Genomic DNA, 71,149 nt, shown 5'->3' with positions numbered 1-71,149 from the left:
AACTGGGACAAGATGCAGTCAATAGTGTAGTTTAAGACTGAGATTAGCTGCCAACTTGATATAATTTCCTGCTTTGGGCTACAGCTTCCTCACGACTACTGCAAGGAGCACAATCATCTGCTCCCAATAGTTTATCTAAGGCACTATATATTGATTGGTGGCAGTTTTGCTCCTCCGAAGACCCAAGAGACACTTGTGATGTTCTGGACAGACAGAAGGAGAAGTTCTTGTCTGATTGACTGAAGCCAGGCACACAAATGTATTTCTCCATATCAGCCTAATTTCCAACCTAATGTTTGCCTCTGGCCAGAATTACCAAAAATGAGCCACCACACCCTGTGCACTCACATCCTGCACCACTGAGCCACAGAGACAGAGCACACAGCGAGACACTCAGGAAATATGTCCTCTTTTTATCATCAGCTTTCTAACAGCAGCTTTTCTCCAGCTAATCTGCGTCCTCCTTCCCTCCACGGAGCCTGCGCTCGTGCTCATTTGACTCTCTCTTTCCTCAAGATACTTCAGTTCAAGTCTGCTCTCCCCTGTCTTGATTTCATTTCCTCTTCACTATATGTTTCTTCTCTTTATCTGCTCCTTCCTTCCCTACCCCCCGTATGCTCAGTCTGCTTTAGTGAGGTCACGGAGGGATCTGTGTCCCTTGGCCTCTGTGAGGCACTGGCCAGTTGGTGTAATTATGATGGATGGAGTAATTTCCAGAGGAGCCTTTCAGCTAGAGGCTTGAGCCCACCATGCTTTCTCTCAGCTTTAAAGAGTTTTTAATAGAGCTCACTCCCAAACCTACATCACAGCGTGCCAGCCAGAGTCACCGACAAATCACTGCTGTTAAAGCAGGTAATGGCATGGCAGGACATGAGTGGTTCAGGCTCTTTAAAACCAACTGCCCCCTTAGGTAGCAGCGGCTTTCAGGAGCAACTGTGTCCGGCTCATTCTGACGGTTCCACATTCACTTCGACCGCTTGACTTAAGAGAAGTCTGACGATATCAGGCAGTCGAACCTCAAGGAGGTTCTTTCAAAAGTACCTCCTTCTTTAAAAACACAGATAATTCTAAACTACGAAGACAAATGACAGATGATAAATGATGTTCTAATCAATTATTAAATCATCAAAGCTTTGAATCTTCTGATGAACCCACCATCCATTTCCAGTGGAACATCGACGCCCCGGTTTTGTCTCATTGGATCATTTTGAGAAGAGGATTTCTGTTGTTTTTCTAAGTATGTTTCTTCACAACCCACTCAGAATTCTGAATATGAACGGTCTGCTTTCTGTCTTTTCCAGACTGAAGTCAGTCATGATGGAATATAACAGCCATAGAAATAAAGTTACAGTTGAAATTGTTAAGGAAACTCTCGTCTGCTTGGAGGTGGGTAACATGGCATTGACCCTCATTTCACAGCACAGTTCCATCATTATGAATCCAAGATGGTCATACATTTTAGTCAGAAATAAGATCATGGCGACCCTCCATCTTAGTTTAGTTGACTCCACTCATAAAGATCTTAAATTTGACCCTGATGATAAATCAAAATCCAATGCAGTGGCTAGCTGAAAGCCAAGGAAGCTATAAGAGGTTTTTCTTCCTCAGAGCACATTTAGAGTGGACCAACGCATCCTCTGAATATTCTATAAATGTTAAATAAGTCTCTGTCTTTTGGCCTGGAGCTCTGCACCCTCAGAAATGCACAGGCCAAAGTGCAAAGCATCATTAATACGGCCGGTAGGTTCAGTGAGTTTGATCAAGTGTCGGCTGCACTGCTGTCCAGTGGCATGATTCTTAAAAAGGCTGATCAGCTCCTCCTTACTACACACATATACTGCATATGATGTATTTATGTATAAATATTGAGACGTTACTATTGTAGTATTGCACAGGGTTCCTGCCTCAGTTGTATGCGTGGGCGTGTGAAAAGGTAGGTGTCTTCTTCCGGTGTTTTCTTTGTACATTTAGACAGCATTCAGTTATTTTCTAGAGGATTGACAGTGTTAACAGTGTCGGCTGTTGCGCGTGGAGCTGCGGATGTGTGGATCAGCTGATCGCATCCCGGATCATGTGGCAACTGAGACCAGCAAACACTTAAAATTGGAATATGGAAGTTGTTTTGTTTTTTTTAAGTCACATTGATGAAAAAAAAATAAAGTGGCTAAATTAACCTTGTGATCTTTATTCGTATAGTTCATTGATAATAACAACTTTACTTAACTAGCACTTTAAACAACCTGATGAGCTTTTAACAGCACCATGACACAACTGAAATTGTACAGTACTTTTTACAGTCGATAGTACTGTCGGCCTATTTACTGCCGGACGGTAATTACTGAGGATCCAAAGTGGAGGCAGATGAATCATCCTCATTTTAGCTTTTATTTCGCCCAGAATAGATGGCTGAGCAGATGAAGCTCCGTTTCAGCAATAGTCGGCCTCGCACCCTGTCAACTCACACGTTCACACGAGGGAACTGACCAATATAACCACAGTGTTATGCTATTAGCCACTCAGCTGCTCCATTGGAGCAATTATGGCCTTAAACTGCTTCAACAATATCATCGGAGGAGGTGGTGCAACAATTTGTCATCCATCACTTTGGTGGGATGTGCATCATTGTTGGAAACAAGCGGTGATAAGGGTTGGTGGGGTAGATGCCGCAGCTGCTGAAATCAAGTGATAATAAAGACCAGAATAAAGAGTAGAGTAAAAAAAAACAACAAAAAAAAACAACTGACCGTGCTGGTCTGCAGGTCTAGTGGGTCTCTCGGCTCAAGCCAGAGGCACTGCAGCTGCCTCTGGACCTGTTCGGATTCCTCTCTGCGCACAGTCTCCCTCAACCCCCAACCCCTCCTTCTCTTTTTCTCTCTTTTCCTCTCTTTTCTTTCTTTCCTCAGGGTCTCCAGTAATACCAGGAAAACATTACTGCCCACCCTATCCGTAAGACTTCATCTTAACTGTGTGAGTATGTAAGACCGTCCTTAACTGACATTTCCCTGATTATCTACTCCTCTATTGCTGCTAGCAGTTGTTTTTTTTTAGTGAACTGTCATTATACAATTTTGAAGAATGGTTGAACACGTCTTCACATAACTGGATGATGAATCCATCGGCAAAACTAAATATTGTCAGTGTCACAGTTTTTCAGCCACATCAGGAAGGCAAAAACAGTGTCGGATGTTTGGATACTTGTGTTCTTTTCTGCAAAGTGCTGTATCAACCACAAAACATAAGAAAACAATGTTGTGTTTTTGTCTGACTCAAATCTTTTAAGTTCATTTTTCATCCGTCCACTATTTATCGAGAAACCAGTAAAAAAAAAAAAAAAAAACCTTCCTCAGTTCACTATATTCAGAATCTGTAATGTGATCTGGAGCTGCCTTGAGGTGGGAGAAACACAGGTATGAATCACCAGAGAGTGAATAAATGAACTCCCAACAGCAGATTACGTGCTTGTCTCCCTCCTCACAGTCTTAAGGCACATCAAGGATTTGGATCTTGTGTTGCTTCGGCAAGATTATGGACAAATTTACCGCCTAATGGGTTCTGCCACCAGCAGGACGTTGTTGTTTTTTTCTATACACCACAATTTTGTTTTATTTTTCTTACTACTGTTCTCAGCTATTGAATACATCATTTAACAAGCTAGAATATTTCATAACAGTGCAGTTATGTGCACAATATTGGAACTGCAATATACAATTAACGTACCATGAGTCTTGTCATCAAGCGTGTACACAAATTACTGCCGTTTTTAAAAAAAAAAAAAATTATTTTCACAGTCAGACAAATTTAAAGAGATACTTCATCTAAAAAGTGTATTTTGACTCTCAAGACACGGAGATGTTTTTCTTCCTTCTTCATTTTTCTTTGTGTCTCCTGAATGCAGAAAGAGCCAGCCATGTAGCTTGCAGCTAATGGCTACTGATGGCTAACAGCATGTACAGCATTGTACAGCACTTCTGTGATGGGATAGTGGATCAGGAATATCTGTATCTGGTGCCAATATTAACATTTATCCACTAATCCAGTATTGGAATGATGGAGCCGATCCATGTACTCGTCTATTCCATAGCTTGTGATGTACCACGACTGCAGCCATGGCCTACAGCGCTGCAATCCTGTCCAGTAGTTTCTTGGCATGTCCTTCATTGAGTTTGTCCTTGTTGTAAAGCAGAGTGCTCTGCCTCAGGCCCCTGGATGTCACTGGCCCAGTAAGGCCTTGGGCTACAACCTGGTCTGAGTGCTCCTCTCGCAAATGAACTGTTTGTAGGCTCATTTATGGTTAATGAAGATGAGAGATGGAGGTGAAGACGTGCATTTAGAGGAGGTGAAGAGACGCTGACAGACATCTCCTAATTCTTTAATTTAAAAAAAAAATTTGTTTGAATTCCACCGAGCACCAATTGTACTTCTTTGTATGCAAAAACCAACCACATGGCACATTTTAATTGCTGTTTGTCCTTTAAAATGGTAAGACACCATCACTCAGCCAAGCAGAATTCCACTACAGGCATAAATAATACCGCTGTTTTTGTACTGCTACTATTCTTTATGCACAATTTTTGACAACAGCCGATTCACGTCAACCAGACAGCATGGTAGCCTTGCTAGCACGCCTCAGCCAAGCTAGCTGGGATGAGCCTGCAGGCCCCTCGTCTACATCATAGCCAAATCAGTTGACTCTGCCGTGGTGAAACATTACAGCTCTGGGGACACACACGCTAGTGTGAGGTGTGTAGAGAAGCAGCAATCAGCTTGTCCTCGAGCACAGTTACATAAAATAGTGGTAATGAGTTTTCTATCATCTACCAACCTGTAAGGCTAATCTCCCTCTTAAAAAAAAAAAAAAAGCAAAAAAAGCTTCTGCATATGAATCTGCAGGTGTGGGAAAGATGTGGGGAAGCTTCTGGTTTCCATCTGTGTCCAATCACGTTTGAGCAGGCTTTGATGCCATGCAGTGTTTCATCCCATGCACAGTTCACCGCTGAGCTTGTGCATAGCAAAGTGGGTCGAAAGATGCTTCTCTGATCTGTATTTTCATGTTGACCAGAAAAACCAGATCTGTATTTTCATGTTTACCATACTGTATGTTGATAAAATTTTAATCTCAAGCAGCCCACTACAATTTCTCCCAGTGAGCTCCTAAGCCATCGGTGATGAATGCAGAGCACAAGGCCAGAAAACACATCAAGACTACGCACTTTAGGGGGCGAAAATCATTCCGCAATCCATAATCATCGATCCACCGCTGTCTACAGTCAGGCTAACTGATGTAGGTGCCAGTTTTATTGGGTGATAATTAGCAATCCTGCAATGTAGCATCGTTTTAATCACTCAAAATATTTTATTAAGTTAGTCTATAAACACAAAAAAATAATTTTCTCACACACACAATTATGTAAAGACTAAAATCACACGCATCGTACAGTAAAAGATGAGTCATGACAGAAATCTGTCATGTTACCATGAAGAATGCCTTTTTGCTGCTTTCATCAGTGCAGCTGTCACAGAAAAGCTCAAGTCCCACTGTGTTTTCAGCTTTTTACGTGTATTTTTCTCTGATTTATTTTTTTCCAATATGTTATTTCCCCGTATTTTTCTAAACACCACAAACAGGAGCAGCAGACCTTCTTTGATACTCATCCAAGTGGTTAATGGTTTGATATATAATTTATAGAATATTGGAACAGATTATAAATTGATAACCAGGAAATAATTAGTTCTACATTTCAATTAGAAATGTAGAGCGATATATTTTGTAGGATAAAGAAAAACAGATTGTAATTTGATTGCCACAAAATAAATGGTTGCATATTTCAATTCAAAATAATTGGTCAGTGTATGTGTTTTCACGATTCACAATAATTAAGAGTTCATTTTGTTGGTGTATAGGAGTGTATGTTGGTATATTACGGGAGGGAAAAATGAATTTGATATATAGATAAATATGATAAATGGAGAAGTAGTATTTTGTGACTTTATGTTTCTTTCCAATTGTTATCAGGCACTTAGGTGAGTTGGCTTGTGTGTTTTTATTTATTTATTCATTTAGTCTTTATCTGAAAGGTACAGTAGGGCGCATGTTCATGACCACCAGTATAAACACATGTGTAAACATGCCAGAGTTAAGAGAAATGCTCATTTCTGTCCGTATCAGCAGGTAGATCGCGACACGTTTCTTTGGAATATGTTATTTTGTTGGTTGTTTCTTGTTTCCTTGTTCCAGATGAACTGTTCAGCCAGTCAACCAATCAAGGCTCTCTCAGAGCCTTTAACAGTTTTCACCAGCAGCTCTGTGTTGCTGCTAATTACGACCTGGACATGTTGGTAAATCCAGGATTCATTCTATTCAATCTATAAAGCTCCTTTGTTTGGTCAGTGCTACTCTGGTTCACCTGTCTCCGTGGCTTGGAGCACTGTCGTCCTCTCCTCTTCCTCAGCGCTGCCCTCTCGTGCCTCATCGTCACCTCTTTCTCTCTTCTCCTCCTCCTGCTTCTCTTCGTGCATCTATTTGTAGCGTTAAACCCGGCTGACACAAGTGCTATCTGTGTGACTGACTCCTGTGTCCCATCGCATTAACCGATTCTCTTTAACTGTCAGGCTCGTCTGGTGGCGGTGCGGTGTCGCCATTCACGCCATCTACACCTCACAATGAATATCTCATGAGTGTCTTCCTCTCTCCTCCCGTCACACACACGCACACCGGCACACTTCAACTGCAGCCATGAACATGAGCATAACTTATACAACACGCTAAAACGTTTACTAGTGATCTGATGGCAACAACCCAAGGTGTGAAAGCAGCAGGTCAGCAAATTGTCCGGACCGTCCACTTCCCCCCCATCATCACCCGTCCTCCACCTCCTCCCCCTCCTCCTCCTCCTCACCACCACAGTGCTGAGCTGTGAGCTTGTGGCCTGTAAAGAGGTTTAGGTGCAAACAAACATCCCATTTAGTAGCATCTCTGCTCCATTTAGGCCGTCATTATGGCCCTCAAGGCCCTGGCTCAGCACTGAATTATGAATTAAGTTGTCAGGAGAGCCACTGCTTATGAGCTGAGGGGGTCATTTAAATTTAATTTGAAAAGGGATTCAGTTAAGAATGTATGCTCAGCAACCTCCTGTGGACTGTTCCCATCAGAGTGAAGAGGGGTAAGTACTGACAAGGGCAAATGAAATAAAAATGTCTGCAGGAGCATTGACTTGCAATAATAAAGGACAACGGGATGAAAGCTATAACGATATCACAAATTTGAACCTTTTTTAGAAATTCTAAATAAAATCCCTACGTATCACTTTGGAGAGGACGCAGAGAGAGAGAGAGAGAGAAAAAGGGAACGTTATTTTGAGGCCGTGAGATAATTGTTCCCATAAATCAGTTATACTCATACATAATCAGCGAATTTAATTAAATCATGGCCGTGAATTACAGTCCCCTCAATTTATTTTCTTGTTTGTTTGTTTTTTTTAAAAGATATACCTCGTAGCCTCAAAATAATGATTTTATCTTAGTGGCCTGTTCTGTTTTCATCTATTGTTCTGGTTCTCAGTAGGTGGCAGTGATTCTCCAGTCAGATCTCTTTTCCAAACTGCTTGTAAACATCGACAACTCTCATTCATAGCGTAAATTACGCTGTTTCTCTGCTGAAATTAGTGCAGTTATCTTATCAAAGGCTGTGAACGCTGCAGGATGCAGGGAAATGTCAAGAATTCTTCTCAGATATTGATCCTAGTACTGCAGAATTGGCACTTTCTGAGAAACTTGTTGTGTTGTCAGGCAAATCAATAAAATTGTCTAAAGCCAAGAATTCCATTTTGTTCGCTGATGCTCGTGGTTACGTCTGCTTAATTGACAGTTTGACATTTATATATAGTTAAGGTTTGGGCTAATGCCCCTCTGAGCGTGTCTGCATAATTTTGACAACAAAACTGGAGTATAATTGCCAAACATTTAGAACATTGCCAGTATTGCGAATGACATATTGTGCATTGATTATGTAATGTTGTACTGCTGAAGCCCACAGGTAGGTAGCAGGTAGAAAGTACAGGGGCTGCTCCTTCAGGTTGATGCTTTGTGTTCTGTTTCTCTTAAAATGATGAATAAAAAAACAACAACAATTGGACAAAGTGATGACGGGCATGATGAACAGCTGTTCCACTTCTTCAAAAGTGCTTGCTGAGCGACAAACACTTGAACGTAACGTTTCTGCCGTGTGATGTTGAATATTTTTAGCCCTCAGTTTGGTCTGACAGACAGGAAGCACAGCCTGATGCTCCGCCTCCGTGGACTTCTTGTAAATGTCACCCAGGCTCGCAAAAATGTTGGTGTCGGGGGAGCAACTCAGTGGATGTCCAGGGAAAGCAGTTACAAATAGCCATCAGGTTTTGCTTTGATCTTGAGTTTTGATTTTCTATCTTTTGCCTGCAGGAACAAATACAGCAGGTTTTGCTCCTACTGGGTTTATTGCATGATCTTTGTCAACGTTGGGGGATGGAAACATGACTTTAGTGACTTTAGTTTCAAATTGCGCCCTGGGGGGGGGGCAGGCGGAAGATAAGCAATACTCTGAAGTGCTTTGAATCAAGTTAAGGTTGGAAGTACAGTGTATATTCTGCCAGTTTAACAATGAACAGACATTTATAGGTGGCACTTTTTTGAATTTCATGAACATTATGTGCTTCTGTGACGTGTCCCTCACATCTGCCTTGACTTGTGACCACCTTTTTTCCCCCAGTTCATCCATCAGTCCCAGTGGACATTCGAGCCAATCCCGAAGTCCCGTTAACAAGAATGGTGTAAAACACACAGTAATGCCTCCGGTCTACAGATGTTGCAGGGACGGAGACATAAAAATAGCAGATATCGCCTCCTTTGGTGTTAATTTCTGCTTAATAGAGAATTCTTGTTCCTTATTTTTCTACTGAATATAAACATTTCAAGATTCTGAGATAAATCCTGTTTGGAGACGGTGATTTAATATTGGGCTTCGAAAATCTTTTCTTAAAAAAAACAGAAAAAAAACAAAGAGGGTCACGGGTCATAAAAATTGCCTTTAACGGCAGTACGAGAAGCCGCGGCTCATGACCGATGTGGCTCACGTGCCCCATTGATTCAGACGTAACTTTAAAGGTGTGAAGAACCTGCAAAGATTCAGATACATACAGGACAAGCAAACGTTCTCACTAATTCCTCCCGTTCAGGCGTAGTTCAGCAGGGAAGCAATAAAAGAAGGTCCTCGTCACCGGTTCCTCCCATAGATGCAGTGTGTAACACCGTCTGAGTCCCTCAAGGCCTTCCTATCAAAGCTGCTGTCTTTCATCATTATAAAAATGCTCAGCAGCACTTTGAAGGAAAGATTCGGATCAGTCCTCCGTCTGGGGAGCAGTTTTCCTCGCTGTTTTCTAGCCTCCGTTAACGATGACAGTGCCATCTTACATGACTCCCTGTGCCAGTGTGTCTCCTAACAACCTTCTGGACAAGACTTTGACTTTCCTACATCTGTGCCAGATGTTGGTCGTGCCGAAGCAGATGCTGTCCCTTCAGTCCCAGGGGATGTAGGACAGGATCTGCTGCCAAAGCATAACTGTTGAGAAATCCCTGAGAGACCATTGATCGTCATCAGAAAGGTCTTTGGAAGGGTACTGGCCCCTTCACAGGCCACTGCCAACAAAATATCCATGCCAATCAATAAGTGTATGTGAGAGTGTGTGTAAAAGTGTCTTCTCCTTCCTTCGAGAGACGGTTCATCTGGTTGTGCTGCTTTATTTGGCTTTGTGTCTGCAGATGTTCTACCTCAGCAGCTCACTGACAGGAATCAAACACATCTGTCTTCTCTCTTTATAGATTATCATTATACAGTGTTGAACCAGTGAACTTGTTCCAGTCTCAGCTCCATATGCTGCCAGTGACCTGGGGGTGTGATGACGCCTCACTCCAGCTGGTGGTGGGTGGTGAACTGCTAACCCCAGCAGCCAATCAGATGCCCTGCAAGGCAGAGGAGGAAGGGGAGTGCTGTGAGGGTGTGACAGTGATGGAGGAAGTCGGGGTCAGTAAAGAGGTCATCCGTCCTGACGCGATGCCATCTTACAGCACAGTAGGATGTGACCTCAACGCTCCTGCTGTCCATTCGCACTCCCAGCCCCCAACACTGAAACGCGACTTGTCATCCAACCCCCCCAACCCCCACCCCACGCAAGAGTCTGTTCTGGATTGACAGCTCCCAGGGAAAGGGGGAAGGATCTGGGTGATACGAAGGAGGTGGCGGATCCAGGAAGGGAGGGGGACTCGCCCTGCAGGCCGGAGGTCTGTCTGCCAGACGCAGTATGAACTGAACTGCGTGTGTGTTTGAGGATGCCAGCATGTGTGTGTGTTGTTTGGGGGTTCGAGGGGGTGAAGGAAGGGAGGGTTGGATCGGTTTGCACAACAAGACGAGAGAAGGAAGAGAAAAGATCAAGAAAACTGCACATATTCAAGGATCTATTTTGAAACATGCACAAATGTATTCAATTGAGCGACATTACATCGCATGTTTCACAAAGTCAAAGCAGAAGGAGCGAATGCAAATGATTTTATTCTCAATGAAAATGACAGAGCGATGGAGCTTTGGATGGAGGGATGGGAGGATGAGAGGGAAGGATAGACGGATGGATGGAGGTGTGGACGGCTGAAGCATCCTCCTGCAGTGTGGAGACTGGGACAGGAGGAAGCAGGAGGAGCGTCTGCCATCTCCAACTGTTCCAACAACACAATCTCTCGCGCTTTGCTAATGTATGCAGATTCACTGGAGCCAGACAAGCACAGGGAGCACTGGCCCAAAGTGAAGTATCACACATTCAGTTTGAAGATCGAAAGTGTTGCATAAGAACTCTGATCAATACAAACCATCATTGGTAAATTCGGATATTTACATTTTTAGAACTTTAAGATAAAACTCTACCCTTTTTAGGTGAAGGACGACAATCTTAATTCCAAAAATGAACTTGAGCTACGTGTTTTAGTATTTGGACGATGCTCCTTTACTGTGGACACACCAGATACAGTACTGCATGAGTACTGACTTCAGCAATGTGTCAGTTTGCCAGGTTTACGAAGCCTGGCGAGATTACAGAAGAACACATAGTAGTTTACAAAGTAAAACTGTAAAATAGGAGACGGAAAATTTATGGGGGATAATTTTTGTCCTAACTCTGTATTCAAACTGAACACGTTTGAGCACAAAACGTTGAAATTTGCAATTATAAAACAGACTAACAGACTTATGAGCAAAATTCTACAGTCTGTTTTCTCGTTAAATTCCAAATCAGATTAATTTGTGATTAACTTGAAGATTTTCTTGCAGATCAAACAGTTTCGGTTGTGAATCTAAAAAGTTTGCATCGGGTTCTGGTGGCTGTCGTGGGCGGGACCTAAACTGTTGGCTACCAGGGTGACAGCTTGACAACAGCTACAGGGGAAGCCAACGCTAGTCACAGGACGAAATAAGGACAGGTTACATTATTGTAAGCGTTGAACGGGTCGGTGTGCAATATGGCTTTTGTTTAGTAATATCAGATAATGTAATGGACTAAAAATAAATTCATATTTTATCCACCTGCAGCCGCTTAGCGCATTAAAGTTGGAAAAGTGTTCATAGATTCGAACTGCTTGGATCAGTAACTCATGAGCGAAACAAATGACCCCTTTCTCTCTCTCTCTCTCTCACCGCAGTAACTTAGCCAAGGAGATATGGCCTTGTTTCATCTAAACCAGCCGTCTTCCGGTCTGCACGAAGAACATTTGTTTCGATGGCTGCAGGACCAGAGCGCAGGGACTGTCTACAAAGTGCCACACTACAAAGAAATGCTACAAACGTATTCAGTAACTTCACTTCAAAAGAGTGTTGTGCCCCAAAATCACTTCACACATCTATGCTCCCCTGCTGGTTATCCTTCTAAGTCAGTAGCTATAGTCAGTGGTGTATCAATGCATGAGGAGTGAATGTGTGTGTGTGGGTGCACACGCACGCGCGCACAATGAGACATAATGACAGAAGACATCCAACACCAAAGCAAAGGAACAGCAGGGACTTCCACAGGAACAGAAGCAGCACCTTGTGGGGGAACATCCTGAAGTCCTTAGCTGTTCTAACGAGCCACCTGCATGGTGAGGGAGCCTAAATAACCTTCTCAGGGGGCGTCACTCACCAAAAAGGCACTTCGAGGGCTCTACGCTTAATATTTCTATATACTGACTCCCATTAACGCACTCAAACTGACGATGCCAGAGCTCAGGGACAGTGGGAGAAAGAGCAGGTGCATTTTAGAATAATGCAAACACAAATGATTGGAAAAAAAAGACACTGAAAATGATGTGAAGTGAAGATAAAGCACAGCAGATAAACAGATAAAAGACACACGAGATGTATCATTTTATTCCAAATTAGCTGGTAATTAGCGATAGCACCAGGAGCTTCCACAATGCAGCCACACCAAACAAATCTCCTCGGTTTGGTGTTCTAATCAGTAAAAACCAGCAGGGAGTGGTTACCCTTGAAGACATATTTTAACAGTCATTAATAACAGCCATTTTGATTGAGTCAATGTCGTTCTAATTCTAATCTAAACCCCAATAAAGTAATTTCTCTTACATTGAACAAAGATGTTGAGGCTTAAACTTCACCTTTTGTCACCTTTTAACATTTTGAGCATATTAACAATTGCATGTGTCGAGAAATAAGTGTGCCAAGAGATCTCCAGCAAAAACCTATGGACACAGCTCAAGCTAAAGAGAGCGGTTCTGTCCTCATCTTTACTTTTGACATCATTGGACACTAAAGAGAAATCAGCTTGTTTGTCGATGATAATCAGCTCTGTTACAGCTTTTGTCTGTTGTCAAAAAAAACTGATTTGTAATTATTTTATACAGTCTCAACCCTCTGCACAGGTGTGGGAGTGATAAAGACGAGAATATGATGAAGAATGGCTTTTGATTTTCAGAAAGATACTGAGGAAAAAGGGAAAACGAGAGCAAATAATCTCACTAAAAATATGAGAAAATACTGTTTTGAAGACACGATAACCTCCGAAGAAGTGCTTTGTGTGTCTGATCTGCTTCCCTGTTAAGGGTTAACAGTTAGTAAACCATTGAACATGAATATCTGTATGAAAAGTCCATGATATTTCCATATTGAACAAACATTTGTCCCAAATGAGGTTTAAACTGCTGCAATTATCAGCAAGGGGCGGGGCCTATTATGACTGACAGACCTGCATTTGATTTTTTTTTTTTAAAGAGTTAAAAGTTCATTCTCAAAAACTGTATGTTTCATTTTGAATATCTTGAGTGCAGAGCTACTTTGTCCCAGACTTGACTACCATGTGAATGTAATATTTGCTCTTGCTGAATGGCTCCAGAGCAGCCTGGCTCACAGTGGACCAAAACCACGCAGGCCAGATTCCAGAATGAAACTGATCGCTGCCCAAATAACACTCCAGCTTTTATGTCCTGGAAAACAGACTCTCCTCTCTGCTGCTGATGGACATTGAGATATTTATCATCTAGTGAAGAGACAAACATCACTTCTGAGCAGAAGGACCCTAGCGACTGCAACGTGTTGCCGCTGCAAAATCGTTGCTTGTTTGTTCTTCTGTTTGCTTGCCCCTATTGGTGCCTCTCTGCTGTGATAGATGTGGTCCAGTCTGGGTTCAGATGGTTCCAATAACCCCCCCCCCCCCCTTCAGATGACACCTCCTCCTCCCAGCTCCTCCTCCTCCACCCGTCTGCCACCCTGGCTGTTAGAAAGCCAATGGCAGCTCAGTGGGTCCTACATTTGTTGCATTTTCTCTGCCACCGTTTACTCTTGTGGTAAAAAAAAAAAATACTGCATTCTGAGTAAGGCTGGTTATTGTTAAGATTTAAACATGTGATTATATTCGGATTTTTGATTTCCTTTCCAAAGGTAATGAATAAAAAAATCAGTATAAAGCCATGAAAACATTAAGAGGTTCTGACTTTTGGGTCAGCCAGGAATATTTTAAGATTTGTATTTAACCCAATTTTTCATCAAGATGTAACAGGAAGGTTGGATGTGTGTGTGTGTGTGTGTGGGGGGGGGGGGGTCATGGTTTATGTAAAAGGCAGCTTGAGGAGTACATGACACATAAATGTACATTACAACTTTAATGACAGTAATTTTTTTCTCCATAGGTTTACATCGCAGAGATCAGTCTGGCCCCAAGAATAAGAGAGAGATGTCAGCAATTTTGAGGGTAACAGGAGGGTTGAAGTGGATGTAATCTGCATGCAAATCAACACACAAGATGCGTATGGTTCTGCCTTTAAACACGGGCAGTAACATGAGTGTCACTCCCTCTGAGAGGCAGGTGTGCTTGCACCTCCTCACATTAATATCTGAATGTCGGATTTGTCAAACCAGAGAAAGACAGTTGTGGAAACGGTTTCCACGACTGTCTCCCTAAAAAGTACAAGCTCAAAGTTTAATTCTGCTACTCCTAGAGATTTTAGCCTCTGCTGCTACCACAGATTGTAGATTTGCTGTTTAAATGCTCCATATTTGCTGCAGGGACATGAGTGCATCGACAGTAACTGGAAGCAGCCTGTTTAATCTTTAACGGTAACACATCAGTACAATACAATAAAGAAATCACCTGGAGAGCTCGACATAATGCACCTCATTGGAGAGATGTTCTTATTGTTTCTGCTGAAGGGAAGGGGGGGGGCATCGCCGCAGGAATTTAATATAAATGAATCCTATATTTGTTTACAATTCACTTCCTGACCCTTGTGTTTCTGCCTCATGGCGATCATATGAAACAGAGATATTTGGGGTAGATTGCAACGTCACCACCTAAAACTGGTCCAGGTCTTTCTTCTGTGATTAAACAGGTAATAGAACCATTTCATGGCTCGTGGGAATTACAAGGGTCCTTGTCGCATGCATGCAGACCCGCTATGATGGCTGTGATCATGACAGCTGAGCTGCTAAAATCAGAGGCGTCACAGCGAACAGCATCAGAGTGCTGAAGTGAAAATAAAGACAACCCAAAGGTTCTGTCTTTCTGGTATCGCCGCCTAGTTTGTTTGTTTTTTTTTTCTTTTCATTCACCAAAACTTTGCTTTTCCTGCTGTTGCCGTTATGTACACAGGTGAGCTACAACCACAAAAGAAAGCAGGGCGCAACCAAAGTCTTGCCTTAGCAACAGTCAGCGCGGCATGAACCCGATCCAAATAGCCCTAATGGATCCATCTCAGCCGCAGCAAACAGGCGCAATACAAACTGCTTTATTTGCTGCTTCTAGCTGCCCCTGTTTCTGAATCAGGTTTTTCGACATTGGAGAATTTTGTCTTAGAAGCAGCTCTGCTCCCTGTTCTAATCATAGTGAGGCTGATTTGCATCGAATCAAATCAAAAATGAACTAATATTGTCTGACCAACACATTTTGTGAGAACAGGATAGATAATTTGCGATGGAATATTTATGATACACATTACAGATGTGGTGGATTAACCAGGGTTTAAGATGACGGCCAGTCTCTGCAATTAATACCAGGTGTTCCTGTGTGTTACTGCTACTGCATTGCATCATAATCTACAGCTAAGACTCGAAATAATCCAAACAATTCTCTTAACTAAAAACTGGAGAAATTGATATTTTTGTATTAGAGTGAAGAGAAACGTCGCCCTTGACAGCAAATCGTGTCCGGGTTTAATAACAGAATGTGTATTTATCAGCTTAAACAAATTCCCTCTAATTAAATCCAAAAACTAGAACGAGCTTTTTAATGAAGACTCTAACTGCATTTATAAATTGAACAGTGTCTGAAAGTAGAACAAGTTTTCAAGAGAGTGTGAAACTCTTTCTTCCGGCACCATGGAGCGCTCCCGCCAACCATCATAACCGCCGTTAGTTACTGTGAAACTTCAGAGGGGCCAGCCTCTGCACACGTAGACAGTAAAGAGGTACGATTAAGGCAGGTTGCATACATTCATAAGCGTAGAGCCGCTGTGTCTGCTCCGTGCTGTCCTCACCATGCCTGCCGTGTACATCAGAGTCTAGAAGTGGCTTCCAGCTGCCACAGAGACCGCCTGCTCTAATGGTGAAACTCCCCCCACTGTCATCTGCTTCCCTGCGTAAAGAAGGATGAGGCTGAAAGTGTGCATGTTTCGCTGACTGTCAATAGATGATTAAGGGGAAGAAATATAAGATGGTTCTGTTGTTTGTAGCACTGCATGCTGGGAAGTGGGCCTGAATGGCGGGGAATAAGGCGCTTACGGTGGTCTGGCTCAGTTGGGATCCAGAAGCCTTCTTCTCAGCTGTAGTCCTTTACCTGCATGTTCCTGGGCTCCATTGTGTATCAAAGAAAGAGACTTAATAAGCCTCTTTATCAAGTGTTTTGGTAAACTGCTGTGAACGACTGGCCTGCTTACATCCCACTCACTCAGAACAGATTTGCATAAAATAAAAAAAGCAGCCTTGTGTAAACAGAGGGGGTGGGGGGTGGGGGGTGGGGGGGTGGCTGGTGGATGGTGTGCTGTGTTTATTTATTTATTTATTTTTTTTGTGAGCAAAGACGTGGAGCAGCCATTTAGTCTGTCTGATGCAGGTTGTCACCAGGCATAGCAGCCCCGTTTGTTACTGATGCTTTCTGTCTTCCGTCCACCTTCCAGACCTCTGAGGTCAGCAGGTTCAGGAATACTAGCTGTTCCTAGAATTCAAATTACACAAAATAATGTTATCGTCTTTTTTCAGCAAGAATATGTGTCCTGGATGTGTCTAGACTCCCAAAATATCAGAGAAGACCATCCTCTCCCTTTGCTGCTCGCTCCACTTTTCAGCAACTGTCAAACGCTCCAGTCAGATTTGTAGATATGATGTCATAGTGGGAATAAGCAAAAAATTTCAAAGGCCTGTCTTGGAGACCCCAGAGATGTATATTAACTTGATAAAAAAAAATAAAAAAGTAAACATGGTGAAGCTGCCTTCAGCCTCCGTGTCGCTCAAAAGTGGAACAAACTGCCAGAGGAGCTAAAAACTAGAGAAAAAAGAAAAAGAATAACTACCTGTTTACAGTACATCACTATTAGTTTATCCTTTTTGCCTGTTTGTTTTATCATTTTCATTCTGGGTGCGTTCCATTATTTTTCATGGTTTCTATTCCGCTCGTGCCTTTTTTTTTTCCCAGAGTAAACTTTGACTGTGTGCTCTGTTGCTGTGGACCGTTTCCACTGTCCTGCCAAGCTGCTGCCAAACTGATTTTATGTTTGTTGATTTTATGTGTGTATTTCCATAGATATTGATGTGGTCATTGTTATGCAGCGTGAACGTGATGAACTTAATGATCCACAGTGCCACTGACATGGAGAAATAGTAATCGGTGGAGGTTTTTACCCCTGATAGCGCCCCACACTACCATAATTCAGGGCAACGTTATTCGCACCGGTCACCCCAGCTGAACCGAGCCTCTCAGCAGCGCCTCACGCCATGCATTGAACTTCAAAGGATTTCAAGAATAAGGTTAAAAATTCGACTCCTGCTTCAAAATCAGTTTGAAATCCCCCAGTGTGATTGTAACAGTGTAGCAACAGTAGTAACATCCTCTGCCCTACGTGCAGCTATTTCCAACGTCATGGTGGAAGACCTTTCCTTTGACATTTGCTACCCAGGCATCATCTAATTGGATGAAGTGGACTGTGGGCCACGCAAAGGGGAACCCCTGATCTTCAAACTTTGCCTTAACCTGTTCAGTTACCTTTACATGAAGGGTCCATTATATTACCAAATACTCACAGCTGTTCTAATGACACCAAATGAATTCTTTATAGAGAAGAGATTCTTGTGTAAGCTTGACTTGCTTGTCTCTGTTGAAAATAACATAGAAACAAAGCATGTTAACAGGTAAAATAATACAAAACAGAGGCAATACAAATCAAATTCACATTTAAGATCATATAGGTGGGTCTAACACAGGGGCAGAATGAGCTAATTGAATCAGGAAGAACTAGGGATGGGGATGTGGGTGAAGGGACTAATGAGACACAGGTGAATCCCTGAAAATGTAAAGAACAGACAAGGAAGTTACACAGGAGTGCACGCAAGGGAAGAATATTTTAAAGTAAAACAGCCATTTACAGAAGGGGACCACAAAGATTAAAACTCCAAAGATCAGAGTAAAACTGTGGGGATGTATTAAACACAAGTTAAAAAAAAAAAGAATGAAACAGCAACCATGGAAAATGACCCTGAAACGAACGTATCACATAAAATACACACTTAAGAGAATGTTACAAGCACAGTGACGTGGATCGGAGAGACCAAAGCCACTGACGCAGGAACTCAGGGTTCTGTTGACTTCCCATCACTGTGCTCGACTAGTGGAGATCACCTGTATAATAATCAGTCCTTCTCTATAAGACATCAGTGGTCTTCCTCCATGGATGTCTGACCAAAGTAGCACCAGCTTCCTGAGCTCCACGGTCCTGTGGTCACTGCACTCAAACGGCCATAAGTCTGCCATGAGGATTTATGGGTGTATTTAGCTACAAGAAACTGTTTGCCACTCAGTTTTTATAGTGTTTCTGCGGTAATATGAGTTTTAAATGAGAGGAATTCATCAGCACACTAGTAAAAGGAGATTTAAGTGATGCAAACAGAATCGGAACAAGAACTGAGTCCTGGGGCACACCACAATATTAATTTGAAAACATTTAACTGATTGCTCTAAAAAACAAATTTTCTATTCGAATTTCAGTTTCATCACAGGTTATATAACCCTTCTAACCTTACTTATGTAGCTAAGATTAGGCCTGGAGACTGAAACCTTATAACCAAAAACTTGAATTACAAATTAAGGGAACATGCAATTTAAAAAAAAAAAACTAAAAAAACAGGGGCTTGAGTCAGTGTAACGGTGGGATTAATTATGAATAGGTGGTCAAAGAACATCTTCAAACATAATGCAGTGTGTATTATGATGTCTAAAAATGACCACATCTACGATTTATCATTCTTTGAATCTTGCTCTGCACTGCATCACCACAAATGTTCAGTCCATTTGTGAATTGCATGATCTGATATTTTCACTTCCTGGTGGCTGCCATATTGGCCATATTTACAAGCCTTGAAGGATTTTGTGTACTCAGAGATTTTATTGTGTCCCTGGTGAGCAACTAAAACTACTGCTACATTTCTACACAGAGCTGGTTCGACTACTGAAAATTAGTAAAAATCTGTTTTAAGTAACACGAAACAGGTGATTTTAAAGCAGCATTTTACAGGTTTGCTCAGCAGCAGTGGCCTCTGCTGGTGAAACACAGGATTGCAGAATTATCAGAGTAAAACACTATTGTAGCTAATGGTGAGATATACATAATTAACCATCTAAACATTAACTAATCGGGATTTTGACTTATTGATACGATGACCAAAATACGTTCATACGTAAATATTATACAGAAGCTCCTGTTTACTGAGCATTGGCCACTCTGAGATATTTGGACATCAGCACCATCTGTGCAGGCGATCTCCACCGTGACAATGACAGGCATCAACCCTGCATCAGCCACGCTCTGCCACAATGTCAATAAACTACACAGTTTTGACGCCTCGCGGCAGAAACAGCCTAATAATTTGGAGAAATCTTCGCTATCGGTCAAGACCAATGCTGCGCAGGGCAAAATGTCATAAATTTTAATCCTGCACTTCCAAAATCCCACTACATCTCCTTTAGTTAAACCCTCCCTGATGACTTTATCTGTTAAGGCTTGACAGAGGTCCTCCAGAGGAACGGAGGACATTAAACAAAAGTAATATAACTATTATTTGACAAGCTCTTCTGTTATGTAGAGAGCAAATCCGCTAAAACAAGACCATCTTGGCTCTCTCCAGGGAGTCTTTAGGTCATTTACAGCTCTAATAGTTTATGGATTCAGATTGGTAACCTCCTCACCAAGGGCCTGTCTCTCTAGCCTGTAAGGCCTTTTCACTTCAAACTGGGTAAAGACACTTTCGTCACACCACACAACCCCCCCCCTTAGAGATGAAACCAGCAAATGTTGCTCTTTTTGGTCCTGTGATTACCTTGATGTGACGCCAGGTCATAGAACTGGACTGAGGGCAGAGGGAGGCCATTGTGTGCCAGCAGAACAGTGAGTTCCTGTTCTGTGTGCAAAATAAATTGCCTAACAGTTAGAAATGGCCTTTATCAACTCAACCTGACCTTCACATCTCACATCTCCACTGACAGAGACAGGCTGCATTGCAATCAGACAATCTCACAGTTCGTTCAGGCCACCAGCTTTCAGCAAATTCCGAAAATACAGATGGAAAAATCGAATGGCGATTTCTGCAACATTAATAACTCGCCATCCCGTCTGACACAAATAGAAAGAGCAGACTGCAGGCAGGTAGAGGATGGCTCAGGAACATCAGAATGCTCTTACCTAAGAAGAATAGTCCTGGCTATTCCAAAGCAACATTTGCCTGGTGTGATGGATATTCAGGATAAGAGGAGGCTGATCAGAAACTCTCTCTCTCTCTGCAGTCTCCCTCTGAGGTCACCGCACATGCATAATTACAGAGCTCCACACAGAGCTTCTCTTTGTGGTGTGTGTGTGCAAATATTGCCATCTACTGTTAGACAACGTCATGTCTGCTGTGGAGGCTCAACAGTTCACATCCAGCAGGTCTGGCAGGCCCACACAGTTCAACATTAAGCGAGCACTCCAAACAGCTTCATCAATATTTGCTTCCCGCTGCTGGATGTGTTCTCATTAAAACGCTTTCAAACAGCAAAACACTTCAAGCAAGACACCTGCACTTAATTAGTTTAATTCAGTTTGGTTATATATGTCATTTTTTTTAAGATCCTGGAGAACCTCCTGATGCGGACTGAATTTCTCACTAATGGCTGACCGGCACCTGCGTGTATGAAACATGGGGAAAAAGCCCATTGATGGTCCTCAAATGTGACTCATCAATCAAACAAGTAGAACAAGAGGGAATTGAAGGGGAACTACAGGTTTTTGTTTTTTTCAATACTATTTTTTATAAGAAGTGGGTTACCATTTCTGAAATGGCTCCAGGACACAGAGAGAGCAGAGCTGCCTGCACCCCCACAGCACGCCATCGCGTAATCCAACGGGGCAACTGGCTAATCTCAAATTACACCCAAGAAAAGTATGTTTTTTTTCAACCGACACACTCAGGTTGATGTTCCAACTGCCTGGAAACATCATGAAAGAGAAATGAACGTTTGTCTGGACCAAATTCACCATGTTTGTTGTGGTCTCTGTCCAACTCTCGCTCAGGGAGAAGTCTCACACGCAAATCTCACGAGAGAATCGACTCAATTTATACAGCTGGATCTAAATCTTTATATTAAATGGTTTGCGTGCGCGCATTTCTGAATTGTGGCAACAAAACAGTAAGCATGCACACTTTCATACGCAACCTCATTTTGATGCAGACGCACTGAATTTGTGGCTAGTTGTGCTACATATGGATGCTAACCTAAGCACCTTTTCCTGAAGTAAAATGCTGCTTCAAGAGGGCAGAGACTCGCTGCAGACATTAATTTTTTTCTTTTCATAAAAGGGCAAATAGGATTTGGGTTGGAAAAAAAATGACACTTTAGAGGAATTATTATATCTTACCGTATTTTGCCTTTTAATAAATTGTTCCTTCATGCAATCTATTTATTTTCTTTGGATGGATCTCTGTAATTTAGAAAAAAAAAGTTCAATATCATTAAAGCATTTGGGCTCACTGAACACGGAAATATCTGCTGCATTACACAAAACTAATCTCCTGCTTTTGTACTTGGAAACTGTCTCAAAAGTAGGTTTTCCCACAGCTATCAGAGTGAAGGTTTGCATTGGGAGGATGGAAAGCGAACACAGCCAGAGGTCAGAATGCTTGCCTCTCCTGCCCTCCTCCACCTCAAGCGATGAGAGTTTGAACACAAATATTAAAACTGCTGTCAGCTAGATTACAGTTTTTGGTTTTTATTTAAAGAAAAAAAAAAACCTTCTCTTTTGTTTGTACATAAACACAGAAAGTCATGTCGAATGTGAAAGCTGTGCCAAGGTAACAAGCAGGACACACACAACGTGAGTGGATATTAGTGTGTGTGTGTGTGTGGGAAAAGGTATTTATTTACTCAATGAAACACACACAGGTTGAAGACAGAACGTTTTATGGTACAAGACAAATGACAGTGGCCCTCAATACTGTCCTGCAAGTCGGCGTCCCTTGCATGAGTTTAGGTGTCACAGGCTGATGATGAAGCGGTCGACACTCCTCATGTAGTCTGGTTTCAGGTGGTGATGCAGTTCGCTTCTTCTCTCCCACATGATAGAGGCGTCTGCAGCTGCAGAGGCACCACCAGCGGACAGGATGGCTTTGAAGAAGAAAATCTTTACGCCGATCGAGCTCTCTGTCTGTAGAGCTTTGGGCAGTTTGTACTTGTAGACTCCGCAGGGGGAGTTACCGAGGAAGGTCGCCTTGAAATCAGCCGCTGCAAGACAACAAGTGGCCGTGAGTTCTCGTGGCTGTACAGCAACAAAACGTGAGTGAAGGTGCAGGTGTTTCCTGTACACTGGATTCTTTGGGATAATGAGATGTACCTAAGGGTTGCACTGCTCTGTACCCCACGCTGTGACAGTCTTCTTGATTATGTTTTAATCTAATCTCAAGTCAGCTGAATCAAACAGCCCCAGCAGGCCGTGAAGTAGGACGCCAACATTGCCACGTTGGGGATTCACTTCCCACCGAGTCCAGCTTTATTAAACCTCCTATTCCTGGAAGACACTTTAAATAAAATCCTCCGCGAAAGTGGCAACATTAATGTCAAGTGGAAATGAGATGTGATGGATGGAGTTGACACACAGTTCATGAGCAATCTTGCACACTTAGTCACTGGCGGTCTATTTAAGCATCTGCAGTTTGACAGCTAGTGTCAAATATCGATTTCCTGACTGTTACTGGAAAATTTGTTCACTTTTGCGAGCTGTGATCACTGAACCACGACGCTCCTGCTGTTATTTGCTTGTTGTTGCAGTCCTGTGAGCTGAAGTATTTTCTCCTGCTGCCTCAGTGGATGTCAGAGTGAAAAATGATGAGTCAGAGGTGAGAGCTTTAACCGGGATATGACCATCTTATTAAGCTTCGGACAATTCAAAGACTTTAAGAGCAGTTTGCGAAAAACAAACAAACAAACAAACAAACATCAAAACAAAGTTTCACCACTAGAGGTCACATTCGTCTCAGGCAGCAACTGTTCAGGAATTGAACATGATGAGAGCGAATTTGCAAGTAGCCACTCCAGTCCACTAGAGGGCAGTGATACACTTGTACACAGGTTTGATAACTACACGGTGGAACTGCATCACGATCAGCGCAGCAGTACAGAGGTGTCAGATAACCTGGGATTCTTCCTGTCACGAGTCCCGACCATCTGTTTGCCCACAAATGATCATGACGACAGTTTCCAGCCAGTTTAGGTGGCAGCCTACCAGGTGAATCGAAAGTCAGCCCAACGCAGCTTCTTATTTTGTTCAACAGTTTCTGCCAATAATAATTTGACCAAATGGGGCATGAAACACCCGCTGGCTTACAGTGGTGCTTTCAGGCACTAGAAGCCAACTCAGAACTCTCAGTACTGACATCACGACAGGGCACAATGTGATTTATTTCAAGCAAAAAAACATCCTGTGGAGATTTTCTTTTCATTTCTTGTAATGAATAAAAAAAACAACTGCCAGTGAAGAAAGCCAAATTTCTTTGTTGAAAGATTATAGCGTCTGAAAATAAACCCTTGATCTTACTGAGGTGCTACTTGTTAAGGGAAGAGGTTTGACTACAAATTAGACAAACACTTGCAAGACTTTGATGGTAGAGAGTTTCCATTCCCCTCTGTCCCAGTAATGTTGTCAAAATCTGTTGTTTCAGTTCGTATAATGATTAAATAGAGTGTTACTCATCCAGTTCCCAGCTTGGCAGATGACAATGAAGCAGCTTCCTGTATTTCAGCACTCGGTAGAGATCATCGCAACATTTTTGATAGTGGCTATGAGTAAAAAAAAAAAAAATGACAGTGATGTCAGCACCGTGCGTTGCGTTACCGGGCAGGGTTGCGAGGGCTCTCTCAGCCGTCTGACGCAGGGTTTCTCCTTTCTGCCACTGAGCCTGAGGCAGCAGCCACAGCTTCTCATCCCCAACCTGCTGTTCCACCAGGAGAACCAGCAAGTCATCCAGGTAGCGCTCCACCGTAGTCACGTCCTTATCTATGTCATCTAGATATGAAAGAAGACTGTCAGATGGGTTTCTACGAACTTTTGAAATGTCACAGACCAAATTAGGAGTATCAAGAAAAGAGCAGAATCCTGCGCCCACAAACGTTCAAGGCTCCTCCTCTCTGGTAGTTTAACTTCAATCCAAATATATTCAAGACCTTCAGGTGAACATTTCTATTCTGTTTTACTTGATTGATTGGCGCCAGGGAAAAAAAAGGATGACTAATATATCATACTCAACTACATCAGTATTTTTCCATATTCTTGTTTGATACACACTGACCTCTGACCCTCGATGCAGGCTGAAACATCTTCAGCTTCTGCTCCCACATGTCTTCCAAGTCCATGGCTAAAATGATGTCTTGCAGCTTGCCTTCATCCTCTTTAAAGTTGTAGTCATCTGCCTGCCTGCGACGCAGATTCTCGGCATCCGCCAGCAACCGCAGCTCGTGATTGGACAGGAGGCTTCTCTCCAGCTCAATCTGAAACCATGCCAGAACAGAGGGACACCCGACTTCAAATTACTGACCCGATGGCCTGTGTCGTCTGGTGATGGCAGTGGTGCAACATGACATATAAACTGACACGACCACACAATATGTTTGGGTACATAAATCAAAACTATGACAATATAACGATGCAGTTATTTCCTTTAAATAATCCTGATTCATTTCCTGTGCCAACAGACCATAAACACTGTTTTACATGCAAAGAAATCATTAAATAGAACGTTCATTTTTGAATTAAGTTCAACTTCGAACGGTTAATGGAAATTGATGTACCCCAGCAGGAATGCACTGCACACTGTGTAAATTAGAAGTAAGTGCTCGGGTACCGGTTTATTTTCCAATTTTGAGTTGGTGAATTGAACTAATTTATTACTTTTATATATTGTAGATGGCACATGACATAATCTACAGGGTGTGCACCAATCAAGAACCTCAGTAGATTTGAGGTTGTTACATTTATGAGCAAAAATGTTTCTTTATCCTTCCAGAGCCGACACAGTATCTGAAAGCCGCGTTAGGATCTCACCTCCTGCATCATTTGTGCGAAGCGCTGCTCGATGGGAGTCCGGTCCGCTGAGATGACCGGAAGCCTCTGGAGACACACCGCCGCCTTCAATGTCCACGGGGAACTCACGTCTTCTATCAGTTTTTTAGTCTTTAAATTCGACCGACGATCGGAACTGATGGAAACTTGACGAAACGCCGAGCTTCCGACCGCTGTTTTCCCGAAAGAGGAAAGATACTGTAGAAGAGGCCGTCTCACCATCCTTCCACAGGGAGCCGCCATCTTCTTCTGTTACATTCACTGCAACGGCGTAAATTTATGCGATACGAATAAAAAACAGTCGGTGTGAGGTTATTCTTACACAATTACTTTCTACTGGGGATATAAACTTATGACGTCAACTTTAAAGTGTCTTATCTATCAATTTGGTAACAGCATGAAACAAACTGGCGGTCAAATGGTTTGCCCGAGGGGTTCATTCAAGAGTTGACATAAAGATTCTTTTTACGACGGTATAATTCGGTCCTGAATGCAGCACGGTTACCCACAATTCTAGGGAAAAACGAACGGTCTATTCAGAGAAATATAGGGAGACATTGAATTATTACTTAAAAAAATCGTAGACATTTTATCATGAGTCATATTAATATATTTCAGTATTTTAATGTAAGTATTTTTAAGAGTAATTTAAATTCATAGATGATAGATAGACACTCTACTCAAAGTTCTAATGTTTGTGTGACCTTGCCCCTCCCCTCCCAGAGTAAATGATGTAACTGCCCTTGGTGGAGATTCAGAGCTGCCAATGTCACGTTTGTTGTTTTGAGTCCATTATCACTGAGTAGTTACCCATCGGCGTGACAAATATGTTTAAATTGAACTGTATATTAATGAGTTCAGCTGGTAAGGTTTGCCGGCAGTTTGCTGCATCCTTAAATGCAAAGGGAACCCATATGTAGGTATCTAATGGATACTGGTTACTTAGCGAACTGCTACCGTTAGCTAAGCTAGTTACGGATGGTACCGGTACCGGATATTATGATTCTAACAATAGAGTTGTTTTTATTCATTGACAAGTTTTCTGGTTTTGCCAAAGAAATGCCAACATGTCTTTTTGCTGTATAAATGCAGAGGCAGCGGGCTGCAACGGACATTATGCAGCAGTCCCGGCCAACCTCAGGAGACCCCAAAATCCAGCGGCGACTCAGCGAAATCATCCAAATACTTCAGGTCAGACTCCCACGTCGCTGTTTCTGGTTGAATTAGTCTGCAACATTTCGCTGACTTGCTTCATGCGAAACAGTCAGTTCCAACACAACGATAAGGTTCTCATGAGATATCAACTCCACTCTTAATCCCTCAGCATTTTCCCTCCTATGCCGGGGATGGACAGTCCACTCAGGTGGGATGGGATGAAGTTTGAGGAACTACCAATCGTTCACATTAAAGCCACATTCAACAAGTAAGTGCAAACTGCACAGGCTAGTATAGTGTATTGTGTTTTAATTGTGTATTTGCACAAGGTGCTGTCAATACGTATGTCAACATTAAAAGCAGATTTAATTGGTTTTATTATGCTGAAATACTGATAGTATTACAGATGCTGATCGCAGCTGTTTGGTTCTGCTACCTGCTGAGTCACACAAGACCACATGTAGGAAATAGTATGCCAGTTTAGTTGAGTTGGGGCCTCTTGCCTTCTTCTCGGGGGAAATCCATGTTTCCATACATGAAAATTAGTCATTGTACAGAGGTCCGGTCCTATGTTAAACCTCCCGGTGGAGCTACGGTAACTGTCTCAAGTTTAAAACTTGAAATTCATAACTAATCAGTTGTAATTTACATCAAAATGAAGCCCCGTGCGAGATGGAACTCCACATGCTTTTAACTTGCAGCAATTTTTAGTTTTGTCGCTCTGCTCCTCTCAAACTATGAAAACAAACTCATCACAAAATAAATCCAACAATGTTCATGGAAAAAAATTTAATCTTTGATGTTGTGTGGATTTTTTTTTTTAAATCTGCTTTTTTTTTCTTTTTTTAAGATAAAAAAGAGGTTCTGGTTATGTTTGGAAGTCTGTTCTGTGTTGTCCGTGGAAAATAGAACATCGGGTTGTTGCAGGTGGAGCAAAGCCACGTTGCTTGAATACCAAAATTTCTCGAACAAGGCTTTTGAAGAGTCTCTAATCATATCACCTGAAATCAGACGTAATCGTGCCTCCAACTGTGTTTAGCGGGCGCCTCTCTCGTCGTTTCAGTCTGCTGAAAGGCGTCTGAATGGAGAAGCTTCTTCGTGTCTGCTGCTTTGTTCAGAAGGATCACCTGTCGACAGTTAGAATGTGCATCTGTCCATCATTCAGTCTGCCGTGATGTGAGATTGTCAGCGCTAACAGCTTTTGTTTCGTGAAGAAATAATCCTGCTCACGTGCCTGCACAGCTGTGTAGATTTCACTATAAAACCTGTCATTTTCACTGAGCTGAATCATGTTGTTGGAGGTTTGGAAGCATCTGACCATCCACAACCTTGCGGTTTTGGCAAGACTGGAGTAATCGTATTAAAGATTCAGTCGACGGTTGATTTTACAGATTGAGTTCTCAACCTGATGGTATTTATTTCAGAGACGTGTTAAACAACAGGGTCCTGATTATGTAGAGAACCACAAATCCTCTTGTTCCAGAACCGACTACAAGGTTTAGCTGTGATTTGGAGCTGAATCAAACAATCAGAAACACCCAGCTAACAAATTTCTGCCCTTAAGTGAATATTACACACACTTCGGTTAAACTTGTGGTAATCTGGGGGATTTTGGGTGGAAAATTGGATAAAAAGTGATTTGACAGTGTGGCTGCTTATCAAGAGTTACAGAGAACGTGTAGCGTAACTAATCCACGTTAGTAAGATAAGATAAAACTTTATTAATTCCACGGCTGCAAAATTCAGCAGCTTAAAGGTACAGGTAGAAAATAGTGATAAATAGAATGTAAAGACATAAAAATGATGCCAAAATACTATGATGCCCAGTATACGTCTGTTGCCTGGCAACAAGATGCCTCTGACTGTCATAAAAATGGCCGTGCACATCAGCTGTGAGCTAATGATCCTGTTAACTGTCGGTTCTGTTCTAGCACAATCATCCAGGTGATAAACGGCTCTGGAAAACCGATAGCTCTCGTGTCTTGTGGAACCGAGGGCTTCAAGAACCGCAAGAAGTCAACACCAGTGGCTGCTCAGGCCACGGGCCTCGCCGCTGCTGAGGTGCGTTCTCTCGCTTTACGCTCTGCAGCAGGTTGGAGGTTCGGTGTCGAGACGACAACGCTGCAGAGACTTGGGTGTTGTCGGACAACCTCTTTAACTGCTGCTAGTCACGCCGCGGTCCCAGAAGTGTGTGTGCTTGTTAAAAATAAATGAATATTAGTCAGGCTTACAGCCTGTTGTTTATGAATATTGAATGCCCTCTGTAAATAAACTGCACACGCTAAAGACTGTGTAACAGAGTGGCGATGTGGAGTGTTTATCAGCCTGATTAATGAGGGCTGCTGGGTAACGCAGGTAAAAGTCAAGCTGATTCAAATTAAACACACAGGAGAGATGAAGGGTTCAACTGCACTGTGCCACCGGTCATCAGTTGTGTACGGCTGAAATCAAAGAAAGTTTAACTGAGTGACATTGTTGACATGAAGGCTGACTGGATCGTGCAGCTCAGCTTCTCCCACGTTTGAGGCGCTGTCTCCCCTGAACAGTCAAACAGTGAAAAGGCGGAATTCCAGCGTCTTCACTGACTGACGAGGAGTACAGAGGACGCATACCAAAGACAATTAGCAGATAAATAAATGTGTGGCGCGTTGATATGATAATCAGTGCTTGAACTTCTTTGTCACTTTATTTATTATCTTTATTATTGTGTGTATGGACTTTTTATTCGTGATTATGGCAATTTTAATCCCGCTTAAAGGTCCAGTGTCTTTGCTTCCAAAAGTTTTAATGGCCAGATTTTTTAGAAATTATCAATCTTATTAATCAGCCTGAATAGTTCACAGACATCTAGAATATAATATGAGGGATTTGGTTTGACCCACTAGAGCTCCACATTGATGATCCCGGAACATGCAAGTCTGATAAATCGGCGCACGTCAACAGTAAACTTCCATCTTTCTCTCTTGTGTGTGTGCAGAAAGCTTTCGAGAAGGGAGTGGTGCATGCCCGCGTTGTTTTGAATGGAATTGGCCCCGGACGTCTGGTAAGTAGACGTTTTATGAACTATGCGGGCTGTTGAGATGCATTCACGGCCCTCTGAGGTTCTCTGTTCATTCAGGACTTCATTCACTCAGTTTTGAGTCGAGTCTCTTCTCATTAGCTTTGTGAATGAATTTTGGATGTATTCACTGTTTGTATTTGTTGTGCAGCCTGCCATCAAAGGACTGAATATGGGGGGTCTGATAATGGTGTCGATCACTGATAACACCCCCTTGCCACACAACGGATGCCGCCCACGCAAGGCCAAGAGGACCTGATAATCTCTGCCGTAAACAGGAGGAAGCTGTGGCTGTTGCAGCACCAATAAAGTATTCAGTTGTTTAACCCCCCGGTCTCTGAGCTGACTTTATTACATACATGTGAAAATGAGCTCTGACTGCTCAAGTGTCCCAGTTGTTAATACGCAGATAAACCCTCCGTCTCGTGGAGGCGCTGGTGTGTGGTGGCCGAGACGGTTACGGAAACCCACGTCTGCTACCTGAACCCGTTCCAACTGTTCACCGTGGGGACCAAACCCTTCAACCTGGTGGTGTCGGTGCCACAGCTGAGCTCATGCATCAGACGATGGACGACAGGAAACAAGAGTTCCCTTAGACAGCAAAATATCTTTCACATGACATGATGGTGCAGGCAGGGAATGTTTTCAACTCCAGGCTCCGTGCTGGAGCCGCGGATCGAACCCAGAACCTTCTTGCTGAGGCCGCAGTGCTGACCACTGCACCACCGTGCCGCCCCTACTTGACTCTCTATAGGATCAAATAACCAAACTCTGCCAGAAGAGCTCCAAGCTTCAGCTGAAGGGAGATTCATCATGTTCAGATTTTAAAAGGATGTCGGATTTTATGGATCCAAGGCTGGAAACAGACAATGATACCCAGCTGTTACATGTAAACACTTCATTTAATATGAACCTTCTGCAGACAGACATGAGGACACACACCGAGAATAATTAGCCCTTAATAACCAAGGTCAGTCCCTGCGGTGTAGCTGCTCCTTCCACTCTGACGTCGTACATAGCAGGAACACTGGAGACCATTACAGATATTCATCAGCTCACCAGCAGGAAACAGCAACATCCTGCATAACTTAGAGAAACAGCCAACACAACTGCAAAGTTTTTGATTGTACAACTGACGTTTTACTCATTCATCCATTAATCCTTTCAGCTTTTAAAGATTATAGCAAAATAGATGAAAACGAGTATGAATATTTGGTGAGGCTCTCCATATTTCCGTGATAGAATCACAGAAAAGTGCAAGTTTCCTTTCAGAGACAAAAGTGCTTCATAGAACCCCCCGAACCAGTTGGATTGGTGCTGAGAATCCTCCAGAGACTAAGAGGACTTCAGAGGAAGTAAATAGATAAATAGTTCATTTAACTGAGCTAATATTCGATGTGACATTTCTAACTACATACACATAAGACGTGGAGATGCACTGCATATGGAAAAAGAAAACAGTTGTTTAACAGTAGTAACTGCCTTTTAGTTGTAACTGAGTGTCAGTTTGAGCAGGAGTGACTGCACGCATCGGCATCATCAGGGTTTGGACACTTTTTTTTTTTTTTTTTTTTAACAAATAAGAGTCCATGACTGAGAAAAACGTTCATGACCGTACATTCTCTGAAGCAGCTTTACACATGGACGGCCACACCCACAGATCCATGCCACGTTTCACCAGGGAACAGTGGACTGAAATTACAGACAAGCTACATGCTTTGATGATCCAATTCACTCAATATTGAGCAGAGAAGATTTTCTTACCTGAACTTCATGTAAAAGGTGTTTGTGGAGTCAAAAACAAAACAATCTGTTAAAGGATACGACCATTTTTAGCTTTTTGATCAGCTAGCTCAACCAACCTGTACCGGAGTGTTTTATGTAAAACATTGCTGCTTAAGGGGTTTTGGGCAAGTTTGTCCCTGACCTTTGACCTCTAAATGTGGTGGTGGTGGTGGTGGGGGGAGGGGGGTTAAGAGGAGAGAAGGAGTGTACTGTAGTAAGATGACTACTAATGCACATGGATAAACCACCAAAAGAATATGCCAGAGAACAGAAGTGCACAGCTGACATCATGTAGAACTGATATAGGAAAAAAATAGAAGTACTGAAGACAGATGTTATACATCGACTAGTTACGCAAAAACACACTACGCTTTGTTTCAACTCGAAGTTAAGTTAATAAGCATCTGAACTCAGGCAAAAAATAAAATAAGCAAATCACTGATATTAGATATTTGTGGACGCTGTCTGACAGGTCTGAGACTCCAGCTCCTGTCACAGCGTTCACCTCCTCCCTCCTCCCCTCACATCCGACAATGGACAGTAGTGCTTCCAAAACAAAAAACACAAAACATAAATAACAGCTCGACTTACATGAAGGTAACAACACAAACGTACACACACACCGCAAAATAAGAGAAGACCAAGACAGTTGACTTGATGGTGGAGGCCTCCGACAGCCACATCAAGGAGGAGTGATGGGCGGCATCTGGATTTCTAAACCTCTGAGTGGCAGGGATATTTTTGTGAGCATCACAACACTCGTCTTCTATACAGCAGCACATTTACAACATGTATAAAGACTCTACAGTCAGCGTTGAATAACATTTCTGTCGCACACCTCCAGGCCTTGTAGCGCTCACTGAAGCGCTACAACATGATTGTGGCTTCCCTTTCCTTCTGGGAGGGAAGAAGTGAATGAAATCAAAGAGTTGTTGACAGCGGCTGTTGATGTTGCCTTGATAAAGGCACTTAACCCCAGATGGCCTCAGGAAACCAGCCATGGAGGCTGTATGTGTTGAGTATATAGCGGGAGAAGAATGATACTCTACATTTGATACAATTCAAGCATTTGGTGCCCCTAAAATATTGCACTTAGAAAGAGGGAGACACAACATGAAGGTTAGACATGAGTGGGAGTGATCAGACCTCCTGTTAGGACCATGAAGAGGGAGCAAGGGTTGGCACTGAGAGGTCAGTGCAGGAGTAGATTTGGCGGAGCCTCCTCTGAGGCCTGCTATTATTCTGCATCACTTCCCCTGGAGGTTGCTGAGCTCCATGTCTTCCTTGCGGCGTTTTTGTTGAGTGAAGAGGGAGCTGAAGGGATAGAGTTTAGCTTTGGCTGGGTAGCGCTGCCCAGCGATGTCAACCTCGTAGTCCCCGCGGTTGATGAAGTCTGGGGTGATGGGCGTGGGAAGCCCCTCTGGGCCTGGTGGAGGAGATACGAAGCCTAAACAAACATGGCGTTCCAGGGTGTAGCTGTAGGCACTGCTGGTGGTCGTCCCAGACAGCTGACCATTACGGTAGATGGGCTCGCCCCACCAGGGCCACAGGTCCAGCTCAGTATCATGGTCCTCCAGAACCAGCATGACGAACCGCCGGGATACGCCATCCTGACGCTGCTGGAGCAATGCTTCACGGCCGAGGAAATCTGTGTCCTGATGAGGAAGACAGAAAAAACATGGAGGAAGGAAGGACGTGTTTGGACAAACTAAAATGACTTACATGTCTTTTTGGCAAAATGGAATTTATCATTAATTAAATATGTTACTGAGGCGGCCTTGAATAGTGGCCAAAAACATGTTTTCAGATATGAATCTGATGGATGATAACAATGGATTTTGGATTACTGCCAAAAATAAACTGTGGCGAACAGTTCATAGGACTTAAACATCCAAGGATCATCAGTGTAAGGCCACTTTTTTATCATCTTTAGCGTAATGTCAGGGTTATAGGAATCATTCCTACACACTGAGACTGCAAACAAACCTTATCAAACTTGACCCTGAACTCTCGTCCACACTCCAGCGGGGTGGTGAAAGCATCCAGGTCTTGACCCCAAAAGGCAAAGAACTTCTCGATGCGCAGACTACGCAGAGCGTAGTAGCCTGAATTACGGATACCATACTTCTGACCCACTGACATCACTTCATTGTACACATGCAGGGCGTACTGTAGGGAGCAGAGACATACTTGTTAAGACTTATGCACGGTGACAACATTTTCCCATCAGTCTCTGGGAGTGGGGATATCAAAGATACGCCTGGTGAGCAGGCTGCACCTCTATGGGGATGTAGAGCATGAAACCTGGCTCCCCGGTGTGAGTCATGCTCATCACTCTGATCCCATTAGCGTAGCCCACACTCATCTCCTGTAAAAACACACACACACACACACACACAGAGTTAATGTTCCTGACAAAATCAATATAATAAAGTAACTATTAGCTAAATCTTCATTCCTACAACAACGACAGTTACTATTACCACACTGCAGTAATCAGTATTATTGGTGTTTCCTACCTTACAGAACATGGAGGGAAAGTGGTCAGGGGTCATGGAAACATAGGACAGCTCTGCCAGGACATCCATCGCGCGAGGGCCAATCAGATTTAAAGCTGTAAGAAAACAACAACTTTCAGCCCAGATCAGGAACTTTGGCAAATTCTAACAAATTTCAGGTAAACAGACCATTGTGGTTATAATCATTTATACTTTGACTTTAAAATCAATCACAGAGTTATCCACGTGGACGGTGACGTCCCTGCAGCACCTCAACATTAAGGATTCTTACCGGTGTATTTCCAGCTGACATCCTCTAGGTGGAGGTGTGGGTCGTTGGGCATGTGTTTCTTTATCCAGGACCAACAGTGGACCTGCTGGTCCGTCGGAGAGACGATGAAGAAGCTGGAGAGGGGACAGAAACACGAGTTAATAGTCTCATGAAGTTCCATGTGAATCGTGCTATCCTCCAGGGGCTTCGAACCTGTTCTTGCTGAGGCGGACCACGCTGCAGTCATTCTCATAGCCCCCTCTTTTGTTCAGCATTCCAGTGTGTATGATGTGCCCAACAGGAACATCCACATCATTGGCACACAGATGTTGCAACAGCTCCAGAGCCTGGTCCCCTGTTGACTGGTCAGGACACACACCGGAAAGATCGATTTACACACAACATGCTGGGTGTGTTACTTCTCGACTGCTACAAGGGTTCATTCTTTTAGGCAGAAGAAATACACTGCTATTGACACACAATTGCATAATCAGCCATTTTCAAGGCAACAAGAAAAAAATGCTGACATCAGTAAATGGACGAACAAGACTGAAGCCACAGGGGAAGTGTAGCATTTCCAATCCACAGAGAGGAAGGTGAAATGAAAAGGACTTTAATAAAAATGATAACATCTTTTTTTCATTGCTGTAGGTAGAAAAAAAATGCATCCAATCATATGTTAATACAACAACAACAACAGTGGAGCTGGTTAGATGCTCGGAGCTCTGCTGTTAATGACAGAAAAGCTAATCCTGGTCAGAACACTAGCAGCTCTCCTGCTGTTCACGCTGCAGCTTTTAAACTGTTTACTTACTGTCAGTTCAAACTTGGTAAACGAGGACATGTCGATGACACAAACAGCCTCTTTGCAGCATTTCACTTCGGCTCCAACAATGTCGAACCAGTCTGGCTTGTAGAAGGTCTTACTCTGGTCCAGAGACAGCAGATCTACACACACATTATCGGGCGCCATCATGTGCTTTTTTGGATTTACAATGCATTTCAAGACATTGCTGTTCATATAGCTGTACCTTTCCCAGGAGGGACAAAGTATTTGGGCCTCTCAAATCCATGTTTCTCCATCCAGCGAGCTCCCTGGGTGTCCAGACGATCATACAGAGGGCTGGTCCTTAGCTGCCGCCCTGTCTGAAAGTCCCAGCGAGGAACCTTCAGTTCATACAGCAGGGCTACACACACACACACACACACACACGCACAAACACTTAAGTGTTTCCAATACACCCATACATTTGTGGCTTGACCCTTATAGAGCCCCCAGTGCATTCTGCAATACAAACAACCCATCTGTTATTAGCTTGTAGCTGCAAATGTAGTCCAACTCATCACAGTCCGAAACATTACTTTATTCATCATGCTGCAACGTGTATGACAGGCAGGCGTGTGTGTATGATGCATGATCAAACTATCAATGAGGCATGTGGAAGGAATGGTACAACATCAGAGCGAATGCAGACGGAGCTACATAGCTCCAAACCTTTCTTCAGTCATTTTCAATTATGAGTGCTGCAACATGTGTGTTAGCTGGGAATAAACGCTGTCATCCTGCTGAGTTTCTATTTACTTTTTAATGTGATTACAAGCTGCTAGGCTTAATTGTATTTAAGGGTTCAAGCAATGAGGCCGCATAAATATGCACTCTGATATGCTATGAGAGAGAAGTTTTTGTGTAATCGTGTACAACTCCTGCAAAACTGCAACCGAGAGTTAAATACTTCTACACTTCCTGTCATGCTGTGCTTGACATCAGTTCACTTTCACGTGAGTAGATTTTATTGTAGGCATATTTCCCACAATATTTTTTGTAGATAACTCATTATTAGAGTTTAATCCAAATGTTCTTTAAATGCCTCTGTATGTTGTGAAATATGAATATTTTAAGAGCAACAGCTCAAACTGTATTAATGCCTGTGTTCTTGTTCGTCTGTTGACTAGTTAAAATAGATGCTCGAGAGCTAAGGAAACATTTACTGACAGGAACAACAAACATGGGTCATTTGGGACTCTAAGTGTCGTTACTCTGAACAAAACAAGTTTGAATAAAATTGAAAAACTGTTTGCATTGACTTGGTGGGTGAGTAGCTCCTTCAATTTCAAGATAGTTGTGTACATAGTCTTTTTTCCCCTGTTTTCCTGTTGTCTTTTTACACAAACTCCAGTATTTTATGGTCACAATTCATCTCCTCACTGACTGACTTGGTACAGGGTTAGATTTTCTATTTGAGGATTTTCTAAAATGTCAATTGAGAAAATGATCTTACTTCTGCAACCCCAGCCAATTAAACAGTAGGCGATAAGCGCCGCATTATTTGATGATTTCTGCACCTGGGGGTTTATGTTTTGTGACAGAAACACAAAAGTTTCAAAGTACTGATTTTCCCAGGGCACAGACTTTGATGCACAAACAACAGATACTTAATTTGTTATTTAGTTAGACTTGTGATAAAGCATTCAATTATCATTATTCGTTTCTTATTATCCCTCCACTCTACAGTATGCTGTTGTTAAACACCCTCTTGTATTAGGAACTGGCATCATTTACCGAGCGGTTGAGTCAGCAGCACTGCAGTAACTGATTGTTTATCTCTGGGCAAGAACAAACACTGGACACCCATCCTATTAACAGTAACACTCACGCATGACTTCCATTACTCTGTGTCGCAGGAAGGTTCGGCTGCTCTGCAGGTTGCCGAAGCGTTTGATGTCCAATGGCCAGACGTTAGCAGTCGGGTAGCCATAAGTCATCCACTCTGCTAGGTACCTGAACACCAAAACACACAATGTGCCATCTAACTGTCAACTGTACTCAACAAAATGTAGTCTGTGAGTATAAAACTACCTTAAAGAGTAGTGTTTTTAAGGCCTTAAGTGGAGCTTCGTATGTAACACTATCAGGAATACAGAACAATTTTCAAGCAAATACCTGATTCCCGTACTTACTTGCCAGCTCCTCCAGCAAAGGCCAGGCCAGAGGAGTTCATCCCTGCCAGGACATAGTAGCCAGAGACCCCCGGCGTCTCTCCCATCAGACACCGCATGTCAGGAGTGAAGGACTCTGGACAGTTGACCAGCTGATGGATCTCAGCTGACTCAAGACCAGGCATTCTCCTCAGCAGGGCACTGAGCATTGGCTCTAGAAGTAGAGGAGGATCAGCTTGATATTCAAAATTCATTCACGTTTCACGTTGACACAGACTCACTGTGAATGATCCACACCATGAGAAAGCTGACGATGCTATGCATCAGTTCTCACTGCTTTCTACCACAAAATATTATTGAAAAACAAACGAAAAACACTCAAGTTATCTTGTCTGCACTGTCCCTTACCACATCCACCTTAAAAATAATAGGAGGCAAGCTAACGCTCAGCTTGAGCTGCACGTCTTCCTTGTGTTTTGCCATAAACAGTCAAGCTGGTTTTACAACATGAAAGCTGACCAAATGGCATTAAATGTAATTAAATATTTTGTTTGGACAACATATATAATATGATCAGCAAATCCTACGTTGATATAAAATACGATACATGAGATCCGACTTGTGAGCAAATGTGATTCAAAAAAATGTATTTGTACATACACACACATATGTATAGATACACATATATACGTACATACCTATAAGTTTATACACATATATAGATATACATATACATATGTACACATATATAGATATACACATAGATAGATATAAAAAGTTGTTGCTGACCTTTCCAGTCTCACATTCTAAAGCTAATATTATTATTTAAACTAATAATTGGCTGTTGTATACTTAATTTTCAAAGAAATTATTTAATTGAAATAGATCAGTCTTGTTTTGTCTGAAACGTTACACAATGAAAAAAATAACAAGGAATGTCTTGTGGAAGATCAGCCTGACCCTGTACGCGACTGCAGTTGAGGGCTGGCTGATTGAGGCTGGCAAAGCGGGGCAACAACAGACTCTTGAACTGAAACAACAGACTCTTGAACTGAAACGCAGGATGGAAACCATCTCGGAGCAGTTGGCCGCTTTGCGAAGAGGAGAGTGATGTTGAAGACCAGAAAATTTTTAACTTACAATTTGGATTGGACTGAAAGAGAAGACGGATTGGAATGTGTGCTCCTCTGCCCTAACCCAAACACAGCAACCTTATCGGCTACTGAAGGTCATCTGCCCACTGTTTATCCTCCAGGAGAACTCCTTCTGCCTTGGTGACGCAAATGGCACGTACTATCCCCCCCTCCCCCATGTGTTCCTGACCCCCGCCTCTGCCCTCTCCACCTCCCTTGGGGTGGCAGCGCCTGTTGGCTGCAGCCTGCCCCACCGGGGCTTGGCTGGTGCGGCTCTTGCTGCGACGCCTCACTCTCACTTGCCTCCATTGGGTCAACGGACTGCTCAAGTTTAGCGTACATACACAACAAATGTATATGTGCTGTTGTTAAATTTCTGAAGTGTACCATTGTTACTTTCAATCTGTAATAATTGTGACGGCTTGTGATAGTTGTATCAGGCTTTGAGTTGTGATCTTTGATTGCCCCTCGGGGATAAATAAAGTTATCTGAATCTGAATCTTTATCACAACCAGCCCAGCTGCACGAAGACTCTCAGATTACTGCTCACATGTAGACCCAATGCCAAAACAGCAGAGGTGTTGTGTGACCATATAGGTGTATAGAAAAGTGTACTTTTGAACAGAGTCCAATGTATGAAGTTGATTACAGTTGAGGAGAAAAACAGATACATAAAGCCTACTTGCCCACTGCCCTTCATATAACTGGTTAAGAGGTCCAGTAGATAAAGGCTCAAAATGCAACAAACATTCTGATAAAGTAGATATTGGATAAAATGACACTTTGGCTCGAGTCTAGCAAAGCTAATATCTGAATTGCAACAGAAATTACAGGCTGTGGTGACATCAAATCCTGGATAACTTTTAGTTCAGCACCTCAGAAGTTCAGACCTCCATCTCTCCCTGTCCCTCTTACCAAAGTGGTCCCAGTCTTCCTGCATGTTCTGGATCTCCAGCTGGTTGCGGCCCTCCGTGAAGATGGGTTTGGGGTTCTTTTCGAAGCCCCCTGACAGAAGGCCTCCCTGCCACGGCCGTGCATATATCCTTCCATCCATGTCGATCACAACTGTGAACACAAGACACAGGCTCAGTCACACAAATCACGTCTGAGAGGTGAAGACAGACCTACAGCGAATAATAAATTTCAACTTCAAATTTAATAAATCTAACAGTAGGCTAAGGACACCTTATGGGTGAACCACCTAGTACACTTGCAAAAAACGTCAGTCCAAAATATACACTTTAATGTCATAATGACTAGAAGATGCTGTTAAGAATAAGCTGTTTTACTTTCAGAATATCATTTAATATCAATATCATCAACTCTGCCTGTTGCAAGAAGTTCATGTTCATGTTGTGATTGATGTCTGAGACCTGGCATGCTGGGTGGAAGTTGCTCCTGGAGAGGTTTGGTGAGGAGGTAGAAGTGTTCACAGCCATGAAGAGGAACTGATACTTTGGTCTCACTGGCCTGGCCCAGCTCGTAAGCCCACTGGAAGAGAGATCAACAGAGCACATACGCTGCTGCGTTAAACCGTTTGCACTCTAGTCTGACCTTCACCTGCAACCGTTACTCAGACAAAACTCTGACAAGATGAGAAGAAAATTAAAAACCCATTTTTGAAGGGAGCGCGAGGCAACCTTCAGGAAAAAAAAAAAAGTCAAATTTACAGTGGGAGACTCTTACGTCCTGAAGTAGTTAGAAATACTGGCGTGACCTACTGTAGGAAGGAATTTGATCATGTTTTAGCAACAATAAAAGCAAAAATCAAACAAACAAAAGTTGAAACTTGTTAATCCCTCTCTAAAGTTTACCTGTCCAGCACAGTTGACAAAATATTCACACTCAATGGAGCCGCGGTCTGTCTCCACCGCCATCACATGACCCTTCTCCACCAGAACCTGCTGAACACTGGTTCGCTCCAGGATCTGAACACCTGAACAGGATCACGGAGGACAAGGGGTTAAAAGAGGAGCATGCGTTAGGTGTGACCACAGGCTCTTTTTCTCCTGTAGCATCTAACAAGTGATGTCGCAGTTTCCCTGCCAACTACTGATTAAGAGCAAGGACGAAGCTTCCAGGAGGTCTGAAGTCACACTTGAATGATGTAATGAATGTGTAATGTGATAATCTTGTCTGCTGGTCAGTGGATCCAGATGTGATTTAGTGGTTTGAGAGGCGTGCCTTGTCCAGCTGCAGCCACAGCCAGGGCATGGTTAACATCAGGTGGAGACACCACTGCATCAGCAGGAAGGTGGAGCGCTCCCACCAGGTCATGAATGTTGACAAGAGGGTGGAGTTTGGCCACTTCTTTAGGTTTGATGATGTTACAGCTGATTCCCATTACCCTGAGAAGAGAGTGACAGATGCATAAGAAGCAGGTCAATGCACTGGATAAAATATTTTAATGTCACCTCCTCATTCATCTTGAATGGCAGTGGGAAGGTTTTTATAAACCTTTTAAGGTTTATAAAAAGGGATGGCAGTTTATGATGTTTGTGTGTTTGAGCAAGACAGTGACTGTGTTGTTAAAGTGGAAACAGGGCTGTGATTCTTTAAGGTAGTTTGTCTCGCATTCCAGCAGAGGGCATTCTTCATATTTCCAGCGAAACTTGACCTCTCCTCAGCTCCCTAATCCATCTACTGGAGATAAATTCGTACATTGAATGAGCGTTTGTATATCAACTGATATTAGCTCATGCCACATGTATATAGATTTCACATTCTGAATACATCAGCTGCTAAGCAGTGTGACATCGCTGTACAGAAGTGCCAAATATAAACAAAGTCATATAACAGTATAGAACAGTTTTCTGGTGGAAGCAGGACGCAACTGCACTGAGTCTAAAGCCAAAACCTTCAGTCATATCAAGAATTTGCGGCAGAATTTGACAACCGGTTCTCACTCAAAGTCTCTGTGAAAGGGGGATAAGAAAAATGTGGGTTCTAAAGTCCAAAGCTCGGGTATCTCTTTACTCAAGGCTGCAGATGCTACCAAAGGCATCTATTATTTACCAGATGTTAACTTGAGGTCTCAGAGTCTTACTTGAGTCTTGACGCCAGACGCTTCAGTGAGATAAAGCGATCCTGATTTTGGGCCAGACACAAAGAACCTGTCTTCACATATCCTGAAATAACATAAACACAGAACTCAAGAACCACAAAACTCTCACCTTCTCAAATGAAGAGTATGACCACAATGAAAAAATACAAAGTTTGTGGCTATGGCTGCTACCGTGTGACAGACAAGATAATCTCAGCCACTCGACTGAGAAACTATTGAGGTAGTGAAAGAATATACTGTCCAAAAGCTATGTTACTAGCAGGATGCACTGCACGCCTTGTATTCTATAGAGCACAGGTGTCAAACTGATCCAGTAAAGGGCCGGTGTGGCTGCAGGTTTTCATTCCAACCGAGCAAAAGCAACACCTGATTCAACTTAAATCAATCAAGCTGTGTCCACACAGCTCATTTGTTGGATCAGGTGTTGCTTTTGCTCGGTTGGAATGAAAACCTGCAGCCACACCGGCCCTTATTGGACCAGTTTGACATCCCTGCCATAGAGAGATTTCTGAACATTAATCAGTCATTTAAACAAAAGCATAGTTAATAATGATTGTATGCACCTGAGAACTCTTAGCAGGAAATCATGATTTAACTGAACTCTGTCTTCATCGGGAGCAGAACACACAGAAAACTGCTCACCTGTTTTTACCCCTGTTTCCTCCTCCAGCTGCTGGTAAAGGGTGTTGGAATAGTTTGCCATCTGGCACTCGATAGAGATGGGTTTGGCCACACTGACAATGCCAGCACACAGTCTGGTTGTTCCTGCACCCAATCTGCCAAAGATGAAGAGGACAGGAAACAGCATTAGCCAGCTCTCTTCCTGACAATCATCTCATGTCTTCAAATGTGAAAACCACCCCCTCCCAAAGGTTTCAGAAGTAAGATTGTATTTCATTTTGAATTAATTTCTAAAGATCTATTTGGCAATTTAAGAAACCCCCTTCCCCCAATAAATTCCAACATTTACCCACTGATGAACTACTACAAACATGCATCTTACCTGCCCTGCTCCAGCAGGATGATATCAGTCCAGCCAAGTTTGGCCAGGTGATAGGCTACAGATGTTCCCACAATACCCCCTCCACAGATCACCACACGGGCCTGACTGGGCAGTGGTGGCAGCTGGGAGTCTCCATTGACAGCCATGGAGTTTGGGGAGGTCCAAAGACCACGGGCGGTCAATCTGTACCCCGTCTGAGGAAGCAGCAGCCGGGGGAGCAACACAGGGGACAGAGCCCTAGAGCTCCGCACACAGCTGCACATAGCTGTGCTTTCTGTACAACAAAACAAACTGTCACAAACCGGAAATGTGTTCAAGCACTCGAATTTAATACAAGGTAGGAAAAAAATTGCATTGAGTAATTTCTGCAAGGTTATTCTAAATGGTACTGAAATGTCACTTTTGATAGGGCGACAAATGAAATTCTTCAGGTCGCTGTTGTTGTTAACTCAACCAACGCAGGTTGACATTTTCACAGTATTCCCCGCTCCACAATACAAGGACGGCACGGCCTGAGACTGAGGCTAGCAAGGTTAACTTGTACTAGTCCTTCAAATGTCACAAATATAATACGGACTATCTGTGGAGGTTAGCCGTAAAGCATCGCTGCAATTATCACTTTAGCAATGTGACGCTAAGTTCACTAAGTTAGCTTTAGCTCTGTTTCTTAGTTAATGATACGTACACTTGTTTAACGAACAGTATCTGACTTGAGATGTCACAACCTGAAGTTGTTGTTTTTTTTAAAGGACATTTTCCGTTTTTGAGCTCCTTGGGTTCAAGTCAGTGTCACCAGTAGCTAGCCTGTGTAGCCGAGGCTAACGAGAAGCTAACAAATGCAGATAATTCAACAAACATTCGCTAAACCTTAAACGTTGAGCACTCTGTTGCCGTTTATAGAGACATACAACTCACCCAATCGGTTCAGTCAAACCGTTGTAATTGTTTTCAAAGGACAAACATGTATGCCAGAGATAATATGACAGAAACTCTTGTTTGGGTACAGCAGTCACTCCAGCTAGCAACATTAACCAACAGCACTTCCGGTCTAAACTTTCAAAATCAGCTCCCTCAGGCTGTTAAATTGTCACAGTCATCAATTGACTGCGCTCTTTGCATCAGAACTAGTCTTTGTTTTTGCACCGAGGAGGATTAACTACATTATTCGGCCTTATTGCAATTCTGATTAAATTGTCACTAATTGTGCAGATGTGATTTAGTGGTTTGTGAGGCGTGCCTTGTCCAGCTGCACTTTGAAGGGATTCACGTTCATTGTTCTTTGTTTGTGTTCCTTATCTGACCTGAGTCTCGATGATATCCCAAGTCTAAACCAGAAGTAAAAAAAAAGATATGAGAAGTAATATATATATATATATATATATATATATATATATATATATATATATATATATATGACATATTTCTAAATGTAACAAATGTCTATTTATTTAATGACTTATTTATTCAACAACACTGAAATTCGATAAATTTGTTACTGAGTTTTTTTTTAAGTAAATGTAACTCAAATAATTAAAAACAATACATTTAGCCAGTTACAATGAGAGCAAAAATAAAGTTTTTTGTTTTTTTTAACAGTGATTTGTAAATTCAGTGCTCATCTCTCACTGAGAGAGACTGAGAAAAAAAATATTCAAGAAAACTGCAATTTAGGAATCATTTGTATATTTCTCGGTAAAACCTCATGTTTAATAGTATGTGGACTTCACTTGTGAATATGTTCTGTTAAATTTACCAGAAATTTAACCAATTTGTTTTGTCGCCAGGCTATTTCACTCCCAACGTCTGGCAGTAAAGCAGCGTGATTGCGGCGGGCTGCATTCGCTGCTTGTAAAGGTTTTTACACACCAGCATGACATGTTTGCCTCCTTCCCATGAACTGGTCCAGGAATACGAAACCTTTAAGGAGGAATTGGCCCGTGGTTCAAAATAACAGTGTCAGTATTTAAACGGAGCGTGCAATGTGCTATGTTTAGGTGTGCATTACCAAGTCTGACCACTGAAGGGCGACAAAAGTATTCCAAAGGCATTTTTAGTGACACTTTGACAACCACACAAATTCCCCTGCTGGAGTATAATAGTGCTGATCAATAATGTCTCACTAAGTACTGTAAAGCCACCTTGTTTTCATTGTCCAACGGCCCAGGCGATGTTGCAGTGACCAATGAAGAGATAAATCGCTGAGGGTGAGGGAGAATTACTGGAGATAAACCATTATTTTTTTCAATTATTCCAATATTTTTTTCTTTTTGTTGTTGTTGTTGTTGTAGTTGTTCTTTTGGAAGAAATCAGGAACATGTGTGGGGGGGGGGGCTGTCATCCAAAGAGTACTTACCAATGTGCAACCGTTTCATCATTTACACAAACAAGTGTTGAGAATAATTGCCTCCTCCAAGAAGTCGCTCATGACCTGAGTGTCACAGGCTGACACACACTCCAGATGCTGCCTCATCTGAGTGCCTTTTACCAACATCTCGGAAGGAAACAGGGTGCTGTTTTACCTTACACTTAAATTTGTGTATTTCCGGTACTTCTCTTGTGCTTCTGTTTGATACCTTCTTTGTTTTTTACATGCTTCTTTTATTGCCGTATATATGGTATATGTTTTTGTTGGTAGAATTTTTGCTTGTGAAACTGCACATGCATCCATTTTGAACAGGACTTCCTGGAGGAATAGATTTTGTTTCTCAATGGGACCTTAAAATAAATTAAAAAGAAATCAATGAATAAACAGATAAATGTATGTTGGCGTGATGTGTGGTTTTACACTCTGACTGACCAACCAACCACTCATTTGTTCAACAAATTAAAATTGGGGTGAACATAAAGCTACAATAAACTCATTCATGTGTCGGCAATATTTAAAGGAGAAAATGAAAGCGAAAGAATTCCAAACAAATGGGAAAATAAAAACTATAAAGTATGGAATAATTATTTTTACAGTTTCGGGGAACTATTAATTCAGGTAAGTGTGGATACTTGGGAGGTTTCTAAAGATAGATATAAAGGTGAAGAAAAGAATTAAAAGTTCTACTTGGGACTGGAATATCAAATTTGAACATGAAAACGCGACAGCATATCATGTCCTTACCTCGGCTGTACTCATCACATTTACATTCGTATTTCAGTTCCACCTCAATACGTGAATTTTTTTTTTTTTTAATGTTTGAATACCTCAGGGAATGTTTTTAGATGTATTATGTGATGTCACTGACCTCCGCAATGAGAAAGAGACAGAAAAGAAAGGAAAAGAAAACAAAAGAGTGTAATATTCATGTTAATCAGCCCACCTCCTGGCCGCAGTGCTGAGAACAAAACACCCCAGGACACGGAATCATTTGCTGTATGACAAGCCACAGAGGAAATAGTAAATTATTTTTATTGTCCTGTTTAAATTCAGCTATTTACACACACACACACAAAAAAACCTTTTTAACACCATTACAGTTGAAAGAAAAAGTACTAAACACTGTACATAGAGCAATCTGGCGTCTGCCAGTCATAGATGATGGTGCTCACTTGTTCATAGGATAAACGCATGAATGCGGATCAGTGCTGCCGTCCAGTCTGCGATGTTCTAGTTAGCCGGTCTCGGTACCACAGTCATCAATGGATGACTTTAGAAGTGTTTTTCATCCCGTTAGCATAAATTGTATGGAATCTATTTAACAATATGACAGAAATGCCATTGACAGGACATTTTATTTCAGCAGAAACTGAATTAGGCTTTTCGCCACAAGATGGTGGTGTAATAAAGACACAGCTGGAGATGACTACGGCACACAAACAAGAGAGAGAAGCTACTTCTGCCGTAGCTGATCAAATAAAGCGTTAAATCAAAACTTTATTTTGCTTCAAGCCACTCCAGGATTCCCAAATATTCCCATCCCTTGTAGGGGGGGTGGGCGTCTTCCAAAGTGCATTGGCCTGAATCGGGAAGGTTCCCAGACTTGGATGAAGTCTGGAAGATGTTACACAACTCTGACCTCACACTTTTCAGGTGCCTTAAATGTCTCATAACTTCATCAGGATCTTAGGAGCAACAAGGAGGGTTTTTATAATTAAATTGTTGGGAACATAATTAAAATCGACAGCAGGGGGGAAAAAAAGTTCTTATGACTTCAGTGGGGGTCTAGAGAGATAATACCCTTGATTTTCACATTTTGGTATAAGGATTAGATTCAACGGGTGATGTTTTTGGTGACGGATTTAATTTGACATGTTGCTGACTTGAATACAAAATAAAATCAGTGAAAATACATCAGGAAATCGTTGTGTGGCTGAAAAGTAGACGCTGCTAAACTTCGTTCTGCTGAGTGAGGTCCTCTGACACACTGTTGTACTCAGTGGCTCGAGTGCTCATCCCAAGGTACTGCTTCAAAAATTCGCTGAATCGTTTTTGGTTGTTCCACTTGCGGGCCGACTTCCGTATTCCGATGAAGCCTCCATACCTCTTCTGGTACGATCTTCCTGGGGACATCAGCTTCTTGTACCCGTGCCTCCCTTTGACAAACCCGCCAAACCTCTTGGAGACACTCAGTCCGACCTCATCCTCTCCTCTCGCTCCCACGTCAGAATCCATCTCCTCCTGATCGGCCTCCTCCTGATACTCATCCTCAAGGGACATGGCATTATGAGGATTGTGGGCAGTATTAAGCGGGCTTCCTTTGCCACCCAGATCCCTCTCATCCCCCCCTAGTGCACGGGTCACATGATCAAACCGCTGTAATGCAATGGGCAGCAGCAGATCTCCCTCCTCTTGGTCCTCCCCTGTAGGAAACAAGGCTCCCACCTCCTCCTGAGACCTTTTCCAGATTGGAGAGGAAGCTGGCGACGATAACACTTTGCGACACATGTCCCAGGAGAAGGCAGGGGACATGTTACCTTCACACTCCACGAGACACACCTGACAAGAGACACGAGACGATTAAGACAGTACTCTGACAACACACTAACAGCGTCTTCTCACAACCTTAACCTGAATAAGGTCATAAGCCTGAGAGAGCAACAATCAAGACGTGAAGTATTCTGACCTGTCACTTTATTGAAGTGTGTTGTAGACATGTAGACACCTTAATTTCTCTACGAAGCAAAAGTAATAAAACTGCTTTACGGCGCATGATTCAGAGATTAGTACCAACTCAGCGCTGTGGGCAGTTTACGTAGTTACTTTACCACCGTGACAGAAATGGTTTCAGATCAGTTTCCAGAGGGAAATCAAGAACGCAAGGATACAATGAGGGTGAATGTCTTCAGTCATGCGTCAGACGGCTCTGTCGTATTTGAACAGGAATACGAATGGAATGCTCTACAAGAAAAATACTGTGTAAACATGTTACGTTAGGGTAAAAGGAAAAGCAAGTCTCTCATCTTATCAGGTGAAATGTTGGTTATGAGAGAGCGTGACAATCGATGTTTGGCTTTTAAGCAGAACATGAGGTTGTTGAGGTGAGTCTCTGATTGGTTTCTGATGGGCTGGTAAAATGGAAAGTCCTTCAAAGCCTTAAAAACTCAGAAAATACAAAAATCAATACAGCAGGAGGAGGTTAGATTGGACTTAGCTTGTATCATTTTTATTGTGTGTGTGTGCGTGTGTGTGTGTGTGTGTGTGTGTGTGTGAGAGAGAGAGAGAGAGGAAAAACTCGGAGCACATTATCTAATGTTTGAATGGGAAGGACTAATAACTGAGGCTTTCGCGCCTATCTAATTTACACGTGATGTTCTTCTTTCAGAAGAAACGTGGAGGAATAAAATACATCATTGGGGGTGGGCTCGCATACTAATGTACTGCTCACTGTGTTCTCAGTCAGTGTGTACTGCATACTGCCCACTGAATGAATGATAATGTAGGACCATTACCAGCTTACCGTCAATACCGCTGTGTACTCAGTCATGTGACTCTTATGTCACACATCCCAATAAGTTCCCACATTCACCGCAGGTTCATCTGTAAGTGTCTAACACCAGCACATGCACTCAAACATCCTCTCGTGTGTTTGCTGCCCAAATGTCTCTGAAGCCGGCATGTGGAGAGGAACCACCACCAGGCATGCACACGCATCCTTCCCCGGGAATCAATTAGCTACAACAAATTAAAACCCAAATGCCAAAAGGCTAATTTGATGAGTCACGGTGAGGGAGATGGATGGAGGGAACGTGAATCCAGGAAGGTGGGGTGAGAGGTTTCCTCTTATTTTATCAGCATATTTAAAAAAAGAAAAAGAAAAAAAAAGGCCCATAGAGGAACTGAGGTGTTTTGGCTTTTTAGTTTCGTAGTTCTTTTTCTATGCATGTGCTCCATTCCCATCACCACAGCTTCCTCAGGCAATGGGAAATTCTCCCAGTACAGCTCAACTATGTCGCTACACGATGACTGTCAGTCTCTGCCATTTTCCACCAATTTTATATTTTGGTGTCACTTTCCTAAAGTTATCTTCTGCAACTCAGAGTCATGTACAGTACACAGCATGGAGTAAACAAGCTGCTTCCTGTTCTTCCCTTCAACACACACTCCTCCTGTTGGAAACCTTTTTTTGGAGGGGTGGCTGATATCTGTGTGTGTGTGTGTGTGTGTGTGCGTGCGTGCGTGCGTGCGTGCGTGCGTGCGTGCATGCGTGTGTGTGTGCGTGCGTGTGTGTGTCCTCACCATTGTGTTGAAACTGAGCTGTTTGGGCAGGATGTTGCTGCAGGACAGGCAGTCGGCCTGGCAGTCGCTCTGTCCTGGATCAACCAGACAGAGCAGCAGCAGAGCCACCACAGTCTTCATGGTCCAACTGTCTGCTGCAAAACACAACACAGGAGGAAACGTGGAGGCAAGAATTTGAACACAACACTTAACTCATCATGTAAATTCTATGTATGCCGGTAGACTACTGATTAGCGCCGCAGACTGGACCTCTGCTGCTGTCACACAGCTGTGGCGACCTCTTCACTTCTTCACGTTGCTCTCTTAGGTCGCTCCATTCTCAGCAGCTGGTATTTGACACAGCTCAGTGTTTAAAATGGCACACCGGTCTCTAGTGACTTGTTCCAGCAGGAGGGGTCAAACTTTTCCCCTTGATGGGCCAAAACTCAAATTAACCGCCTTATTGTGGTTGTTAAAATGCCTTTTGTCTGTGTCCAACTGTCTCTGCTGCCCTGACATCACTTGTGGCAAAACTCACATCCAGACAAAGCATCACACTGCCAGTCTGCTGATTCAATGATATATGTATATACAATAATACATATATGTTAAAAAAAGATAAAGAGCACTTCTACTTCAAAACTGAGAACATATAATTTTTTAAAATGATTTTACATCATTTGATTTGTAGACCTGCTATTATTCATTCATTTATTTTATCATTATCATTATCTGGCAGGCTAAATTTAGCCACAGGTCCCAAATCTCTCTCCCCCAACAGAAATGTGCAAAATGTCACATTCAAGATGGAGTATAATGTGTTGAGAAGTCCGTCTATCAGGCTAATTAAATGAACTAATTTTGCACAAGAGGTGTTTTTGTGTGTGTGTGTGTGTGTGTGTGTGTGTGTGTGTGTGTGTGTGTGTGTGTGTGTGTGTGTTTGTTTTCTTGCAATGTTAAATAAGATTGATACCCTGCTCACATCTGTCCTCCAATTACTCCGCTGGCACTGGTCAGACAAGTGCAAATGCAGGTAACAAAATCTCCATACAAGCACCTCTAAAACTCACTGAACCACATCGTATCATGTTTGTTTGTCTGCGCACAAACTTCAGTGTCAAAAGGACATTGTAAAAGTTGAATCGGTACAGTCGACATGTCAGCGTCTCCGGCTAAACTCCTAAAATGAATAAAATTGTTCCTTTCAGAAATCCTTAAGTTCCACTGATTAAAAACAGAATTTGCTGCATATCACTAAATCCATGATGCTGAAATAGCCCACATATTTATAAGATACTTTTTTTTTAGTTAGTTCTGCCCCTCAATCAGCTGGGATCTGTAATACTGGCAAACAGTAATGAAGTACATGTACTTTAATAGCATTTTCTACTATTTTACTGAACTTATTAGTGAGTATTTGTCACTTCACAAACTCTTGACTTTCTTTTCACAGCAGTTCTGAGACAAATATTATACTTTTGACTCTCCACATTTCTACGCAGCTTTGAACTCAGCTGTTGTCGCGGTCCTTCTTTTTGATGCAATTAGCCACAAGCGTGTTCCTCGGCAGACAAAAAAACCCAATCACAATCAATCACGTCTCTATGCTGTCATTTATGAGGCTGTTTAAGCAAATACTCCAGGACTTTGACATGTCAAAACATCAAAATATCAACTGTGAAAAACAAGGAGATGAGGGACAGATGGAGGGACAAGCCGCATAAAAGCAGACACACTGAGACAGAGGAGGACTTTGAGAATGCCAAAGGAGGGGAAATCATTTTTGACCTTATTCTGGTAGGAGCAGCTCAGTCTGGAGATTCTGACGTCAGAAACGAAACCAGAGTTTTCATCTCATTTAACAAACTCGTTAGCTCCTTTAATTGATGCCTCAATTACTGCCTCCAGCAAACAACTGAGTTGTTGTTTGTGTGTGTGTGTGTGTGTGTGTGTGTGTGTGTGTGTGTGTGTGTGCGTGTCTCTCTCTCTCTCTGTCTCTCACATACAAATATACACACATTCAATCAAATTCGAATGCACAAAACAGACACATTAATACATTCAGAGACACAGCTGCATACAATCACATAAATACCAGCATTCTTCCATGTACACACTATACATTCTAACTATACGTCGCACACACACACACACACACACACACACACACACATTATGCTATTAGGTTGTCATCATTATCATGTGACTCAAAGTAAAACTAATTTAGCTTCCATTAAGATACAATTTTATTAAGTCGATTGTAATTGTAGTGCACTTTGTTCCAATCCCTAACTACCCAGAAAATGGAACTATTAATTAGAATTAATCACTGTAATGAGCAAACAATAGAAATTTAATTTTCCTTCTTTTTCTTCCTTTCTCTCGCTCTTTATTTTTTGGCCAGCTAGAGAGAATGTGCCAGCAAGGTCAGAAGTGAAGTGAAGCCGTGTAGGCAGGATTAATGCAGGACCGCACAGGGCGGGACGACGCTGGCAGATGGCAGCGGGTTTAGTCAAACAGCTTGGGTGTGTTCATTTGGCCAGAATACATCAGACTTTTCATCCCACTGTCATTGAATCAGTGCTGGCTTGCATCTGCCTTCATTAGGGTTTACGCAGGAAGGAGCATGTACCCACACACAAGAACATTAATGTGGTACGAATCCACTTCCAACCAAATATTCTAGCAAAGGAGCGCAAAAACAAGCACAACAGAACTGACGTTAAGTTCCAGTAATGGCAGAGTAATATGAACCATTTCTTTCACTAGATTGCTGTTACGGTCATCTGAACACATTAGAAACGTTAGCATACTTTTATGCAGATAACAAACCTCGATCATATCTATATCTATATCTATATCTATATCTATATCTATATCGATATAGATATAGATATAGATATTTGTTGACAGGCTGAACTGCTACCAGCACTAATTTTGGCCAATAGGAGAAGCAGGATTAATTCTGGACAATCCATCATCCTGAACCGGATCCCTCCGATGACTTTTGATGGAGGCGTGCTAACATTTCCTATCCATTACCATTCACTGTGCTAAGCTAACAGTCTCGAAGTCTCCCTAATGCACGCATGCACTCACTCACTCACACACACACACACACACACACACACACACACACACACACAAACACACAGAGGAGAGAGGGGTTTCTATCTTTTTGTCTGACTCTGGGGAGAACTGATAATGATATTTTCCAAAATGTTGATGTGTTCTTTTAAAAGTGAAAGTTCAGTCCTCATCTGAGGAAGCTTTGTGAAAACACAATGAAACAAGAGACAAAAGATAATTCATCTGAGGTTAGAGCTTAAATGTATCGAGCTCTATAGAACAGGCTGCGATCAATCAAGCCTCACTAAGGGTATAGAATATTACATTGACACTGAGACCAAGACAGTCTTCTGATAATTGCCTTTACCTGTTTTAGTATTTGTTTGTTCTGTTGGCTGTTAGATCTTCAGCGCTGTTAAAAGCTCTTCAGCGATGAATTAAGTTTCAACAACGGAGCCTTTCTGTGGTCTTATCCTGATGTCTGCCTGGATTCTCACGAGGGCCGCTGAAACCCAATTACTCTGCTTTTAATTAACTGATTAACCACTAAATAAACTAGTTAATTAAGTCATTACTGTCCGTTGCTGCACTGAGGCGCTGCTGATGGTGGTCTCACAGCTCTCAAGATGATGATTACGTAGGAAAGGATATCCCTAACCATCCTCCCTAACAGCTATATTTCCCAGAAGTCTCTCCAATCCAGAATTAATCCTCTCACCTGTTTCTGTTCTGTACCGTTTCTGAGTGAACACATGAGCAGAGGTCGAGTCATGGCACCTGTTCTGCTACATAAAACACACTAACTGTGTTAGTTTGACCTTTTCAGGGGTGCTGGAGGGCTCTGAAGATCATCTCAGCAGGAATAAGATGTTTTACAATCTCATGGACAGTAGATGGCGCTGTGGTGGTATATCCTACAGAAGTTTAACATTTCTGAATGTTATAAAAGACTGTAGTGACAAACTGGTGGTTATTGCTATGACCCAAGGGGCGGCATGGCTCAGAGGTAGAGTGGCCGTCGAGCAACCAAAGGGTTGCTGGTTCGATCCTCACATCCCCTGGTGATCATGTCCAAGTGTCCTTGAGCAAGAAACTGAACCCCTAATTGCTCCTGATGGCCCTGAGATGAACTGGTGACCCATCCTGGGTGAACCCGGCCATGACCCAGAAAGTGTCTATGTAATTTTTTTATTTTATTTTTTATTTTGTAACAATTTAAAAAAGAGGGTTTTGTTTTTTTGTTTTTTTGTTTTTAACAAATCCTTTGTCGAGGAATATTGATGTGTTGTGTTCCACTGAGCTGAGAAATTCAGCAGGGCAGTTGATCAGTCTTGCAAGGCAAAGTTTGTATTTATGTGTGTATGCCACCTGTCGAAGCATCACTACACATCTTATCCTAAAACACATAGAGTTGTCACACATGATCTTTTTTTTTTTTTAATCAAAGTCTGGCAAGTTTTACTTGAACAAATGTTAGAAAAGTACTAAACACTGCAGCCATCTTGAAGTTGTTGATTAAAAAGTGGCTGAAGTCGAGCGTGAAGAGGAAATGTCCAGCAGTAAGCTCTCCTCTGATTCATAGACGTGTCACTCCATAACACACAACTCAGCCCTCCCACAACATCTCACACCTTGTTATCAACTGTTTCCACTGTTATTTCCCCCATTATTGTGCTCTTCTCATCAAGAACAGCAAGTGTAAAATAAATTACTTTCAGCCGAAAGAGCGACTTAAAGCCGGATTATTCACGCATGGGCGAATGGAGGAGCTGTGTGGCTCCCATTGTGAGTCCTTCATTATATTGCGAAGCTTTTCCGAACATTATTGTCAACTTCATAACGTCATCTACCTCTGATAGAACTTTCCTCACTGCGTGGGTGGTTTTTTATTATGATGCTGAACAACCGTGTTTACTGTGACGTTTCCTCACATTGAAGTTTTGCTACAGTTTATTTAACTCTAAGATGAATGCAGGTTAGGGTCGGACAAGATGGTTTGGCACTCACGTAAAACTAATTTCAAAGTGCATTGTGATTCAAACCTCTTAATATTTATTATATTAAACCAATCCTGAAAGCATCAAATAATCAGGAAGGAGAAATTCTAAGAATGAGTGCCACACTTTAATCATGTGTACTGTATGTTACAACCCTCCATTTATTAAAGAATTCACTTTTTGTAAGTTCTTCACTGTGACAACAAGTTATACCAAGTACGACTTACAATAGTTCGTATAAAACCACTTCACGAGTAACATCTCCTCAAGAAAAAGGTGCTTATCTTTAAAGTTTAAATAAATGATACAAAGTGTATTGAGACTTGTTTTTGTCTTCACACTGAAAATTACGTTTCTGTTTTTTGCATTGCTGCTTTTTTAAAACGTCTGATAGCTTTAAGTCAAACTTAAGAACAGACCCTTTAAGTGTTCGTGTGCGTTCATGTTGATGGCTTTGTTGGTTGGTGAGTCATTTTGACAGGTAGTTAAATGCTGTTTAGTCTTCCGCCTGGAGTGAGACTACAGACTATTTTATCTGTCAGAATAGTCACTTTGACTGGCATCTCGTCCCAGGCCCACTCAAAATACGCTGCGCTCTTTGTTTTAATATTGATAGCTGAAAAAATAAAATGGCAGCGTGGTCACTGATGTGACACATCTAAGGACAGTAAATCTATATCACCCATCAGGTTGATGAAAGGTATCAAATCCGTGAATAACCTACGTCTGTTGCTATCCAACCCTCCGTCATCTCCTCTCATTCTCCCACTCCTGTTCTTTTCCTCCCATCTTTACATCATACCCTTCGTCACTGACACGTTTTCCTTTCACTCTCAGAAAACACTTAACAAGCCAGCAGTAACTAGAAGAAATCGATCAAAGTCCAAATTGCCCTAACAATGTCAAAGAATGGGAAATGAAAGTGCTGTATGTAACCTGAAACGTGATCTGGCAGGATGTCAGTGATAGGGTGGTGCAGGGATGGATCCTAAATCCCCCAAAATAAATTAGCAATGTTAAAGAAGCAATCTAAAGTGCAGCAGGATTCTGCCTTAAGGGTTTGCATTCAAGGGGCAGCTGTCTGGTGCTCTAGATTTGGGAAAAGTTTCAAATAAAATCAATAAAAGACAGCTGAGAGATTTGTTTCACCTGGTATTCTCTCTCTCGCTCTCTCTCCCTCTCTCTCTCTCTCTCTCTCTAGGAAGGAGAACATTAAATGTGAACCACATGGCGGTTGTCTGGTTAAAACTCTACACTTTGGAACTGCAGCTTTTAATGAAAGAAAAGGAAACACTTCTGTAGCAGACAGTCGTGATGACAGAAAAACTGAAGAAGAAAAACATTGATACCTTGCTAGCAGCGAGACCGAGCATTACCAGCAGGGGGTGACTTCAGAGCTTGTTAGCATTGAAGCCAATATAATTGGTGGAAAGGCAAATTTTCTTACTCAATTTTGTCACTCAGATGTATGGAGGCCACACTGAGATCTGACCACTCAGACCACATTCGGAGGTGTTCTGGGCTTCGTGTGGCCACATTCTTCTAGGAGTGTGAACGTAAATGTGTCCTGGGCCACACTGAAGGACCGAGTTATGGCCTCTTGTCATTTTTAAAAGCCTGAAGAGATTTATTACCACTGCATGACATATCTTTGGCGGTTTGGTTTGTCAGGAACACGCCAGGGGACAGACTTGTATACTCTCACCACTAACTAGAGCAGAGAATAACAACTTTTAGAAGAAGCATCAAGATATTGCAAGCTTATTGCAACTTCTGCTTGTATTAGATTCTAATGCGGTGAATGAGAGCTTCATGCTGCAAACCTCAGATGTGTTGGATATTTAGATTGTGAAAGCGAGATGGGTTGTAGCTGCCTTTCTCGTGTCTGTTATATCATTACAGAGAGAAACCTGTTCCTCAGAGAGCAGTTTAGACTAAAACCACCACACTCCATCGGGAGGGGGTCGCCCAAATGACATCTTCTATACTACGCTAAACTTTCAATGCACCGCACGATGTTGAGAGGTCAAAGTCTTGTGAACGTTTTAAAGCTTAAACAAAGTCTGTAGCTTCATGTATGTCAGAGCAGCAAGCTTTTTAGGTTGTGTCTGTACTCCCAGAGAGTCCCATACCTTCAGGTGAACTGAATGGGTTCTTCATTTTCCTTCAACCCTCCACATGTTTCATATACCTCATATAATACTGGGAGTATCTGTGCGATCCTGCTGATGAACAAAAAGCAACTTGATGTCACTCCAATGCCGCAGCCGTCAAGAGCAAAAATGCGAAGAACACAACAGCATGTGGGAGGTCATGACGGCAAATGCATCACTACTGCAACTGTAATATAAGAGTTACCCAGTTGCAGAAGGGCCCCACTATATCCATCACCAAGAAAACATGAAATCAGCTTTATTCTTCCATTAAATTCTTCTTAGGAGATAATAGATCTTTTGCCAAGTTTCAAACCAGGAACACAGCGATTTACGGAAACCTGTTGTGTACATTTAAGCAGTCTTAGATAATTTACTTGAGCTCAGAAAAAAAAAACGGAGTGAAAGTTTTGCGTCAAAGTTACAGAGGTGCATCGCTCTTTTGATCCACGATATCAGATTTGCACTCATTATTTCATGATTTAATTGCAGCATGAATCAACATATGTTTCAGATTGTCTTCATGCTTTGTTTATTCTGCATCTGTCTTGTTGTTATCTATTAATCCATTAAGTAGGTCAGGACTTAATATGTGGTTGTTGTTGTTGACAGTAAGAGTGTGCGAAATATGTCCCGGCAGCAACAGCACTACTCGTTGAAAACGTGATTTATTCCGCTGCTTCTTGTCATATTTCCTGCATGTGGTCAGAGGTGCTGTGTCCGCCGGCGTGGGCGTTTTGGTCACATCTACAGCTGGGGGGACCTTTACAAGCAGCCTTTACAAGATGTCGCCTGTCAGTCAGACAGACTCGGCGGTGTTTGGAAGTTATTAGAGGCAGACACAAGATGGTTAGTCAGTTTCCTCTCTCTATGTGTCTATTAACCTTAGGTCAATTAATGATTGGGAGGAGGGCTCACACAGGGGCTAGACTCCATTTATATTGATTTTATTTATGTTTAGAGACGAGGGGTTGCCCGCGAGTGTTCCCCTGCATACATTTACATGCATTTTACATGTAAACTGACGCTGCAAAGCCCCGCCTTCAAATTCAAATAGGCCTTTGCCAAACACTGGCTTCAGTTCAAACATGAACATCCTTTGCTCTGACAAATTTGGATCCGAAAGTTCTGGTCATCCGTAACCAAGAAGGGGATCATTGGGTTGTTCACTTTCTTTTAACTGAAACAGAGGCATTGTAAGGGAAGAGAAATGACACCAAAGGTAGCAGTTCTGTGACAACAATCCTGCCCCTTCCCCAGACAGCCAATCATCTTCTGAACAAGGAAACAAGCCGGCCGCGTTTTCTACTGCATGACGGTTTCAATGCTTGATGAGACCCAAACACAACGAGATTCAGTAATGATCAGAGGGGAAACAGTGCTGGACAATTGTAGGTGGTGCAGGAAGGAGCCCTAAAACATGGAAGTAAGGCCGGAGATATTGGATGCCTCAAATGACTTTGTATAGTTTCATTCTACAGGGAAAAAAATAAGTCAGAAAACAATTGCGAAGAAGTTGCTCAACAGCTCATGCTTGAAAAAAATGTAAGTGTTTATTTGTGAAGATTATCAGTATGAACAAAACACCCGTCTAATGAACTTTTGTTTGCCACAAATCTAATTTTCTGCAAAGACTGATTTGCTTTTGGTTGAGGGAACCCGTGGTGAAGCTAACTTCCTGTTGGACTACAAAAATATGTCATCACTGCAGCAGTCTGTTGGAAAGAATCACAATAGAGCCACAAATTAAGTTGCTGTAGAAGTTTTACTGGTGGGGAATTTGTAGTTTAAACCGTTCCTTTCAGCTTTTGAGGGGTTGTACTCATGAGTAATTTTGTCCTAAGTGGCTATGAGGCTTTTCATTTTGATAGCTGAGGAGAAAAAAGTCACATCATTGAAATAGGCTAATAACATGTAAGACCACGTAAATGACCTGTGTATAATTCATAAACAAACAAGAATACAGAGAATAACCTCTTTTAATCACTTTAATTACTAAAACAATAACTAAAGCCATTATATTACTGTTGGTAATGGGTTTTTGTCAGCTCTGTGGCAAGTGGAAGTTTATGAGCTATCCACATTTTGTTTAGCAAGACCATTTTCACAAATCAACTCCACTTTTATCATTTTTGAGGTTCTGGTACCAGCTGAAGGAGCCCAGTAAAAGGTCGAGACCCTTCTGACAACATTGTATAATCAAAAATCAAAAGCCACAAATTTGAAATGAAGTCTCCTTTGAAAAGGAGCAAACAAAGGAGCTCACCAGGGGCAACAAGGAGGCATGAAGATGGATCCCTCCAGTACAAAAGGATTGACAGGATCCGTGCTGAGCTAGGAACATTATATCTTTGGATTAAATCGGATCTTTCAGAGCCGGTTCAGTGCAGCTTTGCACAGCAGCACTGTGACCTGTGATCCACGTCAAGCTTTTAACTGATTCCTGGTTTCCTGGGGTCAAGGATGTCTATCCTCCAAGTTAATGACCCAAGAGAGAATTAATCGACACAGGAGATGGATTTCAACCTTTGAAGTGTACAGATGCATCCATGGGTCCAGAAAAACAGTTTGAAATAAAAGCCCAAAACACTTTGGGTATCCAAGTGTGCAGGATGAAGTGTCCACTTGGTGCCCTCCCGTAGCGTAGACTATTTGTCTTGCAATACATCAATCATAGCGGAATCTCCCGCTGCTATCTTGATGCTGTCATTTTTGTGCGTGTGTGAGTATCGCGAGGTCCATATGAGAAAACAACACGGTGTTTACCTGCTGGGTTCAGTCCAGCCAAGATTTAAAATATTTGTATACATATCAGAGTTTCATTTCTAATCCCTCACTAGTCTGTCTGATGACATCACTTCCCTCGTTTCATCCTGCCGGGATAAAAATGCCAGAAAATACAACTCTAATCAGACATAAAGTCAATTTCACAGTTGGACCAGATCATTCACTGGAAAGCTGCTTCTTAGTTCCTCTGATTTAGTCAACATGGAGAAAAGTGCGAGCTTAAATCATTCATCGCCAATAGTTGTTCAACAGGCGGTTTTTACAATAACTTTAAGCTCAATTTGAAACAACTCAGTTTTAACAGGGACCTTTGTTTATGGCTTTTTGCTCAAGGTCAGTGTATGCTAATTATTCAAAGTAAATATATGCTAATTATTCTAATTAAAAAGAAACAAAACTGAGAGTTTTTAATCTTAAAGTGTGTTAATAACAGGGACACTGCTAATGGCCTGATGTGATCATGATCTTAATAATGAGTTTTTAAAATTAATGCCTGAAGGTATCAGTAATAAACTAAGATATGAAGTGCCTAAATCCACCAGATGTCGTTGTATGTTTTGCGGATCATCAGTTTAATCTATTCCAAATTATGTCTTGATTTTTTTTTAACCATCAAAAAATAATAATTTCACCTCCTAGTAGAACATAAAATAAACCAATTTAGATTTAATGCTTTTCATGCAGAGTCTTTTGGCAGCATTTCAGGAACAAAGTACATCAGAATATTGACTCAGTTTCCTTCAGGTAGAAAAACACAAAACATTAAACCCAAAATAATAATGATGAACTGATCTTAGGAAAAAAATGTTATCCTGATTAACCGATGCACTCAACCAAATTACCTTTCACTGGTCTTGCTTTACCTTCGAAACACAAACACGGAGCATGCAAACACTTCCTCCATTCATGAGATCCACTCGAGCGCAGCAGTAAATCAGCCCTTAATGATTAATGGCTAATCAGGATGAGCGATTCATGACCTTTTCCCTCTTTACTAAACACCAGCAGACCCCCAAAAAACAAACCCAGACAGAGCTCCTGGTTCTCTCAAGTGTAAATCCCCCCGCCCGCCCCACCGCTTAGACAACACGCTGTCAGACTGCTCCTTTAGAAGCGATGTATCGTTTACACGAAAATCACAGTTCGTGATCTTAACCTGCCCTGTTGACATTTCCCAGCTTGTCTGCCACCAAGGTCAATGGCGAATTAAGCTTGAACGTGTTGGTGATCATCGTGAAGGGTCAGAAGGTCACGCGGCACTGATGATAACTATTAAATACAGAGCTGATGGAACGAAATGATCAACAGGGATGAAAAAGGTTAAAAAAAAGAAGCAGTTTTTCTTTCCCATTTAGAGACTTGGAGTTGATACCAATACTTTTGTTTGTTTTTTAAGGGTTTTGTTTCTCCAGATGAATAAAGGTTATTTGCCTCTCACTTTCTGAGCGTGATGGGAAAAAAATTACCTTAAAAATACCTTCAACGGGGGAAAAATAGGAGTTTGATATTGGGAATGACATTCACTGAAATTAATAACATCATTTTTAAATAATTTCTTGTTAAGTCTATGGTTTTCATGCACAATATTGTTCTTATTGCCTCTGTTGATCAAATGGAACCCAATTATAACCATCTGTTGTTACTTTCAAGACACAAATATTAAACATGTAGTATCAAAGGTCAGAGGTCAAGCCATTCAAAACTACACCTCCCCCCCAGGGTCTTACCTGTTTTGGGGTGAGATTGTGGGTCCCTCAGGTGCAGGTCAAGGTTCTCAGCGTTAAGTTTCCTTCCCTCAGCGTGGGTTTCTGGCTACGTGGTTGATGGAGGCAGCTGCTCTTATAGGGATCCACCCCTCCCTCCTCTTCAACCCCCTCCCCTCATTCTCTCTCTCTCTCTCTCTCTTCAGAACTCCTTCGTTCATCACAGAGGGGGAGAGGGGAGGGAATAGAATCCGAGAAAAAGGGGAGAGAATAAGGAGCGGACAGAGAAGGGAGGCAAAGATGAGAGTGAGTCAAGTGATGGAAAATAAAAGTCTGTTTAGTGTCTTTTTATACACATGAGTTAAAATATTCTGATACATTTATTCAAGACAAATATTTAAAAAAAAAACTTATTGCACTTAAAGAAAAGAATCACGTAACAATCAGCAAATAGCTAATAGAATATTGCATATTTCTTTGTTGGCTATGTCTTATTATTTCTGTTTGTGCTCTTTTTAGCAGCATGTCTGCCTCGAAGTCAGTAATGTAAAATGAATGCTAATGTAAAAAAAAAAGGGCACAAAGATAATAAATGAGTCACACAATGACACAAAGAAAAAAAAGCTTCAGAAACAACCAGGATGTGATGCAAACTGGGAGCATCAAGCTAACTCAGTGCTCCTCCTAGCAGGGAGGAGCTACCTGATGTAGCATGCATCAGCAGAAACCTCCGCGGCGACACCGCAGCCAGCTATGATATTAACAATAACACAAGTAATGATGAACATCCCAACTTAGTTAACTTACTTTCATTTCTCAAGAGTGTCCTATAGCCCCTCAATACCCGGTGTTGCACCTCCCACTTCGGCCGACATTACGGTCCTTCAGCGTCGTTGTGGGAAAAGCAGTTTATTAAGAAGTGACAGCTTCTAACAAAAAAAAAAAAAAAGCTTAAAATGTACAATAAAAAAACGGAGGGTGACAACTGTCTCACTTTGAGCACCAGCTTCACTTCGTGTTACATTTAATTGACACTGAATTAATCATATATTGCTCTCACGATGCAACACCTTGTTCCCCCTTACGGATGTCTCGTGTGATTGGTGTAATTTCATTTAATACACAGATGAATGCTTGGAATATTCACATTGAACACTAAAGAAGTAGCAAAAGCCTGTAGTTTAGCTCATTCGTAGCCCGTTGGCTTGTTTTCGCCAACACACCGTCCACCACGTATCCAAACTCCTTTGCAAAAGTAGATGTTTTTCTTGTCTGCAAAACTCCTCCTTCTGTCTTCTTCCCGTCTAGAACGTGCCGAGTACAAAATGAAAAAGGAAGAACTTTTGCAGATGATTCCAGGTACACCGTATGAACGGTGAACTGTGGCACAAGCATGTCCCCCAACGTCCATACGTACAAGACAAGGCATCAATTAAATGCTTAAAGTTTTTTTTTTTTTTAAGTTAATGAGGTTGTTCTACAATATCGGAGCATACTGTCATCTCCATACAAAAAGAGAAGTTAATGTTCCGTGTTGTTCGGAGGAGAGTTTGGAGGACATCTGTCTGTCACTCCCACAACATGGTGGAGGAGTGACAGTCAGATATCCTCCAACCTCTTCTCAGGCAGTGGCAGGACTTTATTACTGTCATTCTGTTCACAAACAAAAATCAGCTCTGGAAACAAAGAAAACACGACAAGCACGCCTTCCACAGTGTCTTATTATGAGTTTGTTCAGCCCTTATTATCAAGAGGATGCATCTTCCTTTCTCTCTGATTGGTGTTACTTTACTTAGACCACGCGTTTGCCCCGATGCAGAATGACCCTTAAAAACAAGAGCCAGGCTGAAAATTAATTCACCATACTGCATTTGTCCTTACTTGTAAAAGTCACGCAGAACATAAAGTTTATTTATAGAGAAACAATATCTTCACTGCTCGGAAAAGTACAGTAATTACTGGAGATGTTGCAAATCCAATTAACACTGGACTGAATGTACATCATCTCAGCCACAACTTTACTTATAGTTATTTTACAATGGTGTTGTACATGGAGAGAATGCTGCAGGGATGAGGTGATTATAAGCCAGAAGTTACCAGGTCCCAGACCAAACGCCAAAGGGATTTTTACGCTGAAATTTGGGTTATTGCTGAAAAATAAGCTCTATGGCAAACAAACATTCACGAGGCTTAAATATTTTATCAGTCAAGATAATCTTCAGGAATTAACACCCCTGTTTTGATTTTTGAAGGGTATAGGCATTTGTAAGGCATTAGAAAAAATAAAAAAAAAAGAAAAAGAAGCTAAGTTACGACGATTTCAGCATCACCACTCAGCAACTTCTCTACTCGAGTTTAGACACATAAAAAGCATTTACGTTTTCTGACCTATTTCATGCTGTAGAACAAAATAATATAAGCTAGTGTCAGGTCCACCAAAAAACTAATTTCAAGTATTTAACCAAAAATCCAATTGGAAATTCCACTGACTTAAAGACACTGACGACAAACACTGACTTAATTCTGGGCTTTATTATACTCCACTTTATATGCACCCTCGTTTAGTTCCAGGATGTACGGATGAGTTTGTGAAATATTCTTAAAACCATTGCAACAATGCCCTTCAGTTTTTCTTCTTTCAAATTACTATGAATTTCTATGACTCTAATATATAGACTGAAAATGGCAAACTTGTTCTCTTCCAAGAGCAATGGCGGTAATACGATGATACTGTAGCAAGGAAGATCCATGTTGAGACGCATCAAAGTAGCCCATCCATCCATCCATTTTCCATTTTTCTTTTCCGTTAAGGTTCGCAGGGGGGTGGAGCCTATCCCAGCTGACATTGGGTGAGAGGCAGGGTTCACCCTTGACAGGTCACCAGTCCATCGCAGGGCCATCAGGAGCAGTTAGGGGTTCAGTATCTTACTCAAGGACACTTGGACATGATCACCGGGGGAAGTGAGGATGGAACCAGCGACCCTTCGGTTGCTAGACAGCCACTCTACCTCTGAGCCGTGCCCCCCCCCCCCCCAGCCCTACAGGTATTATTCGAATATCTTTATGAATATGTTCGACACTAAATTGTGAAGTTATATTGGATGTGTCAAAGGGGATCGTTCCATCAGACATTTGACGCTGTTTCAAAAATAGAAAGTAGGAATTACCCAGCTGTGACTTAGAGGATCAGTCTGAAACTTCCCGTGGTTACTGATGGACCATTTAGGATCATTATATCCATAATTAAAGAGCTCCACTGTCCATTAACACAGCCGTCTAGTCCGTCATCCAGAATACAAACACTATGAAGTTTCAACAGGCTGATAACCCGCTTCAACTTGCACAAAAGTTTGAGTGTCTGTAAAATCTGTACATGATACCGATCACAAAAATATAATGAATTATTCAACGAGGATACAGTCAGCTTTTCTGGACTGAAAGCATCTTAAAATAGGCTTTGCCAAGGCGTCTTGAGGATGCATGTAAACCTGGTGGGCTAGTTGACTATTTCTGGCGTATTTCCTGCCCAGGGTCAAATGCATCATGTGAGTCAACAGTGGTTTTGTGAGATGGGATCTAAAAACTGCTGGAGGATCTGTCTCTTCAGCCTTCCTGACACATTAACATTCATTCAAAGTTCTGCATTTCTGACAGCAAGACCAAGTGACATTTTACGTATTGAGAGCAACTTCTAAATGGTGAGATGAGGACCAAACTGCGCCCTGCTCTCTTCGTCCACCTCCGGTCCGTTCGCGTGTCCTCGTCAAGGGTCCGTCACATTAATGCCAGACCGATTAGCTGGGAGTAGCAGTGAGTTATAAAATTCTCCAGCAACGCATTACACCGGTTCTTGCTCAATTTCATAAAATCTATTTGTTTTTATAGCCCCAGCCCACAATAGATCTGCCCCCAGGTCACTGCGATCGTCCTCTCAGTCCCCTTCTCTCGTCCTACAGCCGTAGAAAGACTCAGGCTCTGGAATGGTCTTCCGTCACACAGTAAGTCCTGCGGCAACATTGATGGTTTTAAATCACATTTAAGACCTGATTTTTAATCTTGCTTTTAGTCTGAGGCGACCGGCTGTGCCTTTGTGAGGTCCACTAAATTTATTTTTAATGCCCTCGCAGTGTGCTTTAATTTGGTGCTGTTTTTTTTCTAAGTCTGTCTTAACTTATCATTTTATTGCTTTCTTTTATATTACGTTTACTAGTGCAGTGCCTGTTGTTCAAGGGGGTGGGGCCATGGATCGTATGACATCACCAAACCTCCCTGACTTGTACGTATTCTCTCCCTGTCACCAAGCCATCCACAGCTGTCATCTCAGCCTGTCATCTCGGACATCTGACTGTCATCTCAGACTCAGGACTGTCAGACCCCTGACCCTTGGACTCCCAGACCCTCAACCTAGGTTCAAGATAAGCAAGATACAGAAATATACAGCTGGTCTATCCTTTAACTTTGTTACCGTTTAGAGGGACTGTTGCAAAAACCAAGCAGCTTATAAGCATAAGAGTTACTAAACCATAGAAGTTTTATTTTTCTGCCTGTTCATTTTCATTTCCAACTCCAGTTTCCACCTGACAGAATGACGTTCCTAAAGCTAGCTGCTGTATTTCTACCCTGCACTTGAGTGACGGGAGCTTCATTCAGTTGTGACCGTGAATTCAAACACTTCACTCAGAGATAGAGTTCGGGGTGGGGGGGGTGTCCAGTTTGAGAAAGACCCCCTGGGATCTGGCACTGCCAGGCTCACACGTGAGCAGTGACTCCGTCGGTAAACCTTCATCACTCATTGGTCTTTGTTAGGAGTCTTTGTTTATAGCATCAGTAAAACAGGCCTCTAGAGGTCAATAGGCCATTATTGTGTTTGTGTCTTCGAGTGCTTAATTAGCAGATAGCCATCAGAGGGGATCCAGCCGCTTCGTCAAATAATCCGAGACGATCCTATAATCGAGTTCTGCTGCCTGCTAACATTTCCTTCCTTGCATATTTTCAAAGTGTGTCACAATATGATACACTTTACAATTAGTAGCAACTGTCCACTTTTTTTGTTGTTGTTGCTAGCTTTCTTTTTTTTCATTTCAACTCACAGCTTTTTTTTTTCTTACAACCATGAAACTGAAGACGGTTCGTTTGCCTTCAGGCCGGGACAACGTAAGAGTTACGCCATGTAACGTGCAACTGTGGTGATCAAGATCTGTATACTCCCTTCAGGAAGTCGTCGTTTTAAAAGTCATTGGCTCGCCACTTTATGGAAAGACAAGACAAGGCATAAATTCACTCTGTACGAACGTACAAGTCTGCGTCACGATGTAGTTATTTTCGTCTCTTATCTTTTTTCTTAATCAGTTTACCCTTATTTGTTCTTATTTATTTATCAGTTAATCAAATCGCAACAACATCTAAGTCAGAGGAGGCAGTCAAGCTAGTGGTTTCCTACAGTGAATCACTTTTATTCAGTTTCACTATTTCACCTGTAATGTTCCAGGCCCAGACGGACATTTTTTTTTGTTTTGTTTTGTTTTTGGCAGGGACTGATATCGCCGTCATAGTTCTTGACAGTAAGAAACAGTGTGTGTTGGACCTCGTGAACTTGTCGTTTGAAATAACTCAAAGATCAACCGGTTGACCGGTTGTTGGCTGCTTGTATAAACTGTGTTGTGATATTACTGACAGTCGGCGACAGTAAATACAGTCTGTTCTCGGAAGCGGGAGAAAGAATTACACAAATTGACTCAGCCCAACTCATTTCAGACGAAATAATACGGAATCAGCTGGCACCAAATCAAATGAGCGGTGAGTGAGTAGTTCCTCCTAATGAGAACAGAGCAGTCATCAGATGGTTATCTCCTTCAGTCAAAGTTACATTGTCCTCCATCTTCAGGGATTAAACTAAATGGAGGAAAGAAACTTCAGCCACCCACGCGGTAATGACAGTCGACAGTGCTGACTTGTTTGCCTCGCCTCATCGCGCACCGACTCCTGATTACGCACTCTGGTGTCTCGGCTTTCTGAAAAGAGACACAAAATGCTAAATGAGCAATTAGGTTGTATTGTGCAACCAATTGCAGTAAGTTGATTTCTAATTAAGACAAACAACGCCACCAAACAAGGCTGTTTTTTCTCTCTCTCTCTCTCTCTCTCTCTGAAGGTAACACGGCACGTGGAAGCGTTTTACGGAGGTTTAAGGATGAGGAGAGTTTATTGCCAACGCGATGAGTAACTGAGACGAGGATTAAGAAGGAACAAGACACATCGCTGTCTCATCTCAGCGTCTGATCCATGGAGCAGATTTTCCTCACACAAATGAATCAATGCCATTAATTAATTACTCGTTAAGACTTTTCCTGTGGGAAATGGCTGATAGCTAAACAGTAAATTAGACAGAACCACAACTAATGCTAAATTTAGACTTCTTCAAAATCAACCCGAAAAAAAACCCCAAAATATAATTTAAAGGTCCTCTTGAGTGTCCATGAGCCGACCAAATAGACACATAATGTCTTACGCTTCATGAATGTTCCTTTGTAATTAAATAAATACGTTCATGAGGTTTACATCAGCTGACTCTGTGCCAGTCTTTCTTACTTAAAGCGAAACTTTACCCCAAAAGCGCCATTTCTTTACCAAGTCTACCAGCTGTTAGAAATCCAATTTTTTTATCGCTCAAATCAAAAATGAATGATTATACTTTGATAGAAGGTTGACATTTGCCTCACTACATGTCATCTAACTATATTTTTTTGTTTATTATCATTTATCTAATGGGGATTATTTATTGACCGCTACAAACATCGGCTGAAGAAAAATGTTTTAATCATGTTCAAAAACTAACCATTACTTATGTGTCCTTTGTTTTATTTTATTTCATTTTCATAATCATATCTGCTCCCCCCCCCCGCTTGCTAATTATATCTTTACCAATGTATTTTTGCCTCTCTCTCTCTCTCTCTCTCTCTCTCTCTCTCTCTCTCTCTCTCTCTCTCTCCCCTCTTCCTCAGGTCCAGTCACGGGGGAGGACAGAGGGACGCTGCTGCAGGTTTGTCAGACAGAGATAACAGGTCTTATCTTCTCCCTCCCAGATGCTGAGTGGCCTGATCCAATCGAGACCTGGTTTAAAGAATTCATTGACTTTTACACCAAAGCTTCAATAAGAAGAAGGTTTAAGGGAAAACAACGATGCTGATGTGGATGGGGGTGGCAGTGGGGGTTCTTTTCGTTAAATTCCATTTCATCTCAAAGGAAATATGCACCGCTTTCAGGTAGGTTTTTGCAGGAAGAAGCGCAGGAGGTCGGTGAGGTTGTGGTAAAGAGACTGATTGGGAGATTTCAACCAGACCCGTCGTAAATGAAAGTGGTACAAATGACCTATATCAAGGTGCTTTGTCTCAGCACCTGATAAAGGTGTGCAGGACACCCTTTTACCGCTGACAGAGACGGGGCAGGCTCCAAAGCCCTTCACGTCACGATGAGTCATTTAGAGCAACCGCGTGACTGGAACATGTGCTACCATGACAAAGGGGCGTTTTAACCACAAAACATGATCATTAACATATACACTCGTTTTTTTGTTGTTGTTGTTTTTTTTGTCCCCAAACCTCACAAGACCTTCACCATAGCACTTATTTACCACGACATTGAAATATTAAGTGAGAAAGCATCTTTATTAGATGAGCTGGAATCACAGTGGTTTAATGTTGTTGGGTGACAACGTGGTCAGAATGTCCAATAGAAAAAAACAGTCGCAGCGAGGTTGCAGTATCGTAGCCTTGGTTCTACTCTTCGGAACTTTGTTGAGTTAGCTAAAAGCGAACGCCTACTCTCTGTCACAGCGGCCTGGCATGCAGCAGCGTGTTCATGGGCCAGGGGCACCGTACCAGTCAGATACTGGATATGATAATTGTACTGGGACCGACTGGGACAGATCAAGGATGATCTGAAGAAATTTCTGTTGCCAGAGATCGACAGCACTGTGACAGGTAACACCTGCATGTACTGCAACCACGATGTGGTTCTTCCAGTTTAAAATGTTTTCAATAGTGCTTCAAAACCACGAACCATGGACCACAACCTTTCCTTTCCTTCACCCCATCCAACTGTTTTGTTTTTTTTTACTCACTACTTTAACCACAGCGATGACCAATCACATATGAAGAGGAAATGTGATGATGAATTCTAACAGTACATCGGGACACGCATCGGAGAACTTGGAGGTTGCCAATGCTATGATTTGTGACCAAAAAAAGATGACATGTCACACATGTGCAGTACATCTACAGATACTGTATATGTTGGATACATCTAAGTGTTCTAAAAAGTGTTGAGCTCTTCCGACCTAACAGTCTTGAACTTTTCTTCTCCTCGCCATCCAGTTGTTAATTCACTGCTGCTACCAGAGTTTGATGTGTGAAAATCTCCCCGTTGAGCAAATGTCACAGATGTGATTCATGTAGAAGCCAACATACTGTGTCATTTTGCTACCCACAAAGGTTACTGCGACTGCCCCCTTCCTCTCCACTGCATACTGCTGCCATTTTTCTCGCCTAATTGAACTTGTGTCTGTTAAGGTTAATGGTTATCTGTCCTCTGCTCTTCGTCCTTGCAGTTGATGATGATGCTCATGTGCAGAAAGACGTAAGGAAAGACCAACAGGTGTCTTGAGCAGGTGTCGGGCCGCCACGAGCTGCCACAACAGATTTAATGCAGCTTGGTGCAGAGAACCCTAACACAGGGATAAGATAAGACAAGATAAACCTTCATTCGTCCCTCAGTGGGGAAATTGAACACCACTATGACAACATATATTCCCTCATTTGGTGTTTTAATGATGAAAGTGCTGTCTGATGTTGGTCCTCAACCTCACATAGGTGCTCACTTGGGTTGAGATCCAGGAACTGTGAAGCTTGTACGATTTCGTCAACCCTGATCTACATAAAATCAGCCTTCACTAGTAGTAGTGTTTTCATTTCAAACATGCAAATGATATATAACACTGGCCTGCGTTTAAAAACTAAAAAGGTCAAAGGTTTTTCACCTGATCTGTGTATATTTTGGTGCAGCCGAATCCAAAAATAACACCCATTTTCTTTGATCAGGTCAAGTTTTTAAGATATGATGAGTGCACGTTTTGACCCTCAAATAGTACTAATTCAAGAAAAACAAGCCTTCATCCATGATTAGCTTTTGGCTAATGTATAATCGTTATTTTCTGAAGTTTGTTACATAAAATGCTTGCTTTTTGTGAAGCACATTATCCAAAATAAAAGGTAGTAAATAGGAATAAAGGGAGTTAATAACAATTATTTTACAACCCCATATCTCAAAAAAACTTGACCTGATTGGACAAAATGAGCATGATTTTTGGATTTTGCAGAGCAAACTACCCGAGGATCACCTATCACATGCTGGCCTTTTTTTCTTGGCAGGCCAGTGTGATCTATGTATGAACAAGTAAACAGAAATAATAATACAAAAATAGACAATCAAGATAATTTTAGAAGGGACAGCAGCACAATAATTTCACTACATGCCTGAAAAGGGGTGGGAAGAAGTACAGCTTATTTAATCCCACCCCTTTACCATTAAATATTACCAATAGATATCTGTCTCCCACTTCCTTTTACATTACTCTTTTCTTATTCATACACACACACACACACACACACACACACACTCGTACATATGCACATACATAGTGTACATGTGAGGATGTGTATCAACAAAGATTTGCCACATGAACTGCTTTTCTTTCTCTCCTCAGAACTCTGTATGGATACCAGCTATCATCAGTAACGACTCTGAGGTCAGAAGGATCCACCGTGTCGGGTGGGTTGAAGGATATACTGCTGTTTCTGGGCATTTGCTGAAAGGATTAACATCATGGTTTTTCTTGCGAAGAAGGCTTTCCTCTCTGCCGTCCTCATTACAAAAAAAAAAAACGCCTTTATTATGCATCATTGCGTACCTGCTCAGTTCCGACCAGTGACCTCACAGCAGGGCCAGAGAGAAAACTTTGCGCCTTGTCGTCATGGCCTCAGCAGATGCCATGATGACTGTACACATCACCGCTAGTCTTTGCTCCTGTCATTGCCATCGCCTGCTTCATTTAACCGAAGATGATGAGTCTCAAGCAAATTAGGTATCAGTGCCACCTCCAGCATGCTGGTGGATTTATCAGACTCTTAAAGCCTCCTCACGTCAGCGAGAAATCATGAGCAACTGATTGAATAAATATATTTCTCCATCACGGTGTTGTGACAGCCTGTTGCATCAAAGGAGTTTAATGGTGACAGAGAACCGGGATGGGGCTGTGAATTCAATGCATTACCCATAATTCATTGTGGAAAGTCATCAGCTGGTCAATGAGCGCTTCAATAATGGGGCCACTGGCTATTCAGTAGAGTCGTGTTGAAGAGAGGAAGAAAACAGGACGAATAAAACGATTAGAATCAGACACAAAGGGAAGAATTTAACTTGCTCCTCAATTCCGAGATAAATGGGCCACAGTGACACATCTGGGATTTCCGCGTCAAATGGACTGATG

The 71,149-nt window shown here is 42.1% G+C and overlaps 4 protein-coding genes and 1 long non-coding RNA gene across 6 annotated transcripts; 2 read left to right on the top strand and 3 right to left on the bottom strand.

Moving 5' to 3' along the window:
* Window positions 1-21,687: 21,687 nt before the first annotated feature.
* Window positions 21,688-25,617, bottom strand: mrpl46 (mitochondrial ribosomal protein L46). Its single transcript, XM_086195783.1, has 4 exons — window positions 25,333-25,617; window positions 24,581-24,779; window positions 24,127-24,297; window positions 21,688-22,520 (listed from the first exon to the last, which is right to left on the bottom strand). The coding sequence occupies exons 1-4, from the start codon at window positions 25,591-25,593 to the stop codon at window positions 22,273-22,275; spliced, it is 879 nt and encodes a 292-aa protein (XP_086051909.1). The 5' UTR covers window positions 25,594-25,617; the 3' UTR covers window positions 21,688-22,272.
* A 557-nt stretch (window positions 25,618-26,174) lies between these two features.
* mrps11 (mitochondrial ribosomal protein S11) lies at window positions 26,175-29,902 on the top strand. Its single transcript, XM_086195770.1, has 6 exons — window positions 26,175-26,266; window positions 26,443-26,541; window positions 26,675-26,773; window positions 28,437-28,566; window positions 29,483-29,548; window positions 29,715-29,902. Exons 1-6 carry the CDS (start codon window positions 26,178-26,180, stop codon window positions 29,820-29,822), a joined length of 591 nt encoding a protein of 196 aa, XP_086051896.1. The 5' UTR covers window positions 26,175-26,177; the 3' UTR covers window positions 29,823-29,902.
* Window positions 29,903-30,455: 553 nt separating this feature from the next.
* On the bottom strand, window positions 30,456-43,300 carry pdpr (pyruvate dehydrogenase phosphatase regulatory subunit). 2 transcript variants are annotated; one of them, XM_086189910.1, is made up of 18 exons: window positions 43,170-43,300; window positions 42,255-42,528; window positions 41,894-42,027; window positions 41,234-41,315; window positions 40,372-40,535; window positions 40,002-40,123; window positions 39,561-39,678; window positions 39,103-39,252; window positions 37,076-37,268; window positions 36,772-36,896; window positions 35,149-35,304; window positions 34,932-35,065; window positions 34,331-34,479; window positions 34,139-34,251; window positions 33,868-33,962; window positions 33,627-33,716; window positions 33,335-33,517; window positions 30,456-33,003 (listed from the first exon to the last, which is right to left on the bottom strand). In XM_086189910.1, exons 2-18 carry the CDS (start codon window positions 42,515-42,517, stop codon window positions 32,596-32,598), a joined length of 2,679 nt encoding a protein of 892 aa, XP_086046036.1. In that variant the 5' UTR covers window positions 42,518-42,528; window positions 43,170-43,300; the 3' UTR covers window positions 30,456-32,595. The 2 variants fall into 2 exon arrangements, with proteins under 2 accessions (XP_086046036.1, XP_086046045.1); XM_086189919.1 differs by lacking the exons at window positions 41,234-41,315; window positions 41,894-42,027; window positions 42,255-42,528; window positions 43,170-43,300 and adding an exon at window positions 41,361-41,559.
* Window positions 43,301-45,661: 2,361 nt separating this feature from the next.
* pnoca (prepronociceptin a) lies at window positions 45,662-60,705 on the bottom strand. Its single transcript, XM_086195759.1, has 3 exons — window positions 60,631-60,705; window positions 48,919-49,052; window positions 45,662-47,178 (listed from the first exon to the last, which is right to left on the bottom strand). The coding sequence occupies exons 2-3, from the start codon at window positions 49,036-49,038 to the stop codon at window positions 46,570-46,572; spliced, it is 729 nt and encodes a 242-aa protein (XP_086051885.1). The 5' UTR covers window positions 49,039-49,052; window positions 60,631-60,705; the 3' UTR covers window positions 45,662-46,569.
* Window positions 60,706-64,491: 3,786 nt separating this feature from the next.
* On the top strand, window positions 64,492-66,972 carry LOC147269730 (uncharacterized). The gene is made up of 3 exons (XR_015111570.1): window positions 64,492-64,604; window positions 64,817-64,882; window positions 66,758-66,972. It is a non-coding gene; the product is annotated as an uncharacterized LOC147269730 (long non-coding RNA).
* The last annotated feature ends 4,177 nt before the right edge of the window (window positions 66,973-71,149 follow it).

The sequence above is a fragment of the Aulostomus chinensis genome, chromosome 2, assembly GCF_037954235.1.
Source record: "Aulostomus chinensis isolate RoL2024-O1b breed Wild chromosome 2, RoL_Achi_v1.0, whole genome shotgun sequence".
In the NCBI taxonomy this organism is placed as follows: domain Eukaryota; kingdom Metazoa; phylum Chordata; class Actinopteri; order Syngnathiformes; family Aulostomidae; genus Aulostomus; species Aulostomus chinensis.
Note: the sequence above shows the minus strand (reverse complement) of the source record. Positions and strands in the feature narration are given on the sequence as shown.

Excerpts from the sequence above, each read along its gene's own strand:
- mrpl46 (XM_086195783.1), bottom strand. The coding sequence starts at position 25,593 with ATGGCGGCTCCCTGTGGAAGGATGGTGAGACGGCCTCTTCTACAGTAT. Across the intron at positions 24,780-25,332 it reads TCGCACAAATGATGCAGGAG|ATTGAGCTGGAGAGAAGCCT; the intron begins GTGAGATCCTAA and ends GCATGGTTTCAG. Across the intron at positions 22,521-24,126 it reads AGCCCTCGCAACCCTGCCCG|CGGCTGATTTCAAGGCGACC; the intron begins GTAACGCAACGC and ends GTTGTCTTGCAG.
- mrps11 (XM_086195770.1), top strand. The coding sequence starts at position 26,178 with ATGTTTAAATTGAACTGTATATTAATGAGTTCAGCTGGTAAGGTTTGC. Across the intron at positions 26,542-26,674 it reads AAATCATCCAAATACTTCAG|CATTTTCCCTCCTATGCCGG; the intron begins GTCAGACTCCCA and ends TTAATCCCTCAG. Across the intron at positions 26,774-28,436 it reads ATTAAAGCCACATTCAACAA|CACAATCATCCAGGTGATAA; the intron begins GTAAGTGCAAAC and ends GTTCTGTTCTAG.
- pdpr (XM_086189910.1), bottom strand. The coding sequence starts at position 42,517 with ATGTGCAGCTGTGTGCGGAGCTCTAGGGCTCTGTCCCCTGTGTTGCTC. Across the intron at positions 42,028-42,254 it reads ATCCTGCTGGAGCAGGGCAG|ATTGGGTGCAGGAACAACCA; the intron begins GTAAGATGCATG and ends CATCTTTGGCAG. Across the intron at positions 33,518-33,626 it reads TGCTCTACATCCCCATAGAG|TACGCCCTGCATGTGTACAA; the intron begins GTGCAGCCTGCT and ends TGCTCCCTACAG.
- pnoca (XM_086195759.1), bottom strand. The coding sequence starts at position 49,038 with ATGAAGACTGTGGTGGCTCTGCTGCTGCTCTGTCTGGTTGATCCAGGA. Across the intron at positions 47,179-48,918 it reads AGCTCAGTTTCAACACAATG|GTGTGTCTCGTGGAGTGTGA; the intron begins GTGAGGACACAC and ends GTCTCTTGTCAG.